This window comes from Capsicum annuum, chromosome 9 (assembly GCF_002878395.1).
Source record: "Capsicum annuum cultivar UCD-10X-F1 chromosome 9, UCD10Xv1.1, whole genome shotgun sequence".
In the NCBI taxonomy this organism is placed as follows: domain Eukaryota; kingdom Viridiplantae; phylum Streptophyta; class Magnoliopsida; order Solanales; family Solanaceae; genus Capsicum; species Capsicum annuum.
In genome coordinates this window covers 104540252-104612340 of record NC_061119.1, presented here as the reverse complement: position 1 = coordinate 104612340, position 72089 = coordinate 104540252, and the positions used below count along the sequence as shown (strand labels likewise).

The following is a 72089-nucleotide window of genomic DNA, read 5'->3' as shown; positions in this document are numbered from 1 at the left end:
GTCAGGTTATTAGAGTAATCTCCGCTCCTCAGCTTAGTCCGATCGCCCAAATCAGTAGGGTGCCACCACCAGTGCTACTAGTGGGCAATGCTCAAATCGCCTTTATGCTCTTCAAACTCGACAAGATTAGGAAAATTCTCCTGATGTAGTTACTGGTATGTTATAAATCTTTCATGTGCATGTTTACACTTTGCTAGATCCAGGAGCCTCCTTGTCTTTTGTTACTCTTTATATAGTTGTTGATTTTGAAATCAGTCCTGAAATTCTAGTAGAGACCTTTTCAGTCTCTACCTCAGTGGGTAAAACCATTATAGCTCGGCAGGTTTACAGGAACTGCCCGGTTATGATATTTTAAAAAGTTAATTCAGCAAACTTAGTCGAATTAGAGATGACTGATTTTGATGTCATTCTCGACATGGATTGGCTTCATTCCTGTTATGCCACAGTCAACTGCTGAAATAGAATAGTCCAGTTTTAATTTCTAAATGAACCTGTTCTAGAGTGGAAGGGTAGTACTTCAGCTTTTAGAGGTCAACTTATTTCCTACCTTCGGGTAAAGAAATGGATATCACAGGAATGTGTCCATCATCTTGTTCATGTTAAGGATTCCAGTTCTGAAACTCCCGGTATTGAATCAATTCCAGTTGTAAATGAATATTCAGATGTCTTTCCCAAAGATCTTCCAAGAATTTCTCTCGAAAAAAAATAGACCTCGGCATTGATCTCCTTCCAGATACTCAGCCCATATCTATTTCGCCATATAGAATGGCACCAGTAGAACTCAGAAAACTGAAAGAACAGCTGACAGATCTCTTAGATAAGGGATTATCAGACCCAGTATTTTCCCGTGGGGCGCTCCAGTATTATTCGTGCGCAAGAAATATAGTTCACTCAGAATATGCATTGATTACCGTCAACTCAACAAGGTCACAGTCAAGAACAAGTATCCTCTTCCTAAAATCGATGACTTGCTTGACCAACTTCAGGGTGCCAGTTATTTCTCTAAGATAGACCTCAGATCCGGCTATCATCATCTCAGGGTTCAAGAATGTGATATCCCAAAAATAGCTTTTTGTACTCGGTATGGTCACTTCGAATTCTTAGTCATGTCATTTGGTATTACCAATGCCCCAGCCGCTTTCATGGACTTGATGAACCGTGTGTTCAAGTAGTACTTAGACATATTCATATTCATAATAGTCTTCATAGATAATATCCTGGTCTATTCCCACAGTAACCGAGATCATGCATACCATCTCAGGACAGTACTTCAGACTCTCAGAGATAATTAATTATTCACCAAATTTAGTAAGTGTGAATTTTGGCTAAGGTCAGTAGCATTCCTTGGTCAGATCATTTCCGGTGATGGCATTAGAGTAGATCCTCAAAAGATCGAAGCAGTAAGAAACTGGCCTCGCCCTGTCTCTCCAACAGATATTAGGAGTTTCTTGGGTTTGGCTGGCTATTATAGATGGTTTGTTAAGGGATTTTATTCTATTGCATCCCTTATGTACAGACTGACTCAGAAGAAGGTCAAGTTTCAGTGGTCAGATCCTTGCAAGAAGAGCTTGTTGGAGTTGAAGACTTGACTCACCTCAGCTCCAGTATTAGCTCTTCCAGATGGTTCAGATGGGTTCGTAGTATATTGTGATACATCCAAAGTAGGTTTGGGTTGTGTCCTCATGCAGCATAGTAAGGTCATAGCCTACGCCTCTAGACAGCTTAAACCGCATAAGAAGAATTATCCTACTTATGATCTCGAGTTAGAAGTCGTAGTCTTTGCCTTGAAAATTTAGAGGCATTACCTATACGGTGTTCATGTAGATATGTTCACGGATCATAAGAGCCTTCAGTATGTCTTTTCTCAGAAAGATCTCAATCTTCGTCAGAGAAGGTGGTTAGAGCTTTTGAAAGATTATGATAAGAGTGTCCTTTATCATACGGGCAAGGCCAATGTAGTGGCCGACGCTCTCAATAGATTATCCATGGGTAGTGTTTCTCATTTTGAGGATAGTAAGAAGAAGTTAGCTCAATAAGTACATCAGCTTTCTAGACTAGGTGTTCTCTTAGTCGATGCTTCAGAGGGTGGTGTATGTGTTCAGAATAGTTCAGAATCATCTCTAGTTTCCGAGGTAAAGGAAAAGAAAGATAGAGATCCCAGCCTTATCAAGTTGAAAGAATTAGTTCAGGATCAGAAAATAGAGGTTTTCTCCCAAGGGGGAGCTGGTGTTCTTCGTTGTCAGGGTCGTCTATGTGTTCAAGACATAGATGACATAAGGCAGCGAATTCTTGCAAAAGCACATAGTGCGCATTACTCTATTTATCCAGGGGCCACAAAGATGTACCGCGACTTGCGGGAGATCTATTGGTGGAGTGGGATGAAGAGAGATATTGCAAAGTTTATGGCGAAGTGCTCCACATGTCAGCAAGTTAAGATAGAGCATCAGAAGCCTAGAGGTCCTATACAGGAGTTTAGTATTCCTACTTGGAAGTGGAAAGTTGTGAGCATAGACTTCGTGATGGTTTTGCCTCAAACTCGTTATCAGCATGATTCAGTTTAGGTTATTGTAGACAGAATGACCAAATCAGCCTATTTTCTTCCAGTTCATACCTCTTATTCAGTCAAGGATTATGCCAAACTCTAAATCAAATATTTGGTCAGATTGTACGGTGTTCCATTATCCATTATCTCAGACAGAGGTACCCAGTTCACCTTTTATTACTGGAAAGCATTCCAAAAAGGTCTTGGTACCCAAGTTTATCTCAGTACAGCCTCCCATCCTCAGATAGATGGTCAAGCAAAGAGGACCATTCAAACTCTAGAGAATATGCTAAGAGCGTGTGCAATTTATTTCAAGGGTAATTGGGACAACCACTTGCCTTTGATTGAATTTGCATACAACAACAGCTATCATTCCAGTATTCAGCTGGCTACATTTAAAGGTCTCTGTGGTAGGAGATGTATATATCTAATTGGTTGGTTTGAAGTTAGTGAGGCCTTAGTCATAGGTCCTAACTTAGTGTTCGACGCCTTAGAGAAAGTCCAGTTGATCAGAGAAAGACTTCGGGCGACTCAGAGACGACAGAAGTCCACATGGTCATAGAAAAGATCTTAAGTTCGAGATCGGTGATCTTGTTTATCTAAAGATCTCTCCCATGAAGGGAGTGAAGAGGTTTGGCAAGAAGGGAAAGCTCAGTCCTCGATATGTCGGTCCCTTCAAGGTTCTCAGTCATTTCGGTAAGGTAGCTTAAGAGCTTGAATTGCCTTCAAATCTAGCCTCAATTCATCCAGTCTTCCATGTCTCTTTGTTCAAGAAATGTATCGGTGACCCATAAGTAGTAGTCCCTATTCAGAGCATTGATGTTCAGAACAGCCTCTCTTATTAAGAGATTCCAGTCGAAATCTTAGACTATCAGACTCGTAGATTGAGGAACAAAGAGGTCCCTCTAGTTAAGTTTCTTAGGTGGAATCAGTCCGTCGATGGAGCTACTTGGGAAGCAGAAGCAGACATAGGCACCAAGTACCCTCACCTCTTGTCCATTAACTCAGACCAAGCTCAAGGCAACAATTCTCCTTAGGCTTACTCAGTTTTATGTTCTTGGTTCATCACAAACTTGGTATTTAGTTTCATATTCATGTTCCCATCATAAACTTAATATCAAGTACCATTGCATATCTAGCCATGCACTCATGTATCATTTGTCATGTATTTATGCATCAGACATGCATTCTCATTGTGAGAAACTTAGTTCTTAAGAACACTCAGTTATGCAGTCATGAATCAGTTATACATGCATCAGATATGCATGTTCAGTATGTTATATTTAGCCTATCAGTCAGGTCAGTCATGAGATCATGTTCCAATTATTCATGTTTAGTCTAGGGTTTCCCCTCTCAGTCAGTCTCATTCGTGGACGAATGTTCTCAAGGGGGAGATATTGTAATACCCGTGCCTTTTTCTTAGCTTGAAAACATCTCAAGGATGTCAGAACTTGCTTTGAAATATGAAACTATTTTTTTACACGTGGTATTTTTATGATTTTCACTTTCCATCATGTGTGAAATTTAACAAACTTTCCATTGATACCAATTTTATCAAAATCTGGTATCGGTGTATAAGTTATGGATGTTTTACTCAAAGCTGTCAGAATCGCCCAGGTGCGACGACCAGGTTGACGGACCATCGATCTAGCGATTGACCATCGCAAACAAGGTAGTGGGTCAATTTTCTGGTCCACCTATAGCAGTCGAAATAACGTACCGTCGACCCAGCGATGGACCATAGCACGAGCCATCACTACCTAGGCAGTGAGACCCTATACTAGTCCATCTGCGACGGTCGAAATGATGGACAATCGACCCAGCGATGGACCATCGCACGAACCATCACAGGTTTTATTCAGCAAATTTTCAAGTCATTTTAAAGGTACTTTTTGGTTTTTTCCACCCGTTGATATACCTAGTTAAATCCGGCCAGAAATCACATTCTCATTATAATTTCACAACAAATCTTGGGGTTTCTCTCTAACATTAATCTCTAAGAACAAAATCCAATCTTCTTCAAGAACTAAGGGATTTTGAATTCTTCAAGTTCAAGAACATCAAGAACCTCAACCCAGGTATGCACAGTGTTCATTCATGGACTCCTTTCGTCCATGAAGCCCAAGAATCCCTTTCTAAATTCAAGTTTATGGATTTTCTTATGAATTTCATGATTGGGCTGCTCCTGTTCATGTTGATAATGAGTAATTGAATTGTGTTCCATGAATGAGTGCTAAATTCCATATGGGTTAATTTGTATCGGTATAGATTCATGAAATCCTATGACTAAACCCCTGAATGATTAAATTAAAATTGAATCATGATAGTTAATTGTTGTATGATGTTGTTTACACATTCTAAGCCTACCATATGTTTGATTAAATGCCTAGATGAAGGAAAAGTATCTAATTAGCATGATATCATGAAATCCCCATGTATGTACAAGCTTATGCCTATCACATGTTTGATGAAATGCTTCAATAAATGTATTATGATGATTATTATGTATTCAAGCAAGTCATGCTTTGTCCGTTTCCTTCTATCGAGTCCTGGGGGTACTTGTACCCAAAACATTAGTTGTGTACCTGGAGCCATGTCATGTTTTCATGATACTCTCAGTCAAGCTATGAATCCTTAGACTCCAGATAGTCTTATGACTCAGGAAAATCTCCATGATCTCATGAACTCAGTCAGTTATCAAATATCATTAGTATTTTGTCATTCAACAGAATTCAGCAATTCATCTCATGTTCAGTTCATTAAATCATGTTCAGTGTCCATTTAGATGGGAGTATAAATTAGCACTGAGTGAAACCAAGGATGGAGACACACACCATCAGATGAAGGTGTGATCCTTAGCAGTCATCCTTACGTTTCAAAACTACGTTGCCAGCATAGGTTGAGACATCAACACTGTCGATGAGGGCTGATGGGGTGGATAAGCACTGTCATATAAGGGCCCCACCATTCTTGTACAGGGGACACTATCAGATGAAGGTCACCCACAGCTTGTCCTTATCAGTGACGCGGTATTGACACCCTTTTAATTGTGTTTACAGGACTCCAACTCAGCCATAATGGCGTATCAGGGGCATGTCGGTTAGATAACTACTTGTCATAGTTTTATGTTACAGAATCAGGACTGACAGATACAATTAATCAGTCTCAGTAATGATAGTTTTTCAAAATTCAGGACTGTCAGATACAGTCACTCATGTTATCAGTCATATCAATTATTAACATATAAGGTTATCAGTATTCATACTCAGTAATCATGTTATCACATTATCAGTTACAGTTACGTATTTATGCATGCATTCTCACGTTCATGTTAGATAGTCAGTTAGCGATAATCATGCATGTAAACCCTTGCATATAGCCTGCCTCACGTGTATACTCAGTGCATTCCATTGTACTGACGCTTTTGAGCTATGGTGCTTTTTTTTATGTTACACCATGGTTCAGAGACACGAGTTCCAGATCAGCAGTAGATTCCAGTTTCAGCTGTCAGAGTTCGGAGTGAGTCCTCATCCTTCGAGGGTATAATTAATTCTTTACTATCTCATTAATTAGCTTATTAGTTGGAGTTAGTTGGGGACATGTTCCATCAACTCCTTATTCAGATTATTCAGACATTAGAGGCTTTCAGACTAGATGCAGACTATAATGTTTCAGTTTTTAGTATTTTTAGTTTTGTTTTGGGTATTTATTACCCCATACAGATGTTTTATTATTTAAATTTGTTCAGTATTGAACCTTATGGCCTTTCAGTGCATGTTTCCGCATTATTATGTTATATTATGCAGTGTGCAGGTACAGATATCAGCCATGGGTTAGCTTGTGGTCCTTCGAGGTCATGAGCACCGTGTAGCACTTTGGGCACCAAGTTTGGGGCGTTACAAGCACAATAGCCTGACATCACTCGCCAAAATGAGTATAGGCTCCTCCACGAAGGTTAATCGCTCCTCTAACTTAACTAAATCCCATCGAAGCACATTATATAGATCAAGAATGTACCGCTGCAACATAGAAATATGGAAAATCAAATAGACAAAAACAAAATTTGGGAATAAGGTTAACTCATAAGCCACCTCACCCACTATATGAAGAATCTCGAATGGTCCAATATATTTGGGGTTGAGCTTACCCTTCCTCCCAAACCTCATTATACCTTTCATGTGTGACACATGGAAGAATACCCATTAACCAACACCAAACTTCAAGGTATACAACCTATGATCTGCATAAGCCTTCTGCCTACTCTGAGCTGATCTCAACCTATCCTGAATCACCCTGACTCTATCTAACAACTCCTGAAGTAAGTCAGAACCACAGGGTCTAACCTTGAAAGTCTCAAACCATACAATTAGGGAACGATATCACTATAATAAAAAGCCTTAAAATGTGCCATCTTAATACTCGAATGATAACTGTTATTAAAAGCAATCTCTACCATGGTTAAGTATTGCTCCCACTAACCTCCAAAATCCATAATGCAGGTTTAGAGCATATCCTCGAGAACTTGGATAGTCCACTCCAATAGACTATCAGTCTGCGAATGGAAGGTTGTACTAAGAAGATTTGCTTGAGTACCCAACTCTTCCTGGAAAGCTCTCAAAAAGTTAGAAGTGAACATGAAACCTAGATCAAAACACAAATGTGGCTATCAAATCTCAAGCCACCCTTAAAATATATGGTAGCCTTCTTGGACTCACTACTTAACACCTGATCACAGAGGATGAATAGTCTATTATCCTCAAACTGACAATCTCAAATCTGCTTAACTGGTGAGGACATAGACTCAACACTAGCAAAAATCCTCCTAAGGTATGAAATGTTAAATCGCACCATCAAGCCGGTTAAGGATTGAACTTCTCATGCCAACATCCTCTAAGAAATTAAAATACAAGTCAAGCTACCCAACGGCCTCTGAGAAACTAAAATACAAGATAAGATACCTATACTCACTGCCTTTTGACTCAAGGTATCTGCTACCACATTATCATTGTCTGGATGATACGAGATAGAGATATTATAGACCTTAAGTAGCTCCATCAGTCAACGTTGCCTAGAAGCTCCCTCTAGGTTATAAGATATTGAAGACTACAATGATCGGTGAAAATCTTACAGCAGACATTATAAAGATAATGCCTCCAAATCTTAAGCGCAAAAATTAATGTCGCCAACTCCAATTCATGAGTGGGGTAGTTGCGCTCATACATCTTAAGCTGACCTGAAGTATAGTTAATAACACAATCCTGTTGCATCAATATACAACCCAAACCAACACCAAATGCATGATAATACATGGTGAATCCCTCACCCTCAACAAAAAAAGGCCAAAATAGGAGCCGATATAAGAAACTCTTTGAGCTTACCAAAGCTCAACTCACACTCCTTGAACTATCAGAAAGGAACCTTCTTCTGAGTTAATCTGGTCATCGGTGCTAAAATAGTAGCAAAATCCTTACCGAATTGTCTTTAATAACTAGCCAAGCCAATAAATCTACGAACAGCAATAGGAGATATAGGCCTAGCCCTATCACGAATAGCCTTAATTTTTTATAGGTCTACTATAATCCCATCCCTAGACCCTATATGCCCAAGGAAGGTTACCAACTCATGCCAAAACTCACACTTAAAGAACTTAAAAAAAAGCACATGATCTCTCAAAGTTTGGAGCACAATCCTCAAATATTGTGCATGCTCCTCTCTACTCCTCGAATATACAAAGATGTCAATGATAAACACAATTATGAAGGAATCCAAATAAGGTATGAACACTCAATTTATCAAATCCATGAACATGGCTAGGGCATTAGTTAATCTAAAGGACGTCACTAGGAACTCATAATGACCATAACAGGTCTTGAAAGCTGTCTTTGAGATATCCTCAGCCTAAATTATCAACTGATGGTAGCCATACCTCAAATTAATTTTAGAAAACATTGTTGTACCTTAAAACTAGTCAAGCAAATCATCAATATGAGGCATAGGATAACGGTTCTTTACGATCACCTTATTAAGCTTCCTATAATCAATACACATATATATGGATCCATCGTTATTCTTTATAAACAACATAGGGGCTTCCCTAAGAAGACACACTCGGTCTAATGAAACCCTTACCAAGAAGATCCTAAAACTGAGAATTCAGCTCTTTAAGCATAGCAGGAGCCATATGGTAAGGTGCCATATAAATAGTTTGGGTGTCGGGCTCAAGATCAATAACAAACTTAATCTCATAGGAATGAGATATGCCAGGCAGATCAGTAAGGAAAACATCAGGAAACTCACAGACTATAAAAACAAAGTCAAGCGACAAACTCTCTATGATAAAATCATGAATATAGGTGATATAAGACTCACAACCCCTTGAGATAATTCTCCCAACACACATATAAGGAATAAACCCCATCGGCTTGCGACTAATAGCTCATTGCCACAAGATCGAGGGTATGTCAAGCATGGCTAGGGTAATGATCTTGGAAAAACAATCCATGACTACATGATAGTGGGATAACCCATCCAGGTCCAAAATCACATCAAAATCTACCACGTCCAATATACTGAGATAAGCATGAGTATCAATATCTCTAGCAGACAAAACACATGATCTGAACACCTGATCCCCTACTAAAGAATTGCCCAAGGGAATAGATACACATAAAGGCACAGATAACGAATCCCAAGATAACTCTAATCGCAAGGCAAAATAAGCAACCATATAAAAAGTAAGAAGATCCCGAATCAAATAAAGTCTGATTGATGGCATACCAAAATTATACCTGTGATAACATCATCCAAAGACTCAGCCTCGAGTTTAGCAGGTACTATATACAACTGCGCTCGCTCACCAACTAGTTGGGATCTTGACCGATCACCTTCCCTACCAACCTTAGAAACTCTACAAACACCATAGGGACCACCCCTACGACCATGTGAACCACCTCTAGTTGACGAATGAACTACTCTAATAGGGGAAACACTCTGAGTTACGATAATAATCACCCCACAAATAGGGCAATCATGCGAGTAATGTCAAAAAGCTTCACTATCATAGTATGTCACATGAGTTGAACTAGAACCAGAAGATTTGGCAGGCCCAGAATAACCACCATGACTAGAATAACCAAAAGACGAACCCCTCAAAGAATGGCCACCACCTGACTAGCTCGATCATTAACAGAAGATGGACCTCCATCAGTAATCTGGAGTGCTTCCTGAATTGGTTTACTAAGATGACTCTTAGGCTGGTACGACTAACGCGGAGGGTACCTACCCTGTGAACCACTACCTCTGAATTAAGAGCTATAACGACTCCCACTAAAACTACCCTTATATTGAGGCCTCTTATCGCTACATCTTGGGCCTCACAATATATATCCTCCATCACTTCAGTGTGATTAAAAACGTCAATAAAAGACCTACCTGCAGTAATGAAACACTGAGTAGACATGTAAAGGGGAAGTATCAATCCTCAAATAAGGCATCAAACCCTCTCATACTCAGTCAATAAAATAGAAGCAGTATGCCTACAAACTCATAAAAATGAGCCTCATACTCTACAATAGTCATGGAGCCCTACTCCAAACTCGGGAACTAATCTCTAAAATGATCCCTAAGGCTGTGAGGCATGTACTTCTCTAAGAAGGTCCCAAAGAACTGAGCCCATGTCAAATGAGGGGATCCAGCTGGACTAGAATCAAGATAACCTCTCTATCAATTTTGAGTTGCCAAGTCCAACTGAAAGGTAATGTAGTCCACACCACAAGTCTGACCTAGGCCAAAATTATAGAGCTTATCCTTACATGTAATAAAATACTCATATGCATCCTCACTCAATAAACCAAAAAACCTAGGTAGACATAGTAGGCCGGGCAACCACTAGTTTTGCAACTATCGACTGAGCAATTACTGGAATAGAAGGGACCTCAACTCTAGGATCCACAGCTACAGGCTACCCCCCGCCTTAGTACCACTCTGATCTGTAGAGTATACATCATTTGATAGTATACCACCAACCAACCCTATAATCTTAGCCAAAGCATCCCTAGGTACTAAAGAAGAAATAAACCCTGGTGGAGCCAAGGTCGGTTCCAGGACCACCATCGGCTAGCGTGGAAGAACCTTTGTCTTCGGAGTAAGAATAGGATCTATTAAAGGCCCTTTATCCTAACCACTAGTTGGGGACACATCTAGAGGCTATCCACGACCTTTGGTCATCCATAAATAGTGATAGGATCCCTAGGCTTGGTCTCACAACCGTTATCTCCTGTAATGATATCACGTGTCCTAGCCATCTGTGAAAGAGTAAAACTAAGGGAATATCTTAGAAACTAACTCAAACACATAGCAAAAAATGAGTAAGAAATTCTAAGAATGTCCTACAGCCTCCTAAAGATAAAAAACAAACGTTATCATTCCTATTCGCAGGACTCTACTAGACACTTGCTCTTGTACCAACAATATCAAAGCCTAGGTTTTGATACTAATTTGTCATGACCTGATTTTCAAGTCATGATGGCACTTACTAAACCCTACTAGTAGGTAAGCCAAACCATAGCCCAGAGCTATTTGCAATGGGCTAACTCGGTGGAAATGCCCCTAAAGGGCGAACTAGACAATATAATTCATAAATAGGCAAGGCAGTAGAAATAGTTGAAAAGGTAGCCATAACATCAAAAACAATCCCATGACCTAGTAGCGTCAGTATAAAAGCTACTACAACACACCATAATCTCGAGAATAGTCAATACAATTTGTCTCAAAATAAAAGACTAGACATAGCTAAATAGAAGGAAATAGGTCAGATCTTACTCTAAGGGCTTACCTTATCTCTAAAATCTACCATAGCATAATCCTCGAGTCAACGATGGCAACTAGTATTCAGATCTATGCCAAAGAGGTATAGAAGTCTAGTATGAGTACCAAAACCATGGGTACTCAATAGGCATCATCAACCAACTAAGCTAAAACATATAAGTACAATAAAATACAAGATAACATAAGCAAGTCAAGGTAAAGGGGCAAACCTAAAAGTAACTTCAACATTGTTGTACATAATTAAATAAATAGGCTAGAATAATATTGTAAAGAACAAGCAATTATAACTACAAATTAGCCCCCATAGGCCACTAAGTACAAAAAAATAAATAACCCAAAGCGGGCTCCCATAAACATGAAGGGTACAATCAAGTAAAGCACAATGGAACCACTATCATTTACCAACTTCTATGATACTACTAGAATCCATCCATATCATGACACACTACAATAATTTCTTATTTTATAACTTTAATCGATATCCCTATTATCAATATCATATTCCCTTACCGTGCTCGAACTAGTACATCTATCATCAAGGTCATAATACAGACTCAAACCATTAAATATATCATTAATATTATAATCAATAGCCAGACTTAAACTGATAATCATATATCATTATCATGGCCAATATTAGGACTCAAATCGGCATATATATAATAATATCATAAATAATAGCCGAACTTAAATTGTTAAATATATCATTAATATTATAATCAATAGTTGGACTCGTATTGGTAATCATATATCATTATCATAGGCAATATCCAAACTCAAACCGATAATTATATCATCAATATTATAATCAATAGTTGGACTCAAACCGGTACACATATCATAAAACAAATAAGCATCTACTCCCAATACCAACCCACCATAAACATCAAGTACCAAATATCTTTAATATTACCTTGGTAAGCATTTTCTAAGTATAGAACAAGCGTAAAAGGGGTTATAAGGAACAACACAAATCTTGCCCTAAGGTGGGTCGAAGAGCCTACTTCTAAATCCCCAAATTCCATTACAAGGCAAGTTCTACCCCGTAATAGGATAAGGTATAATAATCTACTTCTAGATTTTAACTAAGCCACAATAAACCCTAAGATTGAGATTTTACTTATAGCATGAGCAACTAAGTCATTTATGTCTAAATTATGATTTTTGAATAGACTAAATAGTCCAACTAACCCAAACATTTTCATCACATCACCAACACATATAACATATCCCAAATCTAACACAATATTATAAACATACTATGAATTAGCTCAATCTACGAGGAAGGAAAACCTAGCCTACCTGGATACCAAAGAAACTAAAAAAATCCACTAAATCACTAATTTTCCCTTTCGAGAAGCTTCCGAAAGGTTTCACACTATCAAAATCAAAATCTACTCATCAAAACGAGCAATGATACCCATATTGCACTATTTTTCTTCGAGTCCAAAATCATATAAAAATCTTATATAGGGCCCATTTACGGAAATTGCATTTCCAAAACTAACTCAACATCTTTATATGCTCGAGGAATATTTACCCTAAAAATGGGTGAATTTCAAGCTATATTGATGCTAAAATTAAGTCACTAAGTTTTTGAGATTTTATAGAAGAAAAAGGGAAATCAACCATGAACATGAAGAAATATTACCTCAATTTTGAAGAAAAATTGTGTAATAATCATTATCCAAGCTGCGTAAATCACCCACGGTCTTTAATCCTAAGATTTCTCAATATTTAGGGTTTAACTCTCTTGGAAATAGGTGAAGAAGGGTGAAAATGGGCAAAAAGGGATATTTATATCCTTCTCAGGTGCTCGAGATTTACTATCGCGACCTAACCTTCGCGATAATGGCATTTGTCGCCTACCAAAGTTGTCGCATATGCAACATGAGTGTCGTAATCTAGGTACTCATGGGGTGGCTACCAGATCGCGATCGTGGTTTGTTGTTGGCAATCTCAGGTGCATCAACACCAACTGGGACTTGGAGATTTCCAAGTCTCTGCCAACCCTTTGGGATTTATCTAAAACCCTGTATGCACAAACAAATTATGCTACCCTATTAAATTCAATGGTGCAGTAAAAATTTTCATTCGAGGTTATTTTAATAAAAAGTGGGTCCCACACCCAACTTTCCATTTTTTAAACTTCAAACCAATAGCTCAAAATGAGCCTGAGTTCCTCGATACCCAGACCAAAGGTCCACTTAGCTTTAAATCGACATTCTAAATATGCTAGAGAAGTCAGATTTATCATACGAGAGCATTTGACTAATTTTTTTATCTGGTATGTAATTTGAACCAACGAAGACTTCAAAATAGGGAATTAACTCTAAAAATCAAACAAAACCACCCAATAACCAAACTGGCAGTCCCAACAAGTCATAAATTACCTAGGGTATCTACAAGAAAGCTCTAATAGCAGAAATATATAAAAATATAAAAAAAAAACTAAAAGGTTATTACAAAGATAGCAATTAGAATTGAATCTAATTATTATCCTAACCTAGAGTAACTAATTATCAAGTCTATTCAAGACAATTCGAACATCCAAAATCTAAGTAATGAAAATGGCTATGGCAACACTTTATTAGTCTTTGCCGGTACAAAAAATTGATATTGGAACGGGGAATTAAACTACAAAATTAAATAATAGTTGATAATAGCGATGAGAATTAAGAAAGAAAGGCTGAATTAAATAAAAATTAAACCAAGAGAGAAGGAGAACTCAAGAAACTACACGAGAAACCAAATTGGATCCATAATATGATAACTTGATGATTTATCAAGCAAAGTAGATAACATAAACAATTCAGCAATCCACCCTAATCACTCGATCTAAGCTAATGATAGGAATTGAATCCAATCACTATCCTAACCTACAGTAACTAAATATCAAGTATATTTAAGGCAATTCAATCATCCAAAATCTAAGTAATGAAAATGGATACAACAAGGGACTTTTTTGACTATTTTATAACTTATTCCAAAAATATCCCAAAAGTGACTATTTTATAAATAACCCACAAGGGACTTTTTTGACTTCCCAAATGGAATCTTGATTGACCATGACCTTGTGTATTTATTTTTTCATGCCTTCCTCTGAGTCCAAGCTACAATCCATATATTGAAGCCCTTCTAATATGATCCAAGCAAATTGCACTCGTATGAGGCAACCACTGAACTTTTGCTTCAGACTTTCTCATTTTCCCTCAACTTAGTTTAACTAGTCTTACTAATTAAAAAACACAAGAATATAAAATGAATCACTTTCCAACTTTATATTAAAATCACCACAAAGAAGCATATGAAATCAACCTTTACAAAATTTACTATAGCCCAGTCAGATGCCAGGAACATGTCCCATACATGCCTCTATCTTAAATAAGTTGACATCCACAACTAATAGGCCAATTTAAATTCAAATATAAAATTTAAATTATAACAACCACCAAGTCTACCATATGTCCAAGTCAATTGTAATTGCCTAAACTGTTGGCATATGCAAGGCACAACCCTAGCGTCAACACACTCTTGGCAGTATTTGTGTAAATTTTGCACTACGGACCTGGGCGTTTGTGCACATACCCATGCCACTACATTGTTAGCACCCTAGCTATATTTTTTGTCATGCCAACTCTGATTGCCTTAGCCACATCACCACAATATGAGTTTCCCTAGACTTGATCTTCCTTTGCCTTCCTAGCCTTTGTCATGTATTAGTCATACCTTAGCCATGCCACTTCCAAGGTATTGCTATGCCTTGATGACATGTCTATACCGGCAAACGTGCTTGAAGTAAACTTGATCTTTACTAAAGTCATTGGACCATAACTAAGTTTATCATGTAAATCTCTATCCATGACTTAGCTACCCAAACCATCAAGCTAAGGATGTAACAACATCAAATCATAACATGGGATCCAACCTCAGTCGGGTCTTGACTCTCAAACATAATTAGGGACCCATCACTGGACTCATGCCCCCGATCAAAGACTCAATAACTAACCTCAACCCGACTCCCAACTCTTAATCCCAACTAATACTAGGAATTGAGGATCTGTCCTCAACCTAGGCCCTGACTACCAATCCTAACCCCAATTAGAATCTTGACACACCCTAAACCAAGATCCAAGCTTAACTCCTAACTTCGACCAAGACCCCTACTCCCGATACTCAACCTGACCCTGACTATAACTTTTGACCCCTAACTGATTCCTAGGACCTAGGACTCCTAATCTAACATAGAGTCAAGATCCAAATCTTGATCCTAGCTAAGGATCTGACTCCCATTGACCCCCAATACTTATTCAAGACCCGATTGGACCTTGACAATAATTAGGGACTCAAACCTGACCCAAGTATAGACCGGGAGTTGTGAGTCAAATCAAAATCAATTTTGTAAGTCAAGGCCTGGGTCAGGGTTAGGTTTTATGGTTGGGATTGGAGTTGGGTCAGGTCCGCTGAAGTTGAAAGTCAGTTTTGAAAACTGAATTTCTTACTTTATAAAGGAGAATCATTTTTCTTAAATTTGAAAAAAAAATAAGTCTATTTCAAAAAATTCAAATTATTTAACCTAATCAAATATAAGAATATTAAAAATAAATTATCAAAAATATTTCCTTTTTTCCTTTTTACTAAATAGACCTTCAACTAAAACCAATTGCTCCTCAAGAAGTTGAAGCTTGACAAATGTAACTTGGCTTTGTTTTTATTGACGATGAAAATTTGTGTCATGGCTTTAAAAGATAAAGTTAAAAGCTTTCAGATTTAACATTTCATCTTCTCTTTTGATTTTCTCTTTTTTATTTTTATTTTTGACGAATTTATTTGCATTCTTGTGTCTGAAAGATTCAATTTTTTTATATCAACTTCCAATCTTTTTAGAATATTTTAAGCTTAGAGAATTATAAATTCACTTCCTTACTTACTAGAAATAAGTTTTTTCCTACTAAGGAGTTTACACACTTCACTCCTTTAGAAAATTAAACTGACAACCTCAATATTGAAGGTATAGGGTGCTTATCTGCGGTGTCTTAAAAAGTATTTTTGGGACTCTTCTCAAGGCAGGAATTGACAGAACATCTTGAGGATAACGTGTGAGGCTTAGTTCTGTGAGGCTTACGCCCTAAGTGCCGGTTGTACATCCTAAACACACCTAATGCTCAACGTTCGGGACTCATCGAGAAGTACTTACATAAAGTATGTGTCAAAATTCTTTAGTTAGCACTACTGATCCTCATAGATCTAAATATAATAATAAAGAAGACATTTTAGGATGCTGATGTGGCACCTTTAATGATCTTCATTCTTATTTTTTGGAATTTTAATATCAAAATATTTTGATTAAATCCTTATTATTTATCTATAATTAGTGTCATTAATTTGTATTAATTTTGTTAATAATGGCAAATGAACCTTTCCACGTCACCTACATACACTGATACATTAACTCCTAAATAAACCTTTTATTCTTTCTCTACCCACGTAGAGTACCAATTAACTTCTCAAATTTGTTTCTTTATTATTTACAGAGTCTAGCTTAATGTTACATCCAACTTCTCTACCACCGGCCGACTCCGTAGCTCACGATTCTCAATTTTATAGTAAGATACAATATTGTAAGTCATATATCCTCCGAGATTGAGGCCATTAACATCGGCTGTCAATTCAATCAATTGCTGATTGAAGGAATAGGCATCCTCAAAAGCCATTTGTGTCACGGCCGATAAATCATCCATGTGATGACGATTAGATGTGTGATGGAATTGTTTATGCTATTTCTTGGGGTTAGGGTAATGATTAGGGATCATTTATGTATTAGAAAAAAGAGGTTCTCCCCATGAATCCACCATCACTGGCTCCACTAGAATAAGCCCAGCTAGATTTATTTCAGTTAGCTAAGATGACGAATGACATAAACTACACTGGGGATGCTTAGCTGCAGTATTTTTCTAGTGGAATTGATCGTTACCAGGTGGTGTTGGTGTTAAAATCGTGAAACTAAAAGGGACATGATGTCCACTCACCTTTCGAAATCCAACAAAATTTCTCTGGCCATCGCCTTTTGGCTTTGTTTATTAACAAAAAGAGAGAAAAAAATTATAATTGAACCCAATGAAGGCAAGGGTTTAAAGGTATTGAGCGAGGAATGAGAGGGGAAGGGCATCACTTCTTATAGGCGATGAGATCAATTTCCAAACCATTGATCATCTCTCAGCTCTTAATCTAATAGTGGGAGAAAATTTATTTGTTGTCTGAGAAAATGCCCATAACAATTTTTCCATAATTATTTTTAACCATTTGTTTCTTTAGAATTAAGCTGATTATGATTACAATTATTAGAAACTCTTATTTGTTAGAATTAATTCATCATCGAAAATAGCCTCTCTACTTCTTCGGAGGTAGTGGTATAGACTGCGTACATCTTACCTTCCCCAGACCCCACGTTGTGGGAATACATTGGGTTTGTTGTTGTTGTTGTTGTTGTTGTTGTTGTCTATTATATATGTTGTCTAAAGGTAAAAATGAGATATTTTATCGACAAGTTCAATTCAGATAAATTTATGAAACTTTGATGGTGATGAATCATTGGTTGTCTAGTATATTGCATTAAATAAGGATGTTTTCTTTATAATAAATGATCTTTTAATTCATTAAAATTAAGAAAAGTATTATGCGAGACCTTTGTAGTTATGAAACTGTAAGATAATAGTCAATGATTTATATATTAATTTTGCAATTATATTTGAGTTTTTCATTGTAGAGTATATTTTCATATGAGCTTCTTATATTAAATGTACATATTTTTCATTTTTGGTGTTGTAATTCTTTTATTTATTTTATATCAATAAAATAAAGAAAAGAATTTATGGCCGTACGAAGTGCGGTTTTGTTAGCTAGTTCTACATAAATGAATGATGCTGAGTACTTTTTTCACCTACAGAAATAAGAAAAATAGAGTAACTCAAATATAAGTTGTACTATTGCTTATTTACTATTTGATAATAACGTGAGGGTGAATATCACTAAACATTTCTTTTTATAACATAAAGAGCCGAATTTTACATCTTCACTTCTTTCTTGTTTTTGTCTCAGGTCTCAAAATTATCATATTTTATTAGTCGTTATTTGAATGTATTTTAGTTTTTATTCATGAAGAACTGTTTTTTAATTATAAAACTAATTATTTAATGATTATTTTTTTAGGTAGGCAAATAGCATAGTATGATAGAATTATATTTTAAGAAATTGTGATTCTTGTATTATTTGAAAATTAAGATGTTAGAGTTCATTGCATCTCGCAATAACTTTAATATCATTGCATTTTTTCACTTGTAAAATAACGTTAGAAGTTTTATTTTCGATAAGTTCCTTTATGATGCTTTAAATTTCCTTTTTTGCTATTTTTGCTTTATTATACTATTTTACTACATAATAAATTAAAAATACAGATTCATCTGGATTATGCCCATGCCTTGGAGCTTACACTTTGTCTCATGCTAAGTAAAATGATTTGCCTCATACACTCGTTTTTAAAACCAGCTTGCTTCTTCATATACTCTTTCAGTCTCTCTGTCTCTCTTTCTCATAAAGTTATGTTAAAACTCTAAGGGGGCGATTGGTTATAAAATAATTTATGTTGATTTATTCTGTTAGTATTTCTTATTGACTGTTTGATTGTTGTACTAAAAATTATATGCATTGCATACTTCCCAAGATTAATTGTTTGTCTACAAAATTATACTACACCTTCTTTAGCTTTAGTTATATGTATTTTTTGCCGAGCTTTAGTTATTCATTCTTAAAATTAAAATATCTACCGAGGGCCCCATTTGGACATGAAAATTATAATTTTTCAGAGTTGGAGTTGGAGTTGTGTTTGGCCATGAATATAAATTTATTTTCACTTTTCCAGATACAATTCTGGAATTGTATTTGAAATTTTCCTAGCCAAACACATCTTGTTTTCAGCTTTTTCACTAAAGTGAAATAATTTTAAAAAAAAAATAATAATTTTCATGGTCAAACGTCTACTAGCTTAGGTATTTTAATGTGCACATTCATATGATTTTTTGTACGTTCAACTGTGTGCAATTTTATAGGTCAATGCAGCAGCTTATTTGTAATTTTTATTTTCTATTATCAACATGAGCAACTGACCATGTTGAGAATCAAATAAACTTACGTGACTACGTTGATCACATATGAGAGTTCGACTCAAGTTTATTGCCCAACTTTGGAATGATATCCAAGTAGCCACACACATCAGCCATGGAGGATATTATGTTGTTCGTCTGCATATGGATTCATTGAGGACGTAATTAATTGACATATTGATTGCATTATTAAAAGGGGTTATGGATTCTTTTTATCATTTAAATTACTTTATTTCAATATGAATTATTTTGATATCATTATATCATATAAAGAACGAGAAAGGTTAAGCACAAGGAAGGTTTGAGAAAGTAAGTGCTGATATTTTTTTATTCTACTAATTGCATCTCTTTTTTATATAAATTTGTACATGTTGAGGATAAATATAAGAGTCTTTATCTAATGCCTATTCTATAGGAAAGGTAATATTTTGTTACAGAAAAAGCTACAATAATTCAAATTCAAAATAAACTCTAATAACCCCCTGCAAGATCATGTTCGAGATCGAACCATGAGCTTGGATCGAATATTGAGGAACCAATTCATGCCAATTGCTTTACTAAATATATCTGCAAGTTGATTTTGAGATGAAACATAGCGAACCACTAACGATTGATCTTCAACCATCTCTCGTACAAAATAATAATCAAGACGAATATGTTTTAACCATTGATGGATGACAGGATTTTGAGATAAAAATTATGCACTCAGATTATCACAAAGGATAATAGGAGATACAGTAAGAGGAGTATATAGCTCACTGAGCAGTTATTGAACCCAAATTAATTCAGTAGTTGCAAAATCTAAACCACGATACTCAGCTTCAGTGCTTGAGTAGGCTATAGCCTTTTATTTGTGAGAAGACCAAATGATTGGGTTACCTCCATTAAATAGTGCAAAACCATGTTGGGAGCGACTATCATCAAGGTCAGAGATCCAACCAGCATCTGAAAAGGACACTAGGCTAGAATCAGACATAGGTCGTAGTAAGAGGCCATCATGGATAGATTCTTTTAGATATCGAAGTATGCGTTTGACAGGTGACCAATCAGCAATGGTGGGTGCTTGCATAAATTGTTACACTCAATTGACTGCATAGGATATTTTTGGCCTAGTGATAGTAACATATTTAATTGCACCAACAACACTACAGTATAAACAAGCATCAGGTAGAGGATCACCAGAAAGAGTAAGTCTTGATCCAGGTTTAGCCGGACTAGAGATAGGCTTTGCATAACTATGAGATGACGAGAGGTTTTGGTTTTAAGGAATTAGTTTTACTTTGAATAACTATGAGATGACGAGAGGTGTCGAGGGGGCAAAAATAGGAAGAGGTTGATATCGGGTAAGAGGAACCAGATGGTGACAGGTGTTCAAGTGGGTTAATTATTGGTGTATGCTTTATTTGTGGATATTCTTGAGGAGATACAATAGAGGGTATATGTGTATGATTAGTGTGCTCATATAAGGGGCTAGGTGATGCAACTGGAGGACTTGATGATGACCTTGATGTGAGAGAATGTGAACGCACTAGACATCAAGAAGCTTGATTGAGTAAAGAGAAAGAAGAGTTGCTAAAATAGGATGAGGATGAGTATGATGTTGTAATCGGTGGCATGGAGGAATACGAGAAATTATTTTTATCAAACACAAAATGACAAGTATTTAAATTCAAGAAGATACGACACGGTAACAAAGGTAACCTTTGTGATGAGAACTATACCCAATAAAGACACAAGGAAAACACCGAAAATCAACTTTATGATGGTTGTAAAATCGAAGAAAAGGATAACAAAGGCAACCAAAAGTTTTGAGAAAACCATAACCGAAAGAATTATTGTACAGTAATTGATATGGTGATTTAAAGGACAAGGACGAGGATATTGTAATATTAGATAAGTACGTAGCCGTGAGAAATGCATGCTCCCAAAATTGAAATGGAAGAGAAGCATGGGAAAGAAGAAAGAGTCCTTTTTCAATTATAATATGATTTTGGTGTTCTGATGCACCATTTTGTTGAGGTGTATAAGGACAATAAATACGACGATGAATACCTTGATTTTGTAAAAACGATGATATACTTTGGTACTCACCTCCCCAGTTAGTTTGAACTGATTTTATTTTTGTCCCAAATTGAGTTTCAACGGCAAACTTAAATTGAGTGAAAAATTGAAAAACTTGCAATTTATGTGACATGAAATATATCCAAATAAATTTAATGCAATCATCAATGAATAAAACAAGGTAGGAGGATCCATTAATAGAATTAATGGGAGAAGGTCCCCAAACAATAGAATAAACTAATTGAAAAGGACTACTGCTAGAAACATGGGAATGGGAAAAGAGTAGGCGTCGACTCTTGCCTAGTTGACAAGGTTCGCAAACATTAGGAAAATCAAAGCTAGAAATAGGTAGACTAAAATTAGACATAAAACGCCGAAGAAGAGCTTTATTTGGATGAGCCAGTCGACGATACCAACCAACAAGAGATGTGTTTTTACCAAGAACTATGAAAGGTGAGGAAGACTGAGAATGAGGCGGTGATAGTTGAAGACGGTACAGGTCATCATCAAGTATTCCTTGAAGTAGTTTCCTGCCCAGCAAATCCTTCACATAGCAATCATAAGGATGAAATTCCATATAGACATTATTATCACGAGTTAGTTTAGGAATACTAAGTAAATTCTTGGAAATTTTAGGGACATGGAGAATATTTTTAAAATGAATGGGTTGTGTGCGTGTAGACAAAATTGATGAGCCAATGTGCGAAATAGAAAGTTTCATACCATTACCAACTGCTAAACCATCATTGCTGGTGTAAGGCTATAACGAGAGGTTAGACATGTCTGAAGTCACATGATGTGTAGTACCTGAATCAAAATACCAAGCAGGATCAACAATAGCCGAAGGAGAAGCAAAATGTGCTTGTTTAGGAGTTGACCATGATGGTGATGGACTTATTGGTGGATAATCTTTTTCATTGGATCAATGGTAGTAATTGCAAGCTTCATGATTAGTTTTACCATATATTTAACATGGAACACGACGCTTGGACTGATGATTATTAGACCGAGAGAATGTGGAATGGGGAATATTGTTGAGGTACCATTGATTGAGCATGATTATAAAAATTATGGGCAATAAGATTAGAGAGTGGAGATATTCCAAGAATAAATTACTAGTTGGTATTATGAATGGGTGGATAGGGATGAGGATAAGCTTAATTTTTATTTAAGAGGGCATGAGAAGGAGTAAACCCAAATTGAGTATTAATGGCGGTAGAACGAATTTCTCAAGCCAAGCGTTCTTATTAGTTCTCCTTCTATTGAGGGTGAAAGTGTGGAAGAATTTGGTGTTTCAATCTTCCTCAGCCAACTAAGAGATTCTGAATTTAAGTCTCCAAAATTCTTGCTCCTGCCTAAGAATAAGACTAAAATCTTTAATAAGATTTCTCTTCAGATTATGGAGGAAGGAGTTTGTTGGGTAGTTGGAGGACTTCTGAATACCAAAGAGTCTTTCTAGGATCTCTCTCTTTTTTTTGATGATGTTTCGGAAGGTTAGATTTTTCAAGTCTTGACTTGGTCCTGGAAAAGGAAGGTAGCTTCAATGAGGGGGACATCACTTCTAAAAGAATTTTGGAAAATTTGAATGAAGCTAGGGTGAGAGCACCACATAGACTCTACCCTAAAGGGTATATCAAGTTTGGGAGATTATTCCTGGAGATTGACCAAGAGAGGGTAATGGTCAGAATGGGTTCTTAGAAGGTGGGTGATAATAGTATTAGGAAATAGTTGGAGTCAATCTTCATTAGAAAAATATCTATCCAATCTCTCTAAGATGAGATTCTTTCTATTCTTATACCTTTTATTGGTATTGGTGAACTTACTTTCTTTGAAACCAAGATTAGTTAGATTACATTGGTTGATGCAGTTACAAAAGGCATTGACTCTATTTCTTTTAATATTATTCCCCCCAAACTTCTTAGAGGCCCTAAGGACCTTATTAAAGTCATCCACTATAAGCCAAGGGATCTTGTAAGAGGTGTTGAGAGAGTGGGAAAATCAATAAGATTATCCCAAAGGGACTGTCCGATAGAGAAGTCAGTGCTAGCATAAATTGCGCTAAAAACTAATTAGATGAAGGGTTGTTTACCTTCACAGTGACATGGATGCCTTGAGAAAAAATAGTAATATCCTAAATAGAGAGGGAAGTACTATACCATATGATGACAATACCACTAGAGGTACCAGTAGACGGTAATTGGATTTGGCTATTGAAACCAAGGGCTTGAATGATAGCTTTATGATTGTCCATACGAGTCTTAAGTAAAGCGAAAAGAGTGGGCTTGTGTATATTGATCACGGCTTGGCAATGCCTCCTAAATTTAGTATTGTTAGCCCCTCTAACATTCCATATTATGATGTTCATTATAGGATTGACAACTGGTTGTTGGAGGTTCTCCATCAATCCCTTGCCTCTATCCAGGAAGGGTGGGATGGCAGACATTGGTTCTTTTTTTTCTTCAAAAGGGGATTTAATTTTGTGGAATAGAAAATGCATATTCCTGGGAGATTTAGTTCCAGATCGAACCTGTTGAGCTCCTACGAAAGAAGAATTTGAAGGAGTTCACTGATAAGGTCCTCGAACAGGTGGGAGAGAGGTTTTTCTAGAGTAATTACTTCAGCCTAAGGAGCTTTCATGGAGGCTAGGATATTCTACGTTTCCCTATTGTTTTCCCTTAAGGCTTTTAGGGTTTTTTCCCATTTCATCAACTCTAGGGTTAATAAAGTTGGTACTTATGATGGTGGTCAAGATTGTGGCTGGGTATGAGGGGGTCCCCAGAGTTTTTCACAAAATGAGGGCCATCTGCCAGCTGTTCCAGCATTTTGGAAGGGAAGAATGGTAGGCTTTAAGTCATGTTAGAGAGTTTCGATAAGATCAACTGTGTTAACCAGCCAGTCGTAAGTCCCTAACTGAAGACACTTCTCATCGTGGTCATCCACACATTTTGACCATAGTTGGTAAGTCCCTAGCTTATCCCTCTTTCAATAATTGAGCAAGGTAGTAAGGGTCTTGTATTAAGAAAATGAGGGTTCTATCCTCCACATTTAGTTTTAAGGGAATGGTCTATTGGGATAGGCATATCTCCAACCAAGATGCTGGAAAATGGTTTGGTTCCAGCAGCTTGATGATATAGACCAGAGGTGGAAGGGTTCTTTGACTCGAGGAAGCTATTGAGAGTGAAATTTAAGGGGGAAATAGAAGTTGAAGTGACAGTAGAGAAGTTGGTTGACTTAGGAGTATTTCTTTGGGTATTGTCTAGTTGAGAGCATGTTTGGCTTCCATTAGTACAGGCTGGGGGAGCAGTTAAGGAGTATGTTTTGGAAAAGACAATCTCACTTTTTTTATTGATGTGCACCAACTGATGAGTTATGATTTTACCACTCATTCACACTCAATATTCGTAAAAATTACTTTGTTTTGGATGAATAAATGAAACATAATTATGATTAAATGCATTAATATCCACTCTTTGCAGGCATAGAGTTGAAGGGATGGAAAAATAGGGATTGTAGCTTGAAATGATAAAAGGAATCAAGAAAATACTATTAATGACTAGAGCTAAAAGTGGTCTAGTTATAACAGTCACAGCCAGTTAAGTAGAGAGCATATTCATCCTCGGGTAACGCGACCACTATCAAACGAACGTGATCATTATCTATCAAAATGGCCTACATACCGCGATCACTCAGTCATAGCTACAGCCGCGGTTGCACGATTGCAGTCAAAGCTTTGCGACTGTGGCACAGCAGGACAGATGAGTAAAGGGCATTGTAGTCAATCCGGGTAGTTGAATCAAAGACTTCTATTAAGGATTCAAAATACTTTAAAGGGTGTGAAAAAGGAGAAAGAGAAAAAACCCTAGAATTAGGAGTGAAAATTGATTATTCATAGTTATTGTAATTATTATTTGAAGAGGAAATTACTGACATTGGTGTGTGGAATTGAAGATTATTTTTATCCTCAATCATCATGAAAATCATGGATAAAATACTTGGTAAATATTTTTCTCCTATCTCATGAGTAGCTAACTTTTTTAGTCTTGTGATTATGTTGAACTAAAGTGTAATTCTATGTGGGTGTTGTTGTGTTTGCATGATGTTTAGTTGTTGAGTATGGATTCCACCATTTCTTGACCTTAGTAGTTGGAAATTGATGGGTGAAAACCCTAAATCTCCAAATAGGTTTGATAGGTGAAAACCCTAAACTATAAAAACCCTTCATCATTCTTCAAGGAGGGATGAAGGTGAACTTAAGGTAACCCATAACATCCTTAAAAAAGGGCTATAGGGGGACAAGGCAATGATGGAAAATTGAACCTATGATTTACTACTTGTTTCAATCTTAGAAATAAGTGTAGTTGGAATGTAAATCGTGTTAAGAGCTTCATCCTAAAACTAGAGATGCTTGATTGAGGTTTTGGGTGATTATAAATCGTACACTTTTTAGGTGCTCAAAAGAGCCAATGGGTGAAATCGTTGCAGTTTTATTGAAAGATTAACTAAAATGACTTTCGACCTAGCCTATCCTTTGGTGAGCAACTAATCTTCATGTTAAACAGTCATTAACCCATATGCTTTACTCTTAGGTAGACATAATCCCATGACCCTCTCTATCCTTAATTTTAAATAAAAAGTGCCATATTCATGCATTAATAATCAACAATTGTTACAAACTTTTTTAACTCAAATCCCTTATTTTAATTTACATGTTGTATTTGTTAGCATTCTGGGTATCATTTTAGTAACTAGAACACCCATAGGACTCAAAATTTATAATTCGCTCCTTGAGCTATCGACCCCAATTTTAGTGGGGTTATTTGAAAACGTCTGCCTCACCCCTTAATCATGGGAGTGAGTTGAGCGTTATCAAAATGGCACTGTTGCTGGGTAGTGAAATATAGATTTCACTTGTGCGGTGTGATTTTTACTTAGGTTTACTCGTAGTATATGTCATTTAATTTCTTTGTTGATTTTGATCTTTGAGTAGGCTAACATTATTATTCCCAAATCATCATAAGTCATGAGGACTCAGTTTATTTCTGGATGGAGATCATAAAAGTGTTGTTCGTATGCCCCCTACTAAGGAGCAAGGGGTATTTTATGTTACAAGTGTAATGATGAAATTGCTTCACATGAATGGACTCTTTAGGGGAGAATCACATCAAGACCCGAATGCTCACTTGAAGGGGTTGTTGGAGGTCTGTGCTCTATTCAAAGTTGCATATATCTCCAAGAGTCCATCCGGTTATGTCTCTTTTCATTGTCTCTCACGGGAAAGGCAATGCTTTGGATAAGATCTTTACCTGTCGGATCTATTACTTCATAGACAAGTCTCATGGAGGCTTTCTTATGTCAATACTTTTCACCATCTAGAAAGTTAAAGTTGAGGGATAAGATTGTCATTTCTGCCAATATCACGAAGTAACATGGTATGATGCTTGGGGAAGGTTCAAGAAAACACTTTTGAAATGCCCCATCCATGAGGTGCCGGAGAAGATGCTTCTCCAAATATTCTATAGAGCATTGGACCACCAAAATAAGGCTATAGTGGACAATGCATCCGGTGGATTATTCATAATCTCATCATATGGGATTGTTTCAAAAGTCTTGGACCAAGTGGCAATTTGGTGTAAGGGTTAGGACATAAAGGATGCTGAGGTAGCCATGGGGGATCCCTCCTCGTCCTTTGTGTACCATGATAATAAAGATGAATAGGAAGAGACTGATGCAAAGATGGACAAAATGATGTCATGCCTCGAACTTCTATTTGAGCATATGTTAGGTGATCAAATAAAAAGTGTGAATGTGATAAGTGCAATAGAAGTTGAACAATGTAAAGATGCGAAGGATGAGGTGATTGGTGACAAATTAGGTATGATGCCTAGAGGCTTGGAGGGTTTCCATCTTTCCCCACAAGGACAAGACAATAATCAAGGTCGAAACCCCGGAAACATCTAAGCTTGGCACATTATGGAAGGAAAAAGGAAATTAATAAAGATATTTTGGCATGGATTTTGAGTAGTATCGAGAGGACCGGAGAAATAGTGAATGAGATGCAAAGTGAGTTATCCATGCTCCACCAAATGGTTACATCTCACTCCACTGCTATCCAAAAAGTAGAGGCAAAAGTAAGCCAAATATCAAGATATCTCATGGAAAAACAATGTGAAGAAATACAAAGTGGGGAGTAAATAAAGGCGAAGAGAAAAAGATCCAACGATGAAGAGCCAAAGCTTTGTGAGCTATTGATAGTAACATCAATAGTTAAAGATCGTCAAATTGTCTCTATGCCATCAACTCTCATTCATCCTCTTTTCCCTAATTTTCTCATGAGAAAGGGAGAACATGGCAATTTAAATAAGTTTTTTGATAAATTTAGTAACTTTTCTATTAATATTCCTTTTATTGAGGCATTGAAAGACATGCCGAGGCATGTTAAATTTATGAAAGATTTGGTGTCTAAAAAAAATTTGTTAGAGGATGAAACCATAGAGGCAACTCACCATTGTAGTTCTATTATGACAAGCACATGTGTCGAAAAGAAGAAGGACATTGGTGCTTTTATAATCTCATGTACCATAGGCGCATTCACTTTTGCTAAGGCATTATGTGATCTTGAAGAAAGTGTGAACCTCATGCCCTATGCTATATTTCCAAAACTTGGGTTGGGTAAGCCAAGACCCACCAAAATGAAGTTTTTCATGGCCAATCGATCTAGAAAATAGCCCATGGGAGTCCTCCATGATGTTCTAGTAAAAGTGGATTGGTTCATCTACCCAGACGACTTTACTATTTTAGATTATGCAATGGACGTCGAAATTTGTATTATTCTTAGGAGGCCATTTTTAGCTATTGGGAAGGCTTTGGTAGATTTGGAGTCTGGGGAAATAAAGTTTAGATTGAATGATGAGGAGCTATCCTTCAGTGTATTCAAGTACATAAAACAACCAATGGACCTACAAGTCATCTCGATGATCGATGTTATTGATGGAGAAGTGTCAAACCATATTGATGTGGGTTTGTTGAATGACCCGTTAGTTGGGGTGCTATGGAATTATAAAAGAGATGAAGTGGAGAATATGATGAGGTGGTGGCATCTTTAACTGGGCTTGGGTTTCATACCAAGAACCGATTAAATTAGACCTTGATCTAAAAAACTGAGAAAGTCCACCCACAAAACCATCTATCCTTGAACATAACAAAATCAAATTGAAGCCCTTGCCACCCAATCTTAAATACGTGTTCTTGGGGCAGAATGATACCTTTCCAATCATTATTGCTAGTGACCTAAACTCCTCTCAAGTAGAAGCATTGAAGTTGGCAATTAAGAAATCTATTCGGTCCATTGGTTGGACGATAGCGGACATCATCGGAATAGCCCCCAATATTTGCTCACTCAAAATTAAACTCAAGCAAGATCAAATACCTAGTCTGGAGCACCGAAGAAGATTAAACCAACCCATACAAGAGGTAGTAAAAAAAAAATTATAAAGTGGCTCGATACAGGAGTGATATATCCTATATCCAGTAGCACCTAGGTGAGTCTGGTGCGATATATTTCAAAAAAAGGTGGTATCACAATAGTCAAAAATGAAAAAAATGATCTCATCCCTATTCGATCGGTCACCGGATGGCGTGTGTGCATGGATTACCAAAAACTAAATTCATGGACTGAGAAGGACCATTTTCCAATGCCTTTCATGGATCAGATACTACATAGGCTTACTGGGATAGGATGGTATTATTTCTTGGATAAGTACTCAGGGTACAATCAGATTTGTATCTCGGTGGAGAACCAAGAAAAGACAACATTCACTTTCTCGTATGGTACATTTACATTCAAGTGAATGCCTTTTGGGTTATGTAATGCCCCGACAAACTTTCAGTACTGTATGTTGTCAATATTTGTTGATATAGTTGAAGACTCAATGGAAGTGTTTATGGACGACTTCTCGGTAGTAGGGAACTCTTTTGAGTCATGCCTCAAACATTTGAACAAAGTTCTTAAAAGATGTGTGGAAATAAACCTTGTCTTGATTTGGGAGAAGTGGCACTTTATGGCCAAAGAAGGGATCGTATTAGGCCACAAGATATCCAAAAAGGGAATTTAAGTCGATCAAGCCAAGGTTGAGGTAATTGCTAAAATCCCACCTCCCATTTCAGTAAAAGGTGCTCAAAGTTTCCTTGGCAATGTCGGGTTCTATCGATGTTTCATCAAGGATTTTTCTAAGATAGCATACCCCATGTGTAAACTTCCTGAGAAAGAATCTAAATTCAACTTTGATGAGGCATGTTTGAAAGCTTTCGAACATCTTAAAAAATTGCTCATTTCATCCCCTATTATTATAACCCTAAATTGGTCATTACCATTTGAGATAATGTACGACGCAAGCGGTATTACATTGGGTGCGATGCTAGGGTAATTCAAGGACAAGCTATTTAATCCTATCTACCACACAAGCAAAACCTTGAATGGTGCCCAACGTAACTGCACCGTTACCAAGCAAGAATTGTTAGAGGTAGTATATGCCTTTGAAAAGTTTTGGGCCTATTTGTTAGGCACGAGAGTATTGGTACACACGGATCACTCCTCCCTTAAGTATCTCATGGCCAATAAAGGAGCAAAAACACATTTAATTAAATGGATTTTACTATTATAAGAGTTCAACTTTGAGGTGAAAGACCAAAAAGGGTGGGAAAATCAAGTGGCCAATCATCACTCTCCACTTGAAGGCAACAATGAAAAGCATAGGGAAGTAGAAAGTGATGATGCTTTCAACGAAGAATTGATCATGTACATCAAGGGGAATAATACACCATAGTATGCCTACTTTGCCAACTATGTAGTGAGTGGAGTACTTCCAAAGGATTGAGTTACCATCAAAAGAAGCGATTTTTATTTGACGCAAAGAGATATTTTTGGGAGAAGTCATTTTTTTTTAGAATGTGCTGATGGAGTTATTAGGCGGTGTGTCATGGATATTAAAATAAATTATATCTTTGATATTTGTCACTCTTCGCCTTATGGCGGTCACCATGGAGGAATTCGAACCACCATAAAGATTCTCCAATATGGATTTTATTGGCCTTCAATACATAGGGATGCCATTGAATGGATTCAATCTTGTCACAAATGTCAAATGCATGGGAGAATTTCAAGAAGGAACGAGATGCCCCTCAAGCCTAATCTTGAGGTGAAACTCTTTGATGTATGGAAACTGATTTCATAGGTCCTTTTGTGAGTTCATTTGGGAATAAATACATTTTAGTAGCGGCCAATTATGCCTCCAAATAGGTGTAATCCATCGCACTCCTAACTAATGAAAGTAAATGTGTCACCTCATTTTTAAAAAAGCATATTTTCATAAGGTTCGGCACTCCTTGGGCCATCATTAGTGATGGCGGCTCACATTTTTGCAATCAGGTGTTTGGTGCTCTTCTTGATAAGTATGGGTTTAAAAATAAGGTTTCCACTCCATACCACCCTCAAATAAACGACCAAGTGGAGGTTTCAAATCGAGAAATTAATGCCAACTCAAAAAGACAGTAAATATAGGTCACATGAATTGGTTAAGGCAACTTGATAAAGCGCTTTGGGCCTATAAAACGACCTATAAAACCCCAATTGGAATGTCTCCCTATCAATTTATGTTTGGAAAAGTATGTCATTTACCCATTGAGCTTGAGCAAAAGGCTTTGTAGGCTTTGAAGAGGTTAAATATGAATTAGGGAGAAGCATCCTAGGCACGGGTGACGCAACTCCATGAGATGAAGGAATTTCGCTTAAAGGGGTATGAGAGTTCGGCGTTGTATAAAGAGAAAATGAAGAAATGGCATGATTCTTAGATATTACAATGAGAATTCCATATTGGGAAGATTGTACTCCTCTATAATTCCCATTTAAAACACTTCGCGGGAAAGCTCCGCTCAAAGTAGTCGGGACCATTTGTGATTTCTAATGTCTACCCAAGTGATACCATTGAATTAGAAGATAATGAAGAAAGAAAATTCATAGTAAATGGTCAAAGGTTGAAGCATTACAATGAGAGAATTCCCATGGTGGCCAAGGTGGAGTGTATCAACTTCAAAGATACTATGTGATAAAAGAGGAGAGTTGTGCCACGACTTTTTATTAGGCGTTTGATGGGAGGCAACCCATTTTTAACTCATCTTACATTTGTTTTGATACTTTTTAGGTCTTTTAACATAAGTAGTGTACACAGAAAATGGGGGAAATAGAGCTGGAAAACTGGCATTTATGTAAAAAATAAAAAATAGAGAAAAAATAGGGGAATTCAGTCTTGGTTACCATGATCGCAGTCAGCAGACCGCGATCGCTTCACCGCGATTGCGACGTGGTTGACGTGATCGCGACTTTAGAATCCTACATTGCCTGTTGTCTCCGAAAGGCTTTCTCATCCCTTTTCTTTCTTAAACTTACTTCAGTGGGGACACTTCTGGCCTTTGAGATGAGGGTGGAATTTTGAGATACTTAGCATAAATGTCAAGAATGCAAGGGAAGTCTGAGTGCCTGTGGCATTGTATTTTATTAAACTGGGGTCACTTTATATACCATTGGCAAAGTCTGAGTAGCTAGATGGGTAGTTTGTCGTTTTGCGCCTAAATGTGAGGCAGGCTTTAGTTGTAGCCATAGTTTAGCAAATTGTGTGAGCGGCTAATGCAAAATGAACACCCCCCTCCATTTAGAAATTTTGAAAAATCAAGGGCATGGACGTGAGAAATGTTGTAACAAAACTTTTTCTCTTTTTGTGGCTGCATAAATTTTGACTTGTGAATAGAAATAGATACTCCAAATTTGTCTCTAGCAGGAGGGACATTTGAGCTCCTTTGGAAAATTTTGTATGCCATGTGTGGAGATTTATTTACATGCATCTCTTGTATACTTGTGTTATCTAGAACTTGCCCCGTTAGTCTTTCAAAGCTAATGTTTATTGTATTTTGTTGGAGAAATAATCTTAGGCCACCTTGGTGATTTTGGAAGCCCACTCTAGCCTAAAAAGCCTACCCAAGCATGAATATAATCCCTAGTTACCCACTTTGAGCCTTTGGGCCTTTCTTTGCCAAACACATTACAAGTCCTAAACCATTCTCTTTATTTATCTTTTTAACCATACCCTTCTTGAACTTGAAAATGTAATTTAAGGCTAAAAGCCTAAGTTGGGGTGGTAAAAATTGATGGAAGTAAGTTTGGTGACACAAAGATGTAGTCATATGCCTAATGTGCCTAGACTTTGAAAAGAATCGAATACAAGAAGAAAGAGTCGAACAAAGAAAACAATCGCATGAAAGAGCAAGAAAAAAAAATGAAAGCAGTTGGATGAACAAAGAAAATAAAAGGTAGGCATGATAAAAGGGAGAAAACAAATGAGAGTGGCCCATAGTCAAAAAGAAGGATTGAAAAAGTGTGATGTAAATGTTCAAGGAAGGGCGTAGTCATGTTATTCCCAAATGATATTCTACCCTAACCCAAACCTACATTACAAGCTTAAAAAGCACTTTGAGATCTTAAACCATTTACTTTTTTTTTGGTGGCGATTGAAAATAGGGGCAAGCCTATGGTATGATAGTTGTTGCCTGGAGATTTCTTTTGTGGGGGAGAGAGTTGTCCACTTAAAATTCATTGTTGCATATTTTGCAGCTTGGTGTGAAGAATTCCTTATCTTGTGAGGATGATATGTGAAACAAGTTGAGGTGGGTGATTTTTGTCACCTTCCGGCAATAAGGCAAATGGAGTATAGCTTAGTTGTGGTCAGAAGGGAGTCACTTCTAGAGTATTGATTTTTTGTTGCTTGGTCACTCTTTGAAGTCCTATATAGCCATGGATATAATATTTTATAATGAGGGGTGTAGTGAAATTAGCTTAGCCTATGTGCAATGAGATACTTATGGTAGCGACTAAGTTTAAAGTCATTGTGATCTTTAAGGCATAAAGTTTGGGCATAAACGATTGTGTTTCATGGTAAGAGGTAGTGTTGCTTCACGACAAGCAATAGCTTTAAGTTGGAGGTATTGATGAGTGGTGATTTTACCACTCATTCGCACTCAACATTCGTACACATTACTTTGTTTTAGATGAATAAACGAGACATAATTATGATTAAATGAATTAATATCCACTCTTTGCAGGCATAGAGTTGAAGGGATAGAAAGATCGGGATTGGAGCTTAAAATGATAAAATAAATCAACAAAATGCTGCTAATGACTCAAAGCAAAAAGTGGCCTCAGTTACCATGGTCGCGGTCTTAACACCACGATTATAGCCAGTTAAGCAGGGAGAATATCCATCCTCGAGTAACGTGACCACAATCAGATGAATGCAATCGCAGTATGTTAAATATCCTACATACCGCGATCGATCAGTCATAGCCACAACTACAGTTGTACGGTTGCAGTCGAAGCTCTGCGACCACAGCACAACAGGACAAATGAGTAAAGGGCATTATAGTCAATCCGGGTAGCTGAATCAAAGACTTATATTGAGGATTCAAAATACTTGAAAAGGTGTGAAAAAAGGGAGAGAGAAAAAACCCTAGAATTGGGAGTGAAAAATTAATTGTTCATATTTATTGTAATTATTATTCCAAGAGAAAATTAGTGACATTGGTGTGTGGAATTAAAGAATATTTTTATCCTCAATCATCATGAACATCATGGATAAAATACTTAGTAAAAATCTTTTCTCATATGTCATGAGTAGCTAACTTCTTTAGTCTTGGGATTATGTTGAACTAAAGTGTAATTGTGTTTCCACCATTACTTGAGCTTATTAGTTGGAAATTGAGGGTGAAAACCTCAAATCTCTAAATAGGTTTGATGGGTGAAAACCACAAACTCTAAAAACCCTTCATCATCCTTGAAAGAGGGATGAAGGTGAACTTGAGGTAAACCATAACATCCTTAAAAAAGGGTTATAGGGGGACAAGGCAATGGTTGACAATTGAGCCTATGATTTACTACTTGTTGCAGTCTTAGAAATAAGTGTAGTTGGAGTGTAAATCGTGTCAAGAGCTTCATCCTAGAAATAGGGATGCTTGATTAAGGTTTTGGGTGATTACGAATCATACACTTATTAGGTGCTCGAAAGAGTCAATGGGTTAAATCATTGTAGTTTTATTAAAATATTAACTAAAATGACTTTTGACCTAGCCTGTCCTTTGGTCAGCAACTAAGCTTCATGTAAAATAGTCATTAACCCACATGTTTTACTCTTAGGTAGACATAATCCCAAGACCTTCTCTATCCTTAATTTAAATCAGAAGTGTCATATTCATGCATTATTAATCAACAATTGTAACAAACTATATTTATCTCAAATCCCCCATTTTATTTTATATGTCGTATTTGTTAGCATTTCGGATACCATTTTAGTTACTAAAACACCCATAGGACTCGAAATTTATAATTCTCTCCTTGAGGATTCGACCCTAATTCTTGTTGAGTTGTTTGACAACGGCCGCCTCACCCCTTAATCATGGGAGTGAGTTGAGCTTTATCATCGATAATGCATATTTATAGGGGATATCAAAAGTTAGGAAAGAGAGAGAGAGAGAGGAGCTGGTGTAACTTTCCATCTCAGCATCAAGAAAAGTCCCCTCTAATCCAGTGGCTCTATGGGTAGGTTGGGTCAGAGGGATAGTGCATAATAATTTAAAAGCCTCCGCAAGTCTGGGTTGGCCCAGGTTGATGGGTCGCTTTTTATTAGTGGGGCGTCCAGAATTTGTTGGCACAAAAGTATTGCGAGATTTTGGCCAGGCCTTTCCTATTTGTCTAACCTGAGTGTTAGATGGTCTTCATTGGGCCCAGAGTAATCTTTGGGTTTAGAAAGACCCGCTCCATTAGGTTTAGATTGAGAGAGATCAGGATTCTTACTTTTAGCCGCAGTTGCGGAGACATCGAGGATCGCTAACCAGTTCATTGGGGGATTTAGTTTCAAGAAACTTATCAGAATTTCCATTAAATATTTTAAACTTGATGTTGTGAGGTTATGCTTTACCTACTTGGGATGGCTTGCCTCGTTCTTTCTTCCTTCGATTGAAGGTGACCATCTTTCATTCATCCTCCATCGATTTTAGTAGGTCGTGGATAGTTTGGTGACTCTCCTCCTTCTTGGATTGGGTCACCTTGGATTTTCTCAGAGTGTGTCCCAAACACCCACACATTGTATATAAGAAGCCCCCTACCTCATAGTGGATCAGTTGTTGATGATTTCCTATCCTGATTGAGATTTTAGCGGTGTGTTCAAAGGAACTTGTATACAAATATGAGCATATCTACCTCTGAGGTTTGAGGAGGTGCAAGCATCGATTTTAAGTAGTTTACCTACTTTCCTTTCCATTTTAGGATAGATTTATCATAGAATTCGATAGGTAATTGAGGTAGACGGATCTAGATCACCGTTGATTCAATTTGAGACACTTTGGGGGACAAAATTTAGTTCCCACAGATGGATTGAGAGGTAAGAACCATCCACAAACCAAGGCCTCTCTTGTAAAATCCTTTTCTGTGACTCAATTCGTAACAATTTGACAGTACAGTAATCTAGTCCCAAGTCAATTAACGAAAAATTCTCCTTCAACTTCCATAGATCAATTAATTTTTTCTTTAAGTATTGGTGATGGAGCTTCTTTCCCAATAACTTGATGATGACTAAGAACTTTCATAGAGAGTAAAGTCTCTGTTCTCCTTCACAGATAACGTTATTGGGTTATCAGACTCGTCATTGGCTGGAGTCGAATTAAAGTTTGCTTCAATGTCAGGGAGGAGCAAAGGAGTGGGAGAGTTTATCTCTCTCACTATATCACTAAAGAGTGGTTTACAAGGAGGATCTATGTCCATGTGGCCATTAGGGGCATCGGGGGGTTCTGGTGGAATCCGAGGTTGGGTATGGGAGGTGGTCATACTCCAAAAGACTGAACTTTAAGGAAAATTAGATAGAGGTTGGTCTTTCTCCTTCTATTGGTGTTAGCTCCTTCTATTTCAAATTTTAATAGTCCTTACAGGAATATTTTTTATATTTTAATTATTTTTAGTGAAATAAAGTTATTATACATGGCAAGTAATGGTGGTTTTTCTTATATTGCCCTTATTCTTCTTGCTAGAACCATTACACTTGAATATTTGTAATTGGTTTCTTCTTGACACTTGTTAGATTACCTTTTAATTAAAATTTCCTTCATTTTAAATCAATAATCACTTTAACTCAAAAATAAAATAAAATAACTTTTAATACAAAATTAAATTTTATAATGATTTTCAAATAATACCTTATAGGGCTTTTAGATATTATTCAACCCTCCAAAAAATATATAAGAAATATGATAGCTTAATAAATAATATCTTGTATTTATTATTTTTTTAAAAATGGACATAAAAAAAGAAAAAAGGATAATTAAAATGGGGCGAATAGAGTATTCTTTTAGGGAACATGAAAAAAAAAACATGACAAGTAAATAGGCCAAATAGGGTAATATATTAATGTGGTTTGATTATCACTTAATATCTTTATAGATCATTATTATGTTAATTTATATAATGATCCTATTTCAAGGTTATAATTATTATAATATAAATTTGAAGTCATTGAAATATTTAATTATTTCAGATAATTCTATAAGATAAAAAATAAATATTTTGCAAAACTCTTGCAACTAAAATATTGAGAGAAATTAAGACTCAATAAATATCAAAATAAATTTATTTCTAATTATACCTAAAAAAAAATTACATCCTCACAAATTTATACAAATATCAATATTTTCTATTTATGATCTTCGTCGAATGACAATCAATTTATATTTTAAACCATGTTATTTTATAAAATATCAAATTACTTAAAGACTTTTGATATATTCTAATATTTTGATAATACTTTCTTCCTCATATAAGATTACTTAAAGACTTTTGATGTATTCTAATATTTTGATAATACTTTCTTCCTCATAAATAATTTTTTATTTAAAAGTATCCAAATATATGATTAAAAACTTTAATAATAATGTAAATTTATCAACAAGACATGTTTAATATGTCATTAAATTATATTAATAATAAATAAAAAATATATAATATAAATTATATTTTAAAATTAAAATTATTATTTTTATATTTTAAATTTGAAGTCGAACTTAGCATAAACCTCATTAAACAAGTTAATATATAGAAAATTAAGATGATGGTACAAATAAATAGATGATGAGCTGGTGGGCATCAGAAGCCACCGACTTCTCTTTTTTTTCCCTGTTCTTTTGTCTACTTTAATGCAAAAATCTACCTGTTGATAATAAACCTGTCAAGAAAAATACCGATTCTATTATTGATATTATGTCTTATTCTCTAACTGAAGTTAATAGACACCTTGCCATTAGTCAAACACCTGATAAAGACACGTCTTTTAATGATTTGAAATTAGAAGTTGAAAATTTAAAAAGAGAAATTGTTTATTTGAAACAAAATCAAATGATTTCAGATCATAGAATTTCAAAAATTGAACAGGATATTTCTCAAAATGATATTGCCTCTAGTTCCAAAAGGAAAGAAAAAATTATGAAAATTCTAACAATAATATTATTTCTAATCTTGATGTAGCAAATGATTATTTTTTGGGTATGATGTAAATAGTTACAGCCCATAAATGGTATATAAACTGTACTATTTTGATTAATAATGAATTTTCTATAACTAATGTGGCTATAATTGATAGTGATGCTGATGTTAGTTACATTGAGGAAGGGTTAATTCCAACCAGATATTTTCATAAAATCACGTATATAGTCAAATCTCCATCTGGTCATTCTCTTAATATTAATTATAAACTACCTCATGCACATATTTGTAGAAATAAGATTTGCATTTCACATTTCTTTTTCTTAGTAAAAATCAGCTATACCATCCTATTATTTTAGGAACGCCTTTTATAAATGTTATTTATCCTTACATGCATATTGATGTGAATGGTTTCAAGGCTACTTATAAAACCAAGAATTTTCCTACCCTTTTGTTACAGATCTAGTAACAAGGGATATAAATGCTTTAATTGAAATAAAGCATCGACAGGTAAATTTCTTACAGCTTGAATTGATGAGTATGAATATTCATAATACAATGAATTCTATGAAAATTCAAGAAAAAATGAAAATGATCTCTGAATAAATAATTATTGATATTTGTGCTGACCACCCAAATGCTTTTGGAATCGCAAAGAGCTTATACTCTTCCTTATGAAGATGATTTCGGTGAAGATAAAATCCCAACTAAATTTTGACCCTGCCAAATGAGCACAAAATTAGTTGAATTCTGTAAAAAGAAGATTGATAATCTCTTACAAAAGGGTATTATAAAACCTTCAAAATTCCCTTGGTCATATACTGCATTTTATGTTAATAATGCTACTGAAAAAGAACATGGTATGTCAAGACTTGTAATTAATTATAAACCTCTTAATAAAGTTTTGAAATGGGTTAGGTATCTAATACCTAATAAAAAGAATCTGTTATCTAGATTATATGATGCTAATATATTTTCAAAATTTGATTTAAAATCTGGTTATTGAAAAAATTAGATTTTTAAAGAGCACACTTATAGAACTGCTTTTAATGTTCTTTTTGGACAATATGAGTGGAATGTAATGTCGTTTGGTCTGAAAAATGCTCCTTCTAAATTTCATAAAATCATGAATGATATATTAAATCCATATATGAATTTTATAATTGTTTATATTGATGACATTCTTGTATTTTCAAAAACATTAGAATTGCATTTTAAACATCTTAATATATTCAAGCAAATTGTGTTACAAAATAGTTTGGTCATTTCTAAATCAAAAATGTGCTTATTTCAAACTAATGTTCAATTTTTAGGACATACTATTTGCCAAGGAAAAATCGAACCCATACAAAGGGCTTTGGACTTTGCTAAAAAATTTCTTGATGTTATAACTGACAAAACTCAATTGCAAAGGTTCTTAGGCAATCTTAATTACATTTCTCCTTTTTATCAGAACCTGTCTCGTGATTTAGCCCTTTATAGGATAAGATAAAAAAGGATTACAAAGGACCCTAGACTAATACTCACACTAATCTGGTAAAAATAATTAAAGAACGTGTCAAGTCTTTATCTTGTTTAACCTTAGCTAATTTAGCTTGGTTAAAAATAGTTGAGACTGATTCTTCGAATGTTAGTTATGATGAAATACTTAAACAAGTAAATCCCTATAATAATATTGAATGTATCATTAGATTTCATTCTGAAAAATGGTCTGAAAGTCAGAAAAAATATTGTAATTTCGTTAAAAATGGGAAAAACTGACAAAAAAAGACTCGTTCACTAAATTACCACATGATCGAGATCTGATAGAGTCCATTAATAAAAAGATCCATGAATACTCTACTACTACTAAAAAAAAGGCATTGAAGATAAAAATCTCAGCTACATTTTGAGACAAATTTCTGTTCATGAAGGCGATAAAATAGAAATGATTAAACAATATTTAGAAGAGGTTCGCAAAAATTTAATGAGAACAGTTGAACAACACTCAGATGCTTCCATGAAAAGCATTACAAGTGAAGAAACGACCGAAGATATTCTAGATTCCCAGCCACTTACTCCAGAAAATATTCTGAATAAAGAAGAAATTAAAAAAACAGAAGAATTGTTTTACCGGTTCAAAAGAGGAAAATACAAGATATTACCTAAAGGACCTAAAAGTTATCTTTACTATGTTTGTGAGAGCTTTTTAGAACAGTGAAAATACTATGCACAGGGACCCGAATGTGGGACCCGAATGTACTGTGTTCAGATGCTTTCTTCTTCTATATATAGGTACCTCATCTGTTAGGGAGGTACAAGTTAGAAATTTTTATTTTCCTTTCTCTCTCTAAGCCTAGTGCTCCTCCTTCTCTCATTTTTTTCTCTTGTATATTATTCAAAGGTTTAAATAAAAGAAGACAAATAGCCGCTGTTAATCACTATTTTGGCGTTGCATCCGACAAAATTTAAGGTATTTATTCCCCCTCTTCTGACATATTTTTAATACTTCTTCTTCCCTTTCAGCCGTGACTATGTCCGGCTAAAAGTCTTCTTATACCTATGTTGAAGACCTAACTTCGTTTACAAGGTAACTATGAAAGATCTAGACTCTATCAAAATATGAAGAAATTTTTCTATAGTTTCTTGACTTGATTCCGAAATGGTGGTACAGTCGAGTTTAATATGATTTATGTTGGCTTTATCTTAATGACTACGTCTAGTAAGTTGTACTTCTTTAGCCTGTGAGAAATGAAGAAAATCAGGGCGGCCTTTTGCACAGTCATAACTTCTAGACAAATGGGTTCAACATAAGTATATTAAATATCTGACATGCCCGTTATTTGAGTAAAAAGATTAATTCTTCCATACAGTCATTAAGCTATTCGAAAATTCTTTATATTTCGATTGGTGCTTTGATTTGGTATTCGTACTATGGCTTAATTCGATATCTGGAAGTTAGAGTCTGGCAGGCGCCGCGGTTTACCCCCGCCTGATTCGATCTTGCTTTTGGTAATCAAAAGCATCATCAATCAATTTACATCGAAGATTCATTGTAGTTAATAAACGATAATAAGTGGGATAGGTTTATAATTAATTACAAGTCTTGACATACCACATTCCTTTTCAGCACCATTATTAACATAAAATGCACTACACGACCAAGGTATATATATATATTTATTTTTTTAATTTTTCTACTATATAGGAATGTGATCATTTGGACGACCAATGGCAAAATTGTGATTATTCTCAATATGCAAGGGCAATTTATGTCAACTTTCAAATCATTCTTCGCCACCGTCTCTCGATTCAAGAGTTTTCCAAATGCTAACTTTCAAAATTGAAGACGAGTCTCTCAAAGAGTACATAAACCATAGAGTAGAAACACCCACTCGACATTATCAACAAAAAGATAGATATGGGTCATTGCCATTCAATGAAGTTGTTTTTTTACTAAATTTTTAACCCAATACAAGTTTCCTTCGATGTTTTTCTGAATCAGTCAGTATATCGATTTCAGCTATAAACATGAACACCCAATCGATTATCTTTAACCATTTTCTTAGATCTGAAATAAATCGACCGTTTGATGATCTTAATTCTATATTGGTGTTTGATAATTGAGCTATTAAACGTTTAAATTGGCAATTTGTTATTCATATTTTAGGTGGGAATTGTCTAAAACAATTGGGGATTTTAGGTTTTTCTAATTATTGCAGTTTTTGGGTTGGTATTAGCGGAGAGGCAGTCATGAAGAGTTTGTTTCGCCGCCTTCCTGTTGCAAACCCACGGGATGGCTGGGTTGACGGTTCATAGACTGTGGATTGTGTCTCTGGTATCAATTTTGATGATGGGGAGGAGATGGCCAATTGCGATGACTAAAGTGTCTGGGCATAGCAGAAATTTCAAAAACCCATATTCGCTTCTTCCGAATCAGTTAGTGTCATCGATTAAGGTATAAACATGAACACTCAATCGATTATGTTCTACTATTTTTTGGATCTGAAACAATCAAATATCTAAGAAAATTTCATTAATGGAGTCAATTCTCTCCTCTTCAGTCCTCTCGACTATTCTCTATTTTTTCTCTAGATAAGATTCTCAATTCTTTTGGCTTCTTATACTTCTATGTTTTTTATTGTCGAATCTACATCTTTGAGTTTTCTCCTATCTTTTTATGTCCAGAATTCATCTCTTTTTCTAATTTTTCTTATGGTTGCTACTAATTTTCTAGCCTCTACTATTAGAGTTTGAACAAATGATGTTGATGCTCTACAGGCTGAATGATTCGGAGTAGATAAATATAGATTTGTAATTTTCAATTTACGGGTCTCCTTGAATGCTTTCTATTCAAATTGTGGGACTTTCGCTCCAGAATGCAATGTGTTTGATTTAATTTACATTAAAAATATCTTAGTAAGAAATAGTTAGTATGAAGAATAAGCCAGTAATGCTTTTTACATTAAAAGAAATTAACTACATGAACTAGCCAAGTAATGGACTACATCTTAGACTTCGGAGGAAATATGGATATATGGTCACTGACCATTCATTTGATACACATTAAATGAAAAGATGGAGATAATGTAATTAAACAATTTAAGCTAATCCTTAAATATCAGCATTCCATTTGTTCACGTTACAGTATGGATGATGAGGTTGAGCCTGATAGTTTAACATGGTTACATACTCTTGCGAGCTATATAGTCAGAAAGAATGTTTGAACTGATTCTTGTATTGAATCAATGATAAGAAACAAACTGAGTTAAGATCTTGCCGACTTCTGATTCGTCTGTATTTTCAAGTGTGATGATAAATAAGTGAGGTGGCTGCATTAGAAAATTCAACATGGTTATTACACCATGGCAGCCAAAACAAGATAAACTATAAGACTAAGGATTTATTTTGAGCAGTCTATTTATTCTCAAATTATATTCTCCTGATATGTAGGATCATATGTACTTAGTATTACGATCATTGGGGGAATGATATCAAATTTCAACGATGTTTCAGAATTTTTTTGACTGCCTGTTCAAGAACTATGATTTTATCATATTGAGATTATACTATAGTCTTCTGTTGTTGAACTTCTGCTTATAATATATTATGTTTAGTAAGATGTCAACACTAAGATAGCAGCACGGATAAAGTTGTGTTTCTACTGATCATTTCACTGCTACGATAAAGAAATTTATCTTTCTCTGTTACATGTGCAGATCAATGGATTGTCAACTCTTCTTTACGGTGTACGCTTGATTGATACACTTGGAAACTCACGAAAATAACAACACTCTAAGATTTACCAATAAAGTATCACATCCGATATCAATTCAAAAATGTGGAGGGTAAGTGAATTTCAATACTATCTTAAAGGAAAGATATCTTAGATTGACAATCATAACGCTTTAACGCAAGTCGTTATGTTACTTTGAAACACTGTCGATCGCCACCTTTTGCAAGCAACCATCAGTCACAAATGAAAATAAATCATATGCTATCATTGGCGCTTCTAATTTCTTTGGAGATTCTCAATGCACCATGCGCTGAACCATACTTAAGCCTGAAATAAGATTACCGATGAACCAATCTTGGACTATATTATGAAGGTGAATTATAATGTCTGTGTAATTTGATTTCTTTTTAGTTTCATCTGTTCTTTAGGGTGTGCCTCTATTCAGTCTCTTAGTCTTGATTGTTTCTTTACCCCTTCTTTGAGGATATCAGTTGTGGTCGGAGTAAGCCGCACTTTAATTGACTTAACTGAAAGTGATAGATATGGTCTACTATGTAAAGTAAGTGTTGCCCGCACAAGTATTTGATGCAATAAGGTGAACGCTGAAGTGTCAAACTTTATTATCTGAGAGATGAAAAGATGGGCTTACGGCTATTGACACATAACATTTGTTTATGATCAAGCAACTTTTGTGCAGGGTTATTAGAGGTAGTAAAATCAAGAGATGTCATCATGAAATTGCTATATCATGGGGGTCTCTCAAACTAAGATAAGGCTTAACCAACTGATGTTTATAAACAAGGACTATTAGCATTTCACAAGTAAAGAAACAGATGATACTGAAAGGCCAAATATGCTCTTAATTGACACGACAATGACTACTCAGTAATGATAATATGGTGCAGGAGTAGCCTAAAACTGCTATCTTGTATGATCTATACTTTCAGATATGTGCAACATGTCAATTTTTCCTTGCAACGTTGATGTTGAAGGACCAGAAATTTATGAGGTGCTACATATTTTTGGACCTTATGATTAGCTTTACTGCTTCCAAGAAATACTGGATAAGGAATCTTGATGAACACCTGCAGAATTGGATATAGAAAGACATACAGTGATTCAGTGTCTTGAAAATCAATCGAAAAAAGCATATCCAAGATTAGCATTTTGATTTACTACTTTGATATTTAGATATCATTGTTCAGCTCTAGCTCGATCTTTCATGTAATGCACATAAGTCTTGATTAGTAAATAGTAGATGCAATAATAAGTTACGAGAAAGGAAAAGAGGGGGAAAAAGAATGGACTGTATTGGTTTCAACCTTCTCTTTTTCGTATTGACTATTTCTGCTAACTTTTGATTCCATGGGATTCGTATTTATGCGGGTGGTGTTGGTGTACTTCGAAAACTCCAACACGAAAGTAAAGAAGAGAGGAAATATTTCATAATTTAATTGAATTAGAATATTCCTCTTTATTTAATTTAAATTTCTGTGTCACGTCAGCAGACAATTGATCTCTTTCAATAGTTCATTTTGGCAAGAGGTCAATATGGTATTGATGCTGAGGATTGTTAGAAATTTCAGACACATCTTTAACCTTGTTGTACTGTTAGCAGATAGATGAGACACTCAGTTCATTCAGCTTGTGTTGCGGCATTAAATCAGTGGATTATGGATATTATGCATTTTGTAGGATTCGTTTCTGGGGATTGCCTTCAAGCATTGTTTTTCAAATTTTATTTTAATGATTTATTGAAATTTCTTGATGACTAATCACTGACAGTTTGTGTGTTTCAATCCAATCAGTGTTATGTTTCTCCAAATTCTATTTTTTCATTCTTTTGGTTAGAAACTGCTGTATGTCATTGCCAAATGACTTAAAACATATCCCACAATTGAAGATAGCATGAAAATGTAAAATGTTGGACTTGTGCGAGCACAGACAATAACCATCTAGTAACATATATATTAGTGGAAGCTATGTACGACGAAGGGCAGTGGCGTAATTCACCAAAGGGTAGTTGTGTAATTAACATGTAACTCATTGGCTCTTCCCCATCCACCTGTTAACATTTTCAACCGTACATTAAAAGTTCTTGAATCTTCCCAATTTTACTTTATTTCCCCAAAATTGTACCTCCTCATCCTCCTCTCAAAATCTGTCCACAGCAACAAACATCCTTCACAATCTTTTCGGTTGTTGAAAAAAAAAAGGTATTAAAACTCCCTTATAATTCTTCTATATGTAATTGTTCTAAGTTGTAATCGTAGCAATCTTTCTGTAATTGTACAAAATTTTATGCGGGTTGCTGTTCTCTTCGCTGATAGCGCTCCCAAAACTGCTGAGAATTTCATGTTTAAACCCTCTTAATTGATATAAGGGTTGAAAGAATTCAACTAGGTTGAAAAAGGATATATTGTGCTCTATTGTAGGTCTATTTATATGTTAAATTTTGGGCAAAAATGGGATTAAAAGGTGAGAAATGCAACCGACCTACTAAGATGCTCTATTGTAGGTTTCGATCCGCGTCTCATATAAATATTTTCTAAAGTTGTAAGAATGTGCTATGGCATTAGAGGTTAATCCATACAAGTGAACACCTTACATGGACCCTATGTTTACTTGCATTTAGATGTGTAATATTTACTTTTGGGCAGAACTAAGAAATCACTGTATACATAAGATCAACTATCTGAAACTAATAAATATATTAGCATTATATGACTATGAGAGATCAGCATTACGGAATCTCTGTCTCAAACTTCAGTGACATGCAATTTTGATGCGACTCCAACAGATGCCAAGTTTACAAATGAATTCATACATGCTTTCACGTATAAACCATTAGATGCATAGTTAAACAATTGTTTACAAATATGGGTGGCAAATTGTTTCAGGGGATTTTTCACGCGTCTTAAAAGTATAATCAATTCTAGAGACTTCCATGCTTTTGTCTAGGATGCTAGAGAGAGTCATTCAGAGCGAAGAGACACTAGATCGTTAGATGCAGATGTGCTATAAGAGCCTTGAGCTACACTTGAAATGTTAACTCTCAGTGGAAGGCATTACATACGCCCTCATAGAGAAGGAAAATACATCAAAGACTTTACCTAGATTATGTATTAGCTCAAATGCTAGTGCAAGTACTAAAAATGGCTGGTAGTTAGTATCATAATACAGTACTAAGGTTTCCAATGAAATGAAATTTTATGTTGAAACACTAACAGATTGGCCTTCTCTATATTGATCCATTCTTGAGCTTTTGAAATTGAGTTTGAGCAAACCTCCTTTCTTTTCCCGTCCTAACTTTCCCTTTAGTTGAATAATACAATTCACAGCTTCTTTATAGTCTACATGACAATCATATTGTGCAGCACAAAAACACTGCAACCAAATCATACTTGATCTCTTTGGCTGACGATTGAATCATATCAACCATTGTTGCTTAAATAAACAAAAGCACTTTCTGCTTTATGTTAGACGACAGGGTGAAACTAAGCAGACGAAAAGGAGGCATTTCTATTTTAATTGTGGTTGTTTTGATGTAGTTTCTACTAGATTGTTGTTGTTGTTGTTGCTTGTTTTTAGTGTTGAAGTCAATAGCATAACTAGATTTATCATTAGAGAAAAGTGACACATTATATATACATATTAAACTTGATAAGCTTAGTATTCAGAATAGATATGCTCTTACACCCATCCTTTTTTGTGTGCGCGATAAAGAGTTAGACCAAAACAGTGATCGATTAGATGCCTTAAATTTCCCAGTGTATCGATTATCAAATACCTCATCACTTCAATCCACTATATGAAATACTGCATGCGCGGTCTGGAAATAAATGTGCAAAACTAAAGCATAAATACAACTCATTCGACCACTGTGGAACAATCATTATAAATTTATCAACTGTCATTAAATTTTGGGCCAATCTATAATAGCAACACCTCTAGATTAGCTGCTTGCTTCACTTCTATTTCACAAGGCTCATCAGATGTTCTGACAAAATTCAAGTGCCAATTAATTCTGCCATGAGCCAACCATGACATTTCTACGAAACAAAGTTACTCTAGAAAAAGATGTTCATCCTACTTTTTTCATAAATAGGTAAGTGAAAGGGCCTTCATCATACATAATCCTTTTTCTTCTGAACACAAGAGAATAACAGAGAGTGGTGAAAACATGAAATCTGATATTAATCACTCCTACTTCTCAAAGTTACGTGACTCAGATTTCTTTTCTTTTTCCCCCAACATATGTGCATCCTTCTTCGTTTCCAACTTTCTCACAAGCTTCTATTTTCTCCTAAACAGCTGCTTCATTTTCCTTAACATTCTTGTGGCTGCAATATATTGTAAGTAAGTGTGCAGCATATCTCAGACAAGGCTTTGCTTATAATGTCCATATCCTGTAACAGCACAGGGAAACTAGACACTATTAATGTTATTACTTCGTCTCTCCCAGTCACCCATATGCTCTCCAGTGAAGCTTTCTCCTCAATCTAGAATTTAAGTCTTGTTAAAGACCCGCCACCTGCTGGAACAGCCATTATCTCCTCAGTTCAGGAGGTTATAGACATTCTCCATCATTACATTGAGAAAGTACAGTTGGTTAACAAAACACACAATCATGGTGCAGTATTTAGGCTATATTCACATTCTTACTATACTATCATGCTGAAAATAGATTGTCTTATAGTTATATTCCCGGTGTTAAAACAAGAGACAGTGGCAAAACATTTCTCCTGAATATAGTCAATTAAGTAACTTTAGTATCCAGCTAAAACTAACATGGACTTCTATTATGACTCAGTGAGGGATAATTTTAATAAGAAAGACTAAAATCAGCAACTAAATTTCATAAAATAAAATACTTTGCCAGTAAAACTTGAAAAAAATTAGCAGAATAAAGTACAATGAATGTCCGTATTGACAACAATATACAGAAAGAGCTACCCCAGGACCATGTGTATATATGATGTGTTACTTTTCTCTAGGTGTTGTGAAAGCTTAGGTTCGAAGTACACTTTTATATTTCCCGTTCACTTTTACTTGTTCACTATATTGAAATTACACATGTAAATTTTTATGATAATTGGGGTAAGGAAAACTACAAATGACTAACTTTCAGCTTGTACCAAATGTAACTCATTGTTGTTCAACTTTTGTCATTTTATTCCAGTTATCAGTTTGTACCAATTTGTGCCTTGCTGGTTATTGTTCTTATATGTGATCGATCATCTTCACTTTGGTAAGTCTCACACTTCTTGGCGCTTTAATCTCTCTGTCATTTTGGCATAACTTTTGTCATGTTACACTCATTTTACCATATATATATATATATATATATATGATTGATGCATAACTTTGTTGTACTTTATTTTTAATCCTATTGTATAACCAAATACTTTCTTTGTAGGCATTAAAAAAAAAAACCAACGAAAACTAAATAACTAAAAAATTCTAAGGTCAAATGTCTAATATAAAAAGAAAAAGAATTGATACCCAAATGGAAAGAAATGTTCGACGTTGTACTGCTTATGGAGAAATGCCACCTGAATAAAAGGCAGCACTTCTCGAACGACGAAGAGTGCAATATGCAGCCAAAAGGCAAACTACCTTTGGAAAATCTACTGCAACGACTTCTAAGGAGTCATCTTCTTCTTTAGAGCCTTGCAACATCATTCTTCCTCAGCATACTCTATATATCAGGGATAAACCTTTTGCTTCCAGAAATGGTTAGTTAAATCAACTTTCACTTTTATTTTTCACTAACATTTTTACTTAAGTCTTACAAATGTCAAATGTTGCAGGACACACAATAACACAAATAGGTTGCTGGAATATTCACCAACTACCTTGTTCTCTTACTCTTCTAAAAAAAGTTCCAAACTGTAAATTTTGTGCAGCCAAAAGATTTCTATATGAAACTACAACCTTCTGTTGTAATAATGGTTCTATAAAATTAGCTTCCTTTCAACTACCTCCTGCATTAAGACATCTTTATTATGATGACTCTGACGAATCTAAACATTTTCGGACTTACATTAGAACATACGATAATATGTTTGCCTTTACTTCACTTGGCGTAAAGTATGATAAAGAGTTAGCAAATAGGACTAAAGGTATTTACACATTTAAGGTGCAAGGACAACTGTACCATTTTTTACCTAGCCTCATTGCTGCAGCTAACAAAGGAAAAAATTTACAACTCTATTTCTATGATAATGATAATGATAGAGTAAATAAAATGGCCTTCTCTGAAAAACTAGACAAATCTCTTATTGAAAGCTTGATAGATATTTCACGAATTAATCCGTACTCACAATTCCTGAAATCTTTAACACATTTCAGATTTATTTAATTTCTACATCGCACTGAAATGTCATTCTACCTTGGATCAACGAACATGTAACTTACCAATTGTATCACAAGTAGCAGCTATTTGGACTGACGAAGAATTAAGCATTCTTATTTCCACACCACATATTCGTGTTCACACCCATACTAACAATAGCCAATTAGTTCACTATTACTATGATTGTTATGACTCCTTACAATATCCTCTTTTATTTCCATATGGTGAAAATGGATGGCATTGTGGCATTAAAATGATTTTACAACCAAGTAATTCTTCAAGAAATCGTTCTTCCTGCAAACATGAACAACTTCCAAGTGTCACAAACACGACTTCTATTAATGGATTCCTTAATATTGAAGAGGGAATTTTACAAAAAGAACGACAAAAAAAAATATCGTTTCCTGCCGAGAATATTATTGTTACAAACTTCAAATTAGAGATAATGAAGAAAATCATACTTTACCTTCTAGAAGATTATTCCAACAATATTCAGTAGATCAATATATAAAACTTGAAACACAAAGATTAGATTTCTTTTTATTCAATCAAGATTTATTTCGTACTGAAATATTAGCCGGGCTTATTGATCTACAAAGACTATGAGAAAGAGAAGTTTCAAATATTGGCCGAAAAACATTCTTGCCTGCTAGCTTTACAAGGGGTCCACGAGATATGCGACGTAGATACATGGATGCCGTTGCATTAGTGCAACATTTTGGAAAATCGGATATCTTTTGAACAATGACATGTAATCCTTCATGGCCTGAAATAGAACAGCTGTTGCTAATGACTGATGAAATACAACATAGACTCGATTTGATAAGTCGAGTATTTAAAGCAAAAGTAGAAGAATTAAAGTCAGATATTGTTAAAATAAAAATATTTGGAAAAGTTGCTGCTTATATGTACACTATAGAATTTCAAAAAAGAGGTCTTCCACATGCTCATTTCCTTATTATACTTGAGGATGATTATAAGCTATTAACAACAGAGGCTTATGACGATCGTTTGTGCTGAAATACCTGATGCTGACACAAATGAATATTTACACTCTTTAGTTATTAAACATATGATGCATGGTACTTGTGGAACTTTAAATCCTAACAATTCATGCATGGAAACAAAAGGAACTTGTTAATTTAAATACCCTAAAAATTACGCAAATGAAACATCTAAAAGCGAAAATTCATACCCCATTTATAAAAGACGAGACACTGGAAAATTTGTAATAGTTAGAAGCCAATATCTTGACAATTCATGGGTGTACCATACAATCCATATCTATTAAGCAAATTTAACTGTAACATAAATGTTGAAATTTGTGCAGATATTAAAGTCGTTAAATATATCTACAAATACATTTGCAAAGGTCATGACAAAATAAGTTTCAACCTCCAAAGTAATGAAGCTAATACAGAAATTGATGAAATAAAAGAATATCGTACAGGTAGATGGATATCACCACCAGAGGCTATGTGGCGTATGTTTGCCTTCCCTATTAGTGAAATGCATCCAAATGTGTATCAACTCCAACTACATGTTGAAAACCAACAATTCATCTTTTTCAAAACGACTGCAAAATTAAGTTCAATTTTGAACAATCCAGGAAATAAAAGAACAATGCTAACAAAATTTTTTCACAATGAATCAAATAAATAAATATGCCATAGAACTTAATTTACTATACAAAGAATTCCCACAACACTTTGTCTGGTCAATCAGCGATAAAATGTGGACACGCCGGAAACAGGGTTATGCTATTGGACGTACTGTAACTGCTCCATATCATGCCTAATCACCTCCCTCCAATATTTCTTTGGTCTACCTCTACACCGCCTAAAACCATCCATAGCCAGTGTATCTTCACACAGGAGCATCTAAGCCCCTCCTCATCACGTGCCTGAACCAACGTAACCTTACTTCTCGCATCTTGTCCTCCACCGAGGCAACTCCCACCTTTTCTCGAATAATTCCATTCCTTACCCTATCTTTCTTGGTATGCCCACACATCCATCGCAACATTCTCATCTCCACCACCTTCAACTTTTGGATGTGGGAGTTCTTACCTGGCCAACATTCCGCTCCATACACCATAGCCGGCCGGACTACCACTCTATAGAACTTACCTTTAAGCTTCGGAGACACCTTCTTATCACATAGAACTCCCGAAGCGAGCCTCTATTTCAACCATCCTTCCCCAATATGATGCGTGACGTCCTCGTCAATCTCACCATTGCCCTGAATCATAGACCCCAGATACTTGAAACTCTCCCTCTTCTGAATGGCCTGAGAATCCAGCTTTACAACCACTCCAGCCTCCTGCGACACATCACTGAACTTACACTCCAAGTACTCTGTCTTGGTTCTACTTAATCGAAATCCTTTAGACTCAAGCGTCTGCCTCCACATTTCCAACTTATTATTAACTCCACCCCGAGTCTCGTCAATCAGAACCACATCATCTGCGAATAACATACACCAAGGCACCTCTTCTTGAATATGTCGCGTCAAAACATCCATCACCAAGGCAAATAAAAACGGGTTAAGAGTCAATCCCTGATGCAACCCTATCACGACTGGAAAGTGCTCTGAATCTCCACCTATCGTCCTCACCCGAGTCTTCGCTCCATCATACATATCTTGAATCGCGCTAGTGTACGCCATGGGCACCCCTCTAGCCTCCAAGCACCTCTACAGAATCTCCCTCTGTCATATGCCTTCTCAAGATCAATAAACAACCATGTGCAAGTCCTTCTTCCTCTCCCAAAACTGCTTTACTGATCTCCTTACAAGGTGAATGGCCTCAGTGGTTGAGCGACCTGGCATGAAACCGAACTGATTCTCAAAAATTGTCACGATCCTTCTCATCCTCACCTCTACCACCCTTTCCCAAACCTTCATAGTATGACTCAACAACTTAATACCTTTATAGTTATTGCAACTCTGGATGTCTTTCTTGTTCTTATCCACTGGAATCACCGTACTCCATCTCCACGTTTCAGGCATCTTTGTTGTCCTAAAAATACTGTTAAACAACCTTGTCAACCACTCCAAACCTGCCCCGCTAGTGCTTTTCTAAAAATCCACTAGAATCTCGTCTGGCCCCGTCGCCCTACCCTACCTCATCCTGAGAATAGCTCCCTTGACCTCCTCAACCTTGATACGCCTACAATACCCATAATCTCGACACTCCTCGAACTTACTATGCAATTTAAATCCTTCAGAAGGTTTATGTAATGGTACTCGGTTAATTTGTATTGATTTCAAAACTCATATTATAAGTGCTAAAATTGCAAGTGGAGATTTCCCAGGCAAACATGCTTTCATTCCTCGCGTACCTTTATTATCACCACAAGACGAAAAAGCACCAATTCAATTCGAGAGAACATAATTTTCCATTCGATTATGTTTTGCTATGACTATAAACAAAGCTCAAGGTCAAACACTAGATTTTGTTGGAATTTATTTGCATGAACTTGTATTTTCACATGGCCAACTTTATGTTGCTTTATCAAGAGCAAAAAGCTCAAACTGTGTAAAAATAACAATACGACCAGCAACAGCAGGTGATCCCGATGATCATTCTACTTACAATATAGTATATAGTGAAATCATTAACAAAGCATTCTCTTAAAAACACTTTTCGCTGATTCCATGTAAATTCCTTCATATTTGGCAATGATGATTTTTTTCCCAATAACCTACTTCAACCTATCCTTATATGAATCATCCAAGAAAGCTTACCAAAAAAATAAGCTACAAAAATACTACATACTTAACTGAAAAGTATCATTAGCTGAGGGTCTTCAAAAACAACCTCCCTGCCTCCCCAAAGTAAGGGTAAAATCTACATACGCTCTACTCTCCCAAATGCTAATGCTGATAGAATACTTTTTCTACTCGGCTTTTTGAAGTGTGAATCCAATGTGCAATGCGATGTCTGTGTCTTGTTATACTTTCCTTGACTATCATATCATCCACACAAACTAAATGGTGGGTCTGGTTTGATTAAAGATTATCTTTGGATTAAACATTTCTTATCTGTCTGTAAAAATATAATTTTGCTGTAGTCGAAATTACAGTGTTACTGAGATATTCAAATATTACTCCACTTTTTTCCCCTACATTTCCTTTGTTAGTTGTTTGTCATTTGCCTGTATTGCCTCTCTAGAATGCTAAATTGTTGATTGTGTTGCGCATCATCATATAAGGTGGTGGTGTTGATGTACGACACTAATGAGTTTTTTGATATATATTATGTACGAACTCCTTGTAAATAGTTTTTGTATGAAAAGTCAATTGAATAAATTGCAATTCAGAGAAGAAAATCATTCAAAAGACCAAATTTGAGATATTGGAAAATTGCTCCACTTCTTTCCCTTACATTTCCCTTGTTAGTTGTTTGTCATTTTATTTAATCTCTTCTCGAGGCTGCTGAATTGTTGGTTGTGTTGCACATCATCATATAAGCTGTTGTTGGTAATGTATGACAATAATGAATTTTTTGATATATATTATTTAGGAACTCCTTGTAAATAGTTTCTGGAGCATAGAGGACACATATTCACAGCTGCAGTTATCTCTACGAGCCAGCCACTCATATTGCTCTATTTTCGGTTAGCAATTATTCTAACTATATGCGATGGAGTTGACCCAACCTATCATGTAATTGTATGCTTCAAAATTAGTTGTGCATGTCTGCAAAGAGGACCTAGCAAAGAATGTAATCATCTTAGGTTAGTAACAGATATTTGCTTAGTTCCTTAATAAATAGAAGAACTTAAGTCACATCATTCATTCCTTCTAACCTTCTAACACTTGACTACATTCAGCAGCTACTATATTAACCTTTATGATATAATTCCTCAGTTTTTTTTTCTTCAAGTTGATACATGCATACTGAAATTGAACCTTCATGCTTGGGCTGAGCCGTTCTTGCAGCAGTCTATATGCCTACTTACAACTTTGTGTGATAAAATTGACAAATGCCAACACATGCATAACTATGTTTTGTGCTTTTGCTTGTTTTTATTAGTCTTAACAATTCATTCAACAAGACTTGTACAATGAGAACAAGATAAGGAAATTATTCATTAGTATGGTGCAAAGAACGTCATACCCACCTTTTTAGGAGGGGGAGAGGAGAAGGGATAGGAAGACAGTTGAGAGCCAATGTAAGATGTATGTCAGCTTGTGAGGCTTCCCATTACTGCCAACACCATCTGCAACCACTCTTGCATTTCTGCAAGAAGCTATTTCCACGGTTTCAACCTGTGATATAAGTTCCAAACAAAGAATTAACCTGAATTTATTTTGGTCTTTTCAATTCTGATTTAAAGACTAAAGAGAACAATATAGATGATGAAGAATCACTTGTGGATCTTTGATTCCTTGTAAGATACAATGCCCCCTGTAATCGGTTAATATTTAATATTTGACTACCAATACCGACTTGGTACTACTGAATACAATGTTACCTATTTTAAAAAAAGGAGGAACATATAGATACCACAAATTACTTGGCTAAGTACTAAAAAAGCCCCTTAAACTTGGCATAATTTGTTAGTTAGATACCTCAAATTGACAACAAGTCTCTCTTCAACACAAGGTCAACAAAATGCAGCGCATGAACTTTAGCATCTTGTTTTGCTTGTTTTTTAATTTATTTTAAATAAGGCATGTTATCTCAGTTGCTTGAGGCATATAAAACTATCTAATGCGTGGAGCATGTATGAAAAATATAAGCTAGATTGCTATTTTGAAGTTTCTGATGTTGGCCACAATATGTCTTACCTATGTATATTTATATTAATTTATGATACTTTCAGCGGAATTTGATATTTCATATCTCTGATTTAGTAGTTGTAATATTTTGTTCTAATTTGCACTATATCATCTGTGCTAAGACGTTGGGTTAACAATCTCGCACTACTTTTTTTTTACCCAGGCATGTTATGGCACTTGACAGATAGTGACTCGACAATACTGAACGCTTTCCAGGTAAGACAAGTAGTCGATAACTCAATGCACCACGTCAGATAGGTTAGACATAAAACTCACGCACCAAAGAAAGGTAACACATGGGCTAACAAATTCAATGCTTCATTGCAGTACTGTAGCAGCAATAGCTAGTTGTTTATTTGTTTAGTATAATTTCAACAGCTTGACCTCACCTATGTGTCTTATCTAATACCGTGACTAAGTTGCTTATTTGTATAACAACAACATATCCAATGTAGAATGTAGTCTGCATCTGGGGAATAGAGACATTTCAACCTGTTTATTTGGTTTTGACTTGAAACGGAGTTTAAAAATATAAACATACTTTTGAATCTTGTGCTGATAGATTAAACATGTTTATTGTGTTATTTGCAGACTTATATATTTATTGTAATATTTCCTTCATGAGCTAACATTTTGACTAAATGACATGTCTTGGCATTGATGTGCAGATGGCTTTGCACTACACATGGCTCTAAGATCCAGGATCGATCTGATAGCAACTGACACTCCTGATTGGACTTGTAAAGAATAGATTGTCGACTGATGAAAAAGCCCTGAGAAGCAAATCCTATTCCAAAATCTCTTTTTATAAGATGAAGAGGTACTCCCACCTATATAGTGCTACTCTATACTATCGTATGGATAGTTATTATATGTTTGCCTCTATCATACCAAAGATTTCAAATATACAGGACCAACAAATTAGGGCTGCTGTGTATGGAGATGACATTGCATATTATGCGGACAAGTTAGTTCGCCTCAACACCTACCTGCTCTCAGCTGCACGGGTAAAGGATTTGCCAAAATCATATGGTTGGCCAATACATACATTTTACTGGATCCTTGATAAGGAATCAATAGTCGAACGTATCAACCACAATGATGAGATTGAGAAGCCCTTGCCACCGCCGACTAAGCTAAATCTCACACCTTTAGCCAATGTTGCGCAGCTAACAACCACTCCCTCTGCAGAAATTGGTATGTTACTCTTGCCAAAAGTTGTACAACTGAAATTTATATGCCTGCACAGATAGATGCTAAATATATCCTCCTATTTCTTACTACCAGATATTCTAGGAGTTGTTATCCGTTGTGGCCCTGAGAAATATGCAGGTCGCACTCAAAATAAGTGTCGAGAGACCACCATAGCTGACGATCAGTGAGTACACCTTTTACATGAAATAGTAAAGATTCTACTTTACAATACTTGCACTTTAATAATAGATTCCTAAACAAATGCTAATTACTTTTGCTACTTTCAGGAACACTCAGTTTCTCCTCACCTTATGGGGTGACTTCAGCGTAATTGAAGGGATTGAACTACAGGCTAAAATAGAAAAAGAAGAATACCCAGTCATCCTCGGAAGAAACATAGGAATTTCTTCTTATCAAGGTATAACCACATTCAAATATTCCCAAAAAAGACATATAAACCACAACATTATGCGAGCGTTTTGCACATGCAGGTTTATCGTTGCAAACCAAATTCAACACAACAATACGCATTGATCCTTCTTATCCACAGGCAGTAGAACTTCTCAGCTGGTATGAAATTCTCACATTTCTTCTCAACCTCTAACCTACCCTTAGGGCAAATGCTAACTTATTTGGTCTGCTAATAGGGTCAAATCAAACAAAAGCATCCTTTCAGGTTGGGCATTGACTGCGCTTTCAAGCCGTGCATCAGACAGCTTCTCCACGTCATCCACCCCCCTCATTGTAGCTTCGGACTCTCACAAACTAACCTCTATTGCAGAAATTATCTCACAAACTTCTATAAGTTACAAAGTTTTCTGCACCTAATTAGTATATTCAAGGACAAAACTAAACATATACAGACTTTTGTTCTCTTTGATAGGTTGGAATTTTCAATGTTGAGGCGACAATGTCAATATCAGATGAGTTCCAAATGTTCTGCGTGCTAGAGTGCCCAGGTTGCAATAAAAAAAACGCACAAAAGACGGGAAGCCATTTGATTGTCCAAAATGTGTGCGAAAGATGACATTAGTGCCTCGGTATTATATTGTTATATTGTTGACATATACATAAATTGTACTTCTCCAAAGCACAACATATACCGAAGCATTTCAAGTACTAACTCACCATGGTTATAGGTGTATGTTCCAAATTCAGCTTACAGATGCGACTGGCTCGACGACAACATTGATTTCTGATGCACTTGGTGAAAAAATACTCTCTATGACAGCTGAGGATATATTCAACACAACATGTGTCAAGGTCAGCATTTATTTATTTCTACCTTTAATTTTCGTGAATCAACCTTATCTCTGACACATGCTTCATCTCTTACAACTCACTCTCATTTATAGCTACAACTCCTCCGTCTTGACCATATCCATCAAATGTTGTCCAACAAATTATTCAACATTCAGCTGAAGAAGTCATCCCCCGGGTAAGCACTAATGTTACTCGTACAAGCCTAACAATTGTATTGTTCACAGCAAAAGAGCTGGTGCTGCCACTGACTATTGACCTGAGAATTGCTAAGAAGGCCAGGCCACTTGCCGCAAGCGAGCAGGAAATGGAATCAACAATAATTGAATCTGGATCTTCAAGTGCACCACTAGCACTTGAACCGCTCACGCCAGCAAAAAAATAAGAGGTTAGCGAACTTAAATTTTCAATAACTTATGAGTCCCCTACATTCTGAATTTATGCAGATATGATCATGAAACCATATATAGTTGTTATATCACTGCCAGCATACAGAATAATTGAGCTATCATAAGCATGTGACGTGATAATTTAACAAGAATAATCTAACAATTTAACAAGGATAATGGCTATGATGATGTTCTGGTGGCTCTGAGCATTTTCATTTGGTGGGTTTTAGTTGAGTGGTGTAATGAGAACTGATTTGAGATTCATCATGTCTTTTTTCTTTGTTTTGTATAAGTAAAATGTATGATAATCTATCTGTTTCTCTTATTAACCCTTTATGTTGAGTGATGGTCAATCTGTTTTAAATGTTTTCTTTATTTTTTTAGTCAGTTTGGTGGAGTCTTGATTAATCACTTATGTTTCAATTTGTTTGGCTGGTTTTTTCTTGACGCGGAATTTAAGAAGTAAAGGAATTTTTGAATTTGGAGGTCTTCATAAAGATGCTTCTGTTGTTTTCCATGTATGAATCAGCACAAACTTGCAAATGCGTTAAAGACTTAGGATTAAGTTTTTGTCACGGAATGAGTTCAATTTTCAGTGTCGGTTAAATTAGGGAAAGCATTTAATAATCTTTAAGATTTTTTTTTGTGCTTGTTATTCGGTAGTTATCAGGAATGTAGGAACATTTTGAGGCAACTATGTGTGCTCACCACGTGCCTGGGTTAGGGCGAGGTTTCTTTATTACTACTTCAAACAAGATATCAGTAGTTTGATACTTTGAAATGGTGACACTCTTGACTCTGCTCACTCTGTATGAAGTGCATTTGTTTTGTAGTTTTCAATAGTTTCTGTTTACTTTTTCAGTAGCTCTTTTGGGGTGTGATCATATTATTAAATTTTCCGTTCCTACAGCTGTAGAGCCTGCTTCTACTTGCACCATAAGCTTAGTTTAATGCTCATTACTATCTTTTTTGCTTGTTAAGATATTGTCTTCATTGATGTGATCTATGTCATGATGGAGCTCTTAAAATTTAATATTTGGGTTTTGAAAATTTAATTTAATTTTATTTCAGATTTAGATCCAAAAAATTAAGTTATTAATCTCCTTTTTTGTCTTGTTAGATCCCTTTTATAGATTCAACAAGTGGGTATCTTTTAATATTTTTTGATTTTACAGTGTAATATTTTACATGCATAGATTCACTGGACTAGGATTGCTACTTGTGAAATCTACTTTCCAGTCATGATGGACTGTTTGATTTATTTTCTTTCTGTTTTTTGGTTGAGTTACTTTTCCATGCATACTCTTCATATATTTATTAATTTGTATGGTTCGTTTAGTAGCATCTTTTTACTAAGCATCTGAAGTTTCTTTGAAAGGCATGAATATATATCATCTTCATGTAAGTGATATCGTCAGTATAAAAGGTAGAAGTAGCGATCATAGTCAATAGGTAGGTCGGAGGTGCAACTGCATGTGAGAAGTTAAAGCTATAGATCATATTGAAAGCTGCATTCTCAATTCCCATTTCAAGTATCTTGGCGCTGACCTGATTACTGGGGTTTGGCGCTAGACCATTTTGACTTAAATCAGCATTCCTGGTTATTGTTAGCTGTTATATTCCATTCTATTACTGACTTGGAACTTTTGTGTTTCTACGAAAGTGAAGGTGCATGCTATACCTTGTACCTAAATTCCGAGAAAATGTATCCCACACACGGGTGTGTGGGGGGGTCAGTACCATGGAAATTACTGAGCATATGGGGGTGCAATGCATATATATAAAATAATATCATAATATCATCACAGTTTATAAAATTATGCATGCTGATATGAAAGACTCACTTAGCTTGAAATAGATAATCAAAATCATAAGTAAATGATACATGTAACTAAAACACGTGAGTCATTTCAATAAGTTCTCAATTCACTTCTTTCTTGGTTTCAAACATATAGAGTAATCAAGTTTCAAAACAATTATCTTTAGAACATAACATCTCAATCTTTCGGAAACAATAACTTTCTCAAAACCAATTCTTCGAAACAATATATTCCTCTTAGATTGAATGGTACACACACACGTTGGGAGTCTCTCATAATCGACATAAACCATGTGAGCTACATGGAGTCCAACGTTCTACCCACGTTGAGGAGAGTCGCCCTATTCCTTGCCATCAGAGTAGGACCTTAAATTATCAATCCAAACACTAGTGATCACTATGAAAATCAGCCTCAATTTCGGCTCTTACGGGGGCATGTAGTTCTAAGAAAGTACCAAACCCGCTATACCTCCCACTCGGTGCTAAAGACTACTCCCGAACTTAGCTCAGATCTTTTCAAAAGAAAATACACCATAAAACAGTTCAACAATTCACAACGGGAGCCATCATGCTACCCCTTTCATAATGAATCAATAAAAGTGGATTTCTTTTCTCATCTCGGGGTCAAAATCAACCCCTTTTTACGATCAAAAGGTCGAAGCTTCTTTATCTTTTCAAATCATTCAAATTCAAGGTGGTTATAACACATGTTTTCTCAAAAACAACAATCTCAAATAGAGTTCAAAACCCATGTCTCAATATCACATTAAAACTTATCAAGATTCAAGCTTTACATCATAAACACATATAAATATCTTCAAAATCCGAAAATTTCAGCTTTAAGCACAAAATATCATTGTTCTCATATAATTCCACTTCTAAAATATCGAAAATATCATAATCTCATGAGAATCAATATAAGATGTAAATTCATGCTTCAAATTCATAATAAAACATATAAAATCCATAACTTCGTAAAAGAAAAACATTTTTGGGCACAAGAACGAAAGGGTGTCCTTGTTGAAAACCCCCACATACCTTTATAATGACGAAATTGATGAAAGATTAGACCTTCAACCTTGATTGTGCAACCCTAGTTGTTTTGCTCTTATTGTGCTCTTGGATGTTGTGCTTAGACTAATAATAGGGTTATGATGTGTTTAGGAATAGTTAAATTCGTAGGGTTATGTTTAGGGACGTGTAAGGAATGTTAAAAGGCTTAGTTATACTCGAAATAACTCAAAAACAGAGTGTTTTCGTTGCTGAAAACCTAAGTGTGCGTCGCACACCTCATGGCAGATGCTAGGATGTGCCCCGCACATGCTATGGCACACTTGGAGGTGTGCATCGCACAAGCTATCGCACATCTCTACTGCCTCTCATGAAAATAGGCATAACTCATCATTGGGTATTAGATTTTTGCGAAATTGGTATCGTTGGAAAGCTAATTCAATTATATACAATTTGATAGGTCTTGGGATGAAAAATTCTATGTATATTAAGAGATATACACGTTTGAAGTAGACCCTTGTAGAATAGAATATCAAATGTTAGACAAATCAAATGATCTTAGCTCAACTTGGCTCTAAATGATTTATTTGAACATTGTTGACCTCAAGAGCACTTCACATACTAGGATAAAGATCATGAAATCTATATTCACGTGGGAATCACTTGGAATTAGAGCTTAGAAACGTAGCAATGATAGATAGAATTCTAGTATGAAAATACGGGGTATTACAGTTGGGGACCTGTTCCAACGACTCTCGAGTTCATGGAGTAGTAGAGGCTTTGTCAGAGTACTTATCAGACTGTGGTTGTGTTTAGATTTCCAGTATTGTAGTCGTTTGGACCGAGTATTACCTTTGTATTCCCTTTCATTTGATATGACAGTGCTAGTGTTTTATATATTTCTTCTTGAATAAGCTATTATGAGAAGTGACAGGTTCAAAGGGTTAGATTGGGGCTACTTGTAGCCCTAAGCACCGTGTGATGTCCCGGGAGGTGATTTTGGGTCGTTACATATACATTTATATCTGTGCTAATAATTTTTTATCTAGTTGGATGTGACATTTGCATAATTATGAATTGGGGCAAAATTTTTGAGACGACCTTAAAAATTCTTATTCGCAGTCTTCTGCGATCTTTGCAACAAGACAATTCTATACTAGGACAGAAATTTTTGAGTGGTCCTAAAAAATTTCCTAAATAAGAGAGCAAGGAGTTATGAGATGTTGTATTGTCTTAAAACATGTCACAACCAATGATTCAAACAACATTCCATGCTTTATTCTAACAAATTTTACTTATCACTTTCAACTATTTGTAAATATGATTTCCTTTAAAAATATTTATTTTTTGTTTACCCAAGTGAAGACCTGGACGAGACTAAGTAGTAAGACAACAACACTTCCATCGAGACGGAGGCACAAATCAATCTCCCTTTTTTACAAACTGACAATTTTTCTTTGAGTGCAGGATTAACAGTTACAGATGACAGGAATCACTCTCTCGGGAGGCCTAATAGCCGATCTAACATTGCATCGAGAGGCCCACCAGCCGATCCAATATTGCATTAAGAATCCTAACAACTGATCCAACATTGCATTGAGAAGTCCAACAGCTGATCCCACATTATATTGAAAAGCCCAATAATTGATCCCATATTGCACCGAAAGGCCCAACAGTCGATCCAACATTGCATCGAGAGGCCAACAGCCGATCTAATATCATATCAAGAGGCCCAATAGCCAATCCAACATTGCACCGAGAGGCCCTACATTCGATCCAATCTCATATCGAGAGGCCCAACTGCCGACCCAAAATTATATCGAGAAGTCCAATAGCTGATACAACATCATATTGAGAAGCCTAACAACTGATCCAACATTACATCGAAAGGTCCAATAGCCGATCCAATATTATATCGAGAAGCCCAACAACTGATCCAACATCATATCAAGAGGCCCAATAACTGATCTAATAATACAATAGTTAATATTTTTTAACCTTCACATTTACTTTATGTTTATGGATTGCTTGTCGTTTACTTTCCCTAACCTTGTTATCTAGTATATTGTAAAGAACACAGGTAATAGAGAATGAGTAATAAACAGGAACAATTGTCGTTCCTACTATCAAAATATCACTCTATTTATACACCCATCGTGTACAATCAACTCGAAGCTCACCTACCTCTCTTTTTTCATACCTTTCAGTTCGTTGTTGTTTGAAGTTTTACTCATTCCCATCTCATTGACCCTTGATACCATTGTTGATGCCCCTATCCTTTATCATTAACATTCTTTAGGAATATTGTTCATTTCTAAATCTAGATCTACACACGGCCTGATTCTCGTATGACCAGAGATATGTCGAGGACTTAAACCCAAAGTCTCGGCCGTGTTATTTTTAAAATCACCTCTTGTTACTTTAATTTCAATGAAACATCTTCTCAGTCGGATAAAATTAGCTCCTACGTCAACTTTCTTTGCTCGATAATTTTTCATCATTCTCAAGCAACGAAGCAGTAGCTGTTGACACCCAATTTTGACTGTCCGAAATTCCTTTTTGGTTGTTATTTTATCAAAATAATTAATTTTGAATTTTAATATTTTCTATGTATTATTTAGTATCAAACAAAAATTTGGATGTCACATTCACAATTTGAAAATATACAATCTATTTTATTACTTTTTATCATTTTTAATATAGCATCTCGCATAATTTACAAATATTTTTTTATTTATTTAATGATTCTATAATTATTATTATTATAATTATAGCGACTATTTCTTAAACTTATTTATATTTTAACTCAATTTTGCCAATTCATAACAATTTTAGCCTAATTTTTTACCAATCTATTACGATCTTAGCTTAGTCTTATTCAATTTATTACAATTCTAACCCAAATTATGTCTAACTGGACTTAATTTCAATTTCCATTCAATTTTAAATCAAATTCTTAATCTTTAGATCTCAGCCATTGATTAAAATTGATCCAACATCTGGGTTCAAACTCTGGCCCTTTTTCCTTTTAAACTACCCTCAAACCCTAGTTCCCATTTGAACAAAAAGAAATCAGTCGCAACATCTCTCTATTTTCTTTCTGTCTCTCTGTCATTATCATCTCCAGTTGCCTGACAGACGGAGCACAACCAGTGCTGTCGCTGCTGCCCTCTTTCCTCTCTCGTTCGCCTCCCCATGCGGACGGCGAGAAAACCCATCCGCTCAATCATTATTAACAACCATAACTACCGCAGCCCTCGCCGGCTACCCCTCTCCACTGTTCTCTTTTTGACCCTCCACGCATCCCTATGACACTGCCGCCACCACTAACCTGAGGCACTTCAGTCGCGCCGCCTGCCGTCATTCAACCCGCAAATAACTATGGGTTAGCTCCGGCTAACCATAGCGACTGGAGTGCCGTCATTCAACTCGAGGCACTCCAGTCGCGCCGCCTGCCGCAACATCTCTCTATTTTCATGTGCATGATTTTGACTGTAATGTTGAGTGTTGATTCTAATCTATATGCGTGCCTACTAATTAAATGTTTATCATGCGCGATTGATTGAAAATTCTTTTTAACCGAGTTGGCAAACTAGCTGTTGTTGTTAATTGATTCAGTCCCTTATTGAAATTGAAGTCAAATCACGCGTTGGAGGTTGACTACTTTGGTACTCGGATATTTAGGGTAAACATTTGTGTTACTGGTTATATATGTGTTGGTTAATTTACCTAATTTAAAATTTTGAATAATTTAACAATCTTATTTTGTCTATTTATGGTGGTTGTGTGCGCTTTTCTTGACTTTTGGTTTGATTGATTATGTGTAAACATATATGGAAATTAGCATATTTTTCTTCCATTTAATTGATTTAGTTTAATAATTGATTTTTTTGGAATATTTTTTTCCTTTCTTACCAGCACTAATTGATTTTTTTTACATATTTCATCCTTTAATTCTTCATTTTGGTCACTATATAAAGGGCCCCTTCTTTCATTGCATAAGCAAAACTTTTCATTCCCTCTTCTCTTAAATAATATACGCACACTTCATTCTCCAGAGCTAACAATCTCAACACTCCCCCGTACGAAAGCTTTAAGAAACAATTTTATTACTTTTCTTTGTACTTACTTTTGGAGCATTGGTCTTGACCTTACTGTGACAATTCGTGCTTGGGTCCTGTGCTGCTTGGTTTTTCTTAATATTATTGTTTGTTATCGTCAACCGGTAAGTCCCTATTGGTGTAATTTCATTTACCCTTTATGTGATGATGCTAGAAAGCATGTCCCTAATTATTTTGTATTTTGTTTGTTATGTCATTGCAAGATCATTTTGTGTACGGAATCATGCCACAATACTCTTATTTGGCTCATTGGTCTTGCCATGCTGTTTTCATTATGTTCAACGGGGTGGGATTTGAAGAGTCCCCCAGGGGATTTGGGAGGGACTACATTACTCCCTTCTAGTTTAGTTGTTTCATTTTTTTTTTAAGTTGGCCTGTAATTCTGTATAAATGCTATGATGTAATAATGATTATTGGGACTGCTCGGAGGATGGGGTTTACGTGTTCTACCCGCTACGTGAATCACTTAGGCAAACAAACCTAGGATTTGCTAATTGATTTGTTGTCACTTAGGCAAACATAATTTAGGACTTATTTTAATCATCTATAAATCATGCTTTTAGGAGTTTAATTAACTTTCGCCTTTTTAAATTAAGTTTGAATATGTCAACTTAATTTACAACATGTTTAATTACTTTTGGCATGTGTAACAGAGTTTTGGTATATTATAATGACATTTTCAACATTTTAAATAACATTCACAACAATTAAATTTTAATTTTTCAACATTCAAAATGACATTTTCAGCACTTTAAATAATATTTTTAGCACACTATAATTAATTTTCAGAATTTATATTTACTTTTTGTATATTTTTTAATTAGTTTTCAACATGGTGAAACAATCTTCAGTATCCTTTTTTCTCCAGCAATATAAAATTACTTCCTAGCGCTAAAAAATAAATTTTCAGCAATGTTCTTTTAAATTTTAGAAGTAATTTTCAACTTATTAATTATTTTCAGCAAGTGGATATATTTCCCGCACTCTAAATTAATTACCAACATTTTTCTATCAATTTACAAAATGTTTTGCACAATGAAATTAATGGGTATCACTCCCCAACATACTTTGACAAGTTTTAACAAATTTACGACACTGTCTTGAAATGGCTTAACATTTATCTCTCGTCAACAAACAATTATGTGACATCTAGATACCATGTCTATAGGCTTAACTAAACAAAAACAAGTAATTGTTTGTCTTAGCACGTTAATCACATTAACCAACTCTTTAATTAATCAAAAGACTTAATTGAGACTATTACGTGCTATTTGTTGTCCAATGTGTTTACGCGCTCGTGTTTACCTAGGATAACTTAGCTTTATTTGTCTAGACCATAAATCCAAAATAGTAAAGTCTAATGCCTCTTAGACAATAGGTTAGGACGATAGGCATTTTAGAGGCGTTAGTTTTATCCTTTCTTTTAGAACACTTTTAAGTTAACAACCAGCCTAGGTGGGGGTGGGTAGTTATTCGAAAGTGATGATACCCAACATATATTACACGGCGTACGATATTGTCACTTGTCTAAGAATTCGACTGCTGGCTAATGGGTCGGATAATGATTAAGAAGTTGGGGTTTTGATTGGAATGAAACCAAAAACATTCCTTTGTTTGATTTTTCGAATTTGTTCTTTTTCTTAGATTTACTTTGTATGCTTATTTATTTGGGGTAGCTAGTTTTATAAGTAACCTTTTTTTTTTATAAATTTTGTCCCTTCTCTCTCCTCACTTCGCTTATTTACATGCTTTATGATTTTATCACTTAGGTAATTGATAATTAAAATAATTAAATTACATGTTTTGTTTATCATATTTTGCCACTTAGTAATATTTAAGTTAATAAAATAATCGATCTTTGCTTATCATATTGAATCCCCACGTAAAATACGAATTCGGTCGGGAATCACCTTTGTAGACCTCAAAAGGTACTTAACATCTTTCTTTCGAGGTAATTTTAATCCTTACCCGAATTTCTGGTGAACTAAGACTAAATAACAAAATAGATTCGTAGTTAGCCTAGAATGGTGCCTAACGCACCTTAATACAGTAGGTGACGACTCTTCACACCCCTTTAAACAATCCCAAAAAAGAGTAGTCACGTCGAATCCCGCTTTTCGTGAGAAAAATAGGACACGACAACATTTACGTAATAGAAAATTAATAAAATTTAATTCTAAGAAAATAAAATAAAATAGATATTTATGACACTTCTGCTTCAGCTGCTTCAACCATAATTTTATCATATCTTACTATATCATCCCTAATCAATTATTATATGACATTTACGTATTACAAGATTAATAAAATTTAATTTTTTAAAAAAGTAAAATAGATATTTATGACATGTCTGCTTCAGCTGCTTCAACCGTAATTTTACTATGTCACCCCTAAGTAATTATTATAAATCATCTAAGTATTAAAAAATTAATAATATTTAATAAAAAAGAAAAATAAACATAAAATGATAAATTAACTCTTGATATTTTAAATTAATTTGACATCTTAAATGAGGTCCACTTAAAAAAATTTCACAAGTATTTTTTACATCAATTTTGCTATATCACTTCTAATTAGTTATTATAACTCATTCAAGACGTGCCGATTTTGCTACTTTAATCGTGATAGTTGATTGACTCTCAAAATTATATCAGTGTCGCTTAAATTGAAATAGAAAAAGAATATTATAAATCACAATAATTATAAAATTAAATTACTTTTAAAATATAAATTGACTATCAATGTCACAAAAGTTTGAACAAGAGATATAAATTACATTAGCAAGCAACTTAAAATAGTAAATTACAATGTCGAAAACGTATTATAGATTACAATAGCTAACAACTTAATAAATCTTAAAACATATTAAAAATATAATTAATTATCTAATTTTATTTATGTCACATAGATTAAGATAAAAAATAACATATATTGGGCCTGTATTGGCACGGGCCTTCGATGCCTAGTCTAATTATAATCTTTAGTCATTTCCTTTGTAAAAGAATATGAATAATGAATAACACTTATAATTGACCCTTATCATTCGGTCATCTTATAATTGACCCTTATCATTCGGTCATTTCTCAAATTTTACATATAACAAAAAAATTCACACACCAAGCCACCTTTTTTAATTAGGTGTGAAGGAATAAGAGCATCTAAAAACTTATGTTGGTGAAATTATAATAAAATTACAATGAAAAAATATAAAATAAGTGAAGAAAATACAATAATATCTTCTTCTCGGCTGAGCCGTGGATATTTCGGTCTTTTTATGGAAATTAAAGCCCACTGCAGCAAAAGTTTTCACCGGTCCAGCAGTAATCTTGTTGAATTATCCCTTCCAGGACACAACAGTTTTCTCACAAAGTACAACTCAATGAATTCTGGACAAGAGTTGAGTTCAAAGCTCTACAAAAAGGAACACCTTCCGTCAACTAATAAACTCTCTTTTTTACTAACTTTTGTAATCTCTATATTTTTTTGTACTTTAAAAATATGCAAGACCAACTCTCTTTATAGGTGAGACGTTCATCCTTGTATTAAATAAGGATGAATGAGGGGTAGTAAAGAGGGAAAATCAATGGTCTAGAGGTTATAAGAATTACAAAGGTTACAAATTATAAAGTGCATGAATAAAGAGTTAAGAGGATACATGTATTTGAAAAAAAATAATGATCACGTTCATCCAGCAAAATCAAATGCTATATAAATGAAATTGTAACTTAAGCCACCATAAATATTAGAAACAAATAATGCAACACAAAGAAGGCATTTAATGCCACTTAAAGTTAAAATGACCATGCATAAAAAATGACCACGTTCCAATCTCATATTATGGCCAGTAAATTCATTGTAAAGATGCACTTTAATATGAATTAAATTAATATTAAAATGCTACGATCTATCAATCCCCCACTCATTTTATATTAATAAGAGAGTCTACTAACTGAAAGAAGAATATCATGCATAATAAAGGTGTGCTCTTTATTGAACCTCCACTTAGTAAAATAATAATTTTTTACTCCAGCATCGTAGTGGTCTTAGACTTGAATTATGACTACTTAATGTAAATAAAATATTACTGAATCACACATAATAGTCAAGGAGTTGGCTTGGACTTTTTAGCCAACATGTTATGGACTTGTTATCTCGGTTTCATGAGTGTCTTTGAGAATGAGCATAATTCTTATAGGAAGTGGCCTACTTTCACACTCACATAGGTGAAATCTGTCGAGAGTGCTCCTCTAATTTTAACACCCTACTCATACAAGCTACAGATTTCCATTAAGAGTTTTTTTAAAAACTCAACCTCCATAACCATTACAGAAAAAACACACTCACATCATAGGGGGTAAAAGTAATGCATTTTTCATAACAAGTCATCACGTGTTCCATTTTTCCCATTGAACCTGATTATATGATCTCTAGTCTTTAGGTTGGGTTTCCTCACATATGACTTAGGAATTTATAACCTTTAATCTTTTTCTACTCTAGCTTATTTACTTCTTATTAACTTTAAATCATCATTTTCTTTATTTTTCAAAATAAAAGTAGAAGAACTAGGCAGTGACAAAATATTTTCTTCAATCCTCTCGCTCCTATATTTTTAAAATCAAAATGGAATTTCTTTTTATGAAAAATCATTACTTGATTCTATTATAATACTATCTCCAGATTAAAAAAATCTATAGGTTATACTATCTGAAGCATAACAAAGAAAAGCAGTAATACCTTTGTTACCCAACTTAGAGATTTTAGAATTCATTAACCTTGCAAAGGCTAAGCAACCAGAAACTCTTAGATATCCCAAATTTGACTTATGATATTTCTACAACTCAGAAGGTGTTAATTTGATCTTTTTATGAGGCACAAGATTCAACACATAACAAACAACCAAAAGAGCTTCACCCAAAAAATTTAGAGGTGCACTTGACTCAATTAGCATAACATTAGTCAACTCAACCAAAATTCTATTCTTTCTTTCTGCTACATCGTTAGATGCAGGAGAATAAGGAAGAGTAGTTTCATTAATTATACTCAATTATCTAACAAAAGAGTTAAACTTATTTGACTTATATTCACGACCTCTATACTTCTAACACTTTTTATTTTTCTACCAAACTGATTTTCAGCTTCACAGAAAAAAGTTTAGAAATTCTCAAAAGCAACGCTTTAATTTTTCATTAAGTAAACATATGTAAAATTAGAAAAAATCATCAATAAAAGTTATAAAATATCTATTTCCTCCACAATTTTAAATTCCTCCAGGTTCATAAATATCAGTATGAACTAATTTTAATAAATTAGTTTTTATTTCAACTTGAAAATGAGGCCTTTTGTGATTTTGAATTTACTACAAACCACATATTTTTTTAAATTTTTTTTGATCGTTGAAATTAATTCTAAGCTACTCATGATTCTCACATAATGATCATTAATATGAGATAAATGAGCATGCCAAAATTTAGTAGAAAAAAATATATAAACAGAAGTAGATATTTTATTCATTTCAACATTCAACTTGAACATCCCATCACAAGCATACTCCTTTCCCACAAAAATACTATTTTTCACAATTACATATGATCAAAATCAATAATTTATTTGAAGCCTGCTTTGTTAAGCGGAAAACTAGATATCAAATTTTTTTTCTCATGGAAGGAGTATAAAATACATCTTTTAAAATTAATACCCTTCCAGAAGTAAAACACAACTCGACATCTTTTGTTCCAAGCACTTGAGTGGTGTGAGAATCTCAAGCAGGATTTTGGGTTGCTTAAAAGGAGTATATTTTTTAACCAGTGTTTATCATAAAAAATATGACGGTTTATACCAGTGTCATCCCACCATCCATCAATATTCTCCATCATATTTATGTCTGTTATCATCGTCACAAATGATTCTTTGGTAATAGTAGGTCCTGGTTTTTAAAATTTACAAAATTGAGTAGTATTCGCACTTTTGCCATAGACAAAGCACGGTCTCTTTTCTCGAACATGTTAATTTTTTGCTTGATTATTTTTACCATTGTTGTCCTTGGGATGTCTGCCATTATTTTTCTTGAGTCTTATCTTCTTAGTCTTTAAAGAAGTATTCTTATTAGTTTCAGGAGCAACATTATTTGAAGTAGTTAAATTTACCTTCTGAGTGATGTTGTTCTCTTCTATTTGTAAAAGTGCGTCTTTTCCCCTTGCCTCTTCTTCCATGTAGATTCGTATTATTAAAGTCTCAAGAGAAGTTTTTTTTTACTTGTGATGTATAATTTTTTGAAATTTCTTCCAAGAAGGTGGAATTTTATCTATTGTGCCACAAACAATAAGGTTATCTCCAATTTTGACATCCTCAAACCTGAGCTCACCAACAATCATTATAAAGTCCTGAGTATGGTCTACCACTGATTTATTGTCCATCATTTGGAGACAAAAAATCCTATTAGCAGCATACTTTTTCACTCCTGCATCCTTGGTGTCATACTTACTCTATAATGCTTTCCAAATATTTTTTGAACTAGAGTAATTTCTATCAAAATAATCATAAAAATTATCAGATAGACAATTAAGAAGAAGATACCACCACTTGTAGGAATCACCATCGTACTTTTTACCTTTCTCTTGGAGAAAAATAAGTCCATCATCATTTATGGAAGAGTTATCTACTTGTTTGGATTCTTCTCAGTTAACACATAAGAACATTGAGAAGATTTAGCACGCCGAGCTGTCCTTTTTAATTAGGTATGAAGGAATAAGAGCATCTAATAACTTATGTTGGTGAAATTACAAT

General features: G+C 35.2%; 1 protein-coding gene and 1 long non-coding RNA gene across 2 annotated transcripts; both read left to right on the top strand.

Moving 5' to 3' along the window:
• The first annotated feature begins 41416 nt into the window (after positions 1–41416).
• Positions 41417–48619, top strand: LOC124887360. Its single transcript, XR_007044948.1, has 4 exons — positions 41417–42089; positions 43351–43479; positions 44065–45583; positions 48550–48619. It is a non-coding gene; the product is annotated as an uncharacterized LOC124887360 (long non-coding RNA).
• A 1850-nt stretch (positions 48620–50469) lies between these two features.
• Positions 50470–63335, top strand: LOC107841456 (replication protein A 70 kDa DNA-binding subunit D). The gene is given in 14 exon segments (XM_047396289.1): positions 50470–50734; positions 51056–51248; positions 56284–56332; positions 56424–56709; positions 56800–56890; positions 56994–57124; positions 57198–57276; positions 57354–57450; positions 57590–57671; positions 57674–57746; positions 57846–57969; positions 58062–58145; positions 58148–58354; positions 62653–63335. Coding segments are annotated over 13 exon segments (1758 nt in total). The 3' UTR covers positions 58352–58354; positions 62653–63335.
• Positions 63336–72089: the final 8754 nt, after the last annotated feature.